We start from the raw sequence: 72,089 nt of genomic DNA, 5'->3' as shown, positions 1-72,089 counted from the left end.
CCTCTATTTCTTTGCACTGATCACTGAGGAAGGCTTTCCTATCTCTCCTTGCTATTCTTTGGAACTCTGATTCAATGGATATATCTTTCCTTTTCTCCTTTGCTTTTCATTTCTCTTCTTTTCACAGCTATCTGTAAGGCCTCCTCAGAGAGCCATTTTGCTCTTTTGCATTTCTTTTTCTTGGAGATGGTCCTGATCCCTGTCTCCTGTACAATATCATGAACCTCCATTCATAGTTCATCAGGCACTCTATCAGATCTAGTCCCTTAAATATATTTCTAACTTCCACTGTATAATTGTAAGGGATTTGATTTAGGTCATACCTGAATGGTCTAGTCATTTCCCCTATTTTCTTCAATTTAAGTCTGAATTTGGCAATAAGGAGTTCATGATCTGAGCCACAGTCAGCTTCAAGTCTTGTTTTTGCTGATTGTATAGAGTTTCTCCATCTTTGGCTGCAAAGAATATAATCAATCTGAATTTAGTTTCGCCATCTGGTGATATCCCTGTATAGAGTCTTCTCTTGTGTTGTTGGAAGAGGGTGATTTCTATGACCAGTATGTTCTCTTGGCAAAATTCCATTAGCTTTTGCCCTGCTTCATTCTGTACTCCAAGGCCAAATTTGCCTGTTACTCCAGGTGTTTCTTGACTTCCTATTTTTGCATTCTAGTCCCCTATAATGAAAAGGACATCTTGGGTGTTAGTTCTAGAAGGTCTTGTAGGTCTTCATAGAACTATTCAATTTCAGCTTCTTCAGCATTACTGGTCGCAGCATAGATTTGGATTACCGTGATATTGAATGGTTTGCCTTGGAAACAGAGATCATTCTGTCGTTTTTGAGATTGCATCCAAGTATTGCATTTTGGACTCTCTTGTTGACTATGATGGCTACTCCATTTCTTCTAAGTGATTCTTGCTCACAGTACTAGAAATAATGGTCATCTGAGTTAAATTCACCCATTCCAGTCCATTTTAGCTCGCTGATTCTTAAAACATCGACGTTCACTCTTGCCATCTCCTGTTTGACCACTGCCAATTCGCCTTGATTCATGGACCTAACATTCCAGGTTCCTATGCAATATTGATCTTGACAGCATCAGACCTTGCTTCCATCACCAGTCACATCAACAACTGGGTGTTGTTTTTTCTTTGGCTCAGTCTCTTCATTCTTTCTGGAGTTATTTCTACACTGATTGGGCACCTACCAACCTGGGGAGTTCATCTTTCAGTGTCCTATCTTTGTGCCTTTTCATACTATTCATGGGGTTCTCAAGACAAGAATACTGAAGTGGAGAATGACAAGATGTGGTTCACTGAAGAAGGGAATGGCAAACCATTTCAGTATTCTTGCCTTGAGAACCCCAAGAACAGCATGAAAAGGCAAAAGTTAGGACACTGAAAAGTTATTTAACAATATTTAATAGTAGCTTTCCTAATCTTGAGTGTAGAGAAAGTTTTATCTTTAACTCCTTCCAAAAGATACGAAGTATTTGTATGCTATCTTTCATTTGCAGTATAGAAAAATACATCAGGAGAGTCTAAGTGGTCACATTCTGCTACATAAGTATAAACAAAACACACCACAACATTTATAGGCTTTATTTCTTAGTAGTAAATCTCTCTGATTTCCTAATCTTCTGAAAGATACTACATGTACAAATCATAAGAAAATGCAACTGTGTGTATCAGAGTCCACAGGTTTATGCTTTTTCAAATGATCTGTCTATATTAGAAGCAAGGAACTCACAAGTCCTTGCTAACTTCAGTTTCAGTGTATTTCCCAGTGACAGTTATTCAAATTTAAAACATGTTCACACAAGTAAATAAAACTCAGACTCTGTGAATTAGAACACTACTTACCTATTACAACTATAACAAAACTTGACATTCCTTTTTTATGTGTATACATCCATGTATAAAATCAATATATAATCTTACCAAGTACTAAATCTACCCACAATTTTTTAAATTACTAATCTGGCAGCCAAAAAACAATTCCAGCTTCAGTTAAATTTATAGGTGGACTGTGATACATGACAAAAATAAACCCATCTACAAAGCATAAGAAACAAAAACAGACTCACAGAGATAGAACACAAACTTGTGTTTGCTGGGGGAGTAGGGAGGGACAGATTGGGAATTTGGGGTTAGCAGATGCAAACTATTACACATAGAATGAACAGACAACAAGGTCCTTCTGAATAGCACAGGGAACTATATTCAATATCCTGTAATAAACCATAATGGAAAACAATACGAAAAAGAATATATATATATATTTATATATGTATGCATAGGGCTTCCCAGGTGGTGCTAGCAGTAAGGAACCTGCCTGCCAATGCAGGAGACCTAAGAGACACAGGTTCCATCCCTGGATTGGGAAAATCCCGTGGAGGAGGGCATGGTAACCCACTCCAGTGTTCTTGCCTGGGAAATCCCATGGACAGAAGAGTCTGGCGTTCTACAGTACATAGCACTGCAGAGAGTTGGACATGACTGAAGTGACTTAGCACATATATGTATAAACGACTTGGTCTGCTGTGCAGCAGAAATTAACACAATATTGTAAATCAACTATACTTCAATAAAAGATTTAAAAACTGAAAAGTTAAAAAAAACTTAAAGATAAATTCAATTGTATGAGAGTTGATTCTGGCCAAGAATGAAATACTATTGTAGAACAAGATTATGCCCTGGAAATTTGCTCTGTTATGAAATTTCTCACAAAATAGCTAAAGATCATCTTGTCAGAGAAGAACAATAGAATAGCTACTATCCTTCAACACAGCCAAAGGAATCTTTCTGAGCTGTTGCCTTTACTCCTCAAGAACATTCTAGAATACAGCTCTGAGGCACAGGATGAGCTTCTATGAAATCTCATCCATTTACATCATAGATATAAGGAAAGGACTAGGAAAGAACGAGTAAACCTGAAAACTTTTCACTATAGTCTGGATGAAGTTCCTTCCTTAGCGCTGCCTGAAACCACTTAACAAAGAAAGTATGTAAGGAGATAAAAGTTCAAAATATTATATCCACTACTACAAAATAGAATTAAGTTTAGTACAAATTAATTTACCATAGCTCACCATAACTAAAAGAAACTATTTGAACAACAAAAACAAAGAGTCATTTCTGGAATAAACTGCTAGACACATGTCAAGTATTAAGTTGAACTACAAGAAACTGCCCATATTTGGCCATTTTTTTCATCAAATGCAATTTCATATAATTTCACCCAGTATTTTCTTGTGTATTTGCATAACTACAAAACACTCAGAAAGGTAATATTTCGTCTATTATTCTGATTTGGAAAACTACATGCAAAAAAAAACCATGACAATACTTTATAATCTTATCTGCATAAAGTATGAGGGGAAGAAGGACTCAAAAGAAGTTGATATTCAACTTTCAACTAATGTTCAGATGAAAGTGAAAAGAAAGTGAAAGTGTTAGTCACTCAGCCATGTCTGACACTTTGCAATTCCATGGACTACAGCCCACCAGGCTTCTCTGTCCATGGTATTCTCCAGGCAAGAGGGGATCTTTCCAACTCAGTGATCAAACCCAGGTCTCTTTCATTGCAGATGGATCCTTTACTGTCTGAGCCACCAAGGAAGGCCAGTGTTCAGATGAACACAGTCAAAGACTTACCTGATTCACATAGTGCAATCTTTCAGAAAACTTGAGTTAAACCTGAGTGTTCTTTTCCCCCAAACCACCTGTATTAACTACTTCAGTTGTTAATAGGAGCAGAAATTTCTCTGTTTGAGAAATTCTCCAATAGTATTGTCTTTACAACAATTTTTATGTTAGCATACTAGTTGTTGAGATTGCGATGCAAAGATGTTTGAGGTGGGAAGGCAGGTGGAGGAAAGGAAGACACAAGACAAGCTAGATCCCTGACACACATCTTTTTGCTTTGTCTCCCATTAACCACTGACACACACCACCAAGACCACCTGCCCAGCTCCACTCCCAGAATCTCTCCCTAACTTTAGAACATGGATTCATGTTGCTATATGGCAGAAACCAACACAAAATTGTAAAGTTATTATCCTCCAATTAAATAAATAAATTTAAACTTAAAAAGAAGAATGTAGTTTCATCTCAGACTGAAATTTTTATAGGAGAAAGACAATATGGATCCTTGAACACAGAAGGTCTGTTAGCAATATTTTAAAAGGTTTATCATGTATTTCTTCCTTCTTAAAATACTCTATTCTCTTGGAAACTTGGACATCAACTCATTTAGTTTTTCTCTCTGGCTCTTTTCAAATTCTCAGAGCAGCTTCTCCTCTCTATCCAACCTCTGAATGTTGAGGCTCCTTGGGGTTTAGCCATGTGGTTTCTCATTTTCATTTTCTCCCTAATATCTTCCACTCCTGCAGCATTAAATAATCATAGATATGATGATAATTCCCAAATTCATATCTCCAGCCAAGATTTCTTTTCTGAGATCAGATTCACACACCCAACTGCCTTCTTAGCATTTCTACTTAGATCTGTCTCCCTTCCAAGGGAAAATCAAAAACTAAATTCATTTTTGTCCCCCAAATTCATCTTTATTCTATACCCGTCACTGCAGTAAACTTCAACCTCACCAGTTGCCAAAATCAGAAACCTAGAAGTCATTCAACTCTCATTCCTAAAATTACCACAACCATCACTACGTTCTATCAATTCAACACGTGTGTATTTGTGTACGTGTGTGTGTCTCCAATTTGCTACCTCTTTCAATGTCCCTGGACATTTTTTAGCCATGCCACCATCATCTCTCATCTGTGCTATAATGACAGTACCATCTTACCAAACTGCTCTTCACAAAGCTAAAAGAGAATAAACCTTTAAAAGTACAGACCAGAACAAGCCAATGCCAAGGGTAGAATCCTTTGACAGATTTTAGAAAATAACCCAAGACTTTGCAGGATTTTGATTGGGTCTCTCCCCTTGTCTCCAGCCTTATCTTGGGCCTCTCCTCCCCATTTTGGCCCCTTCCCAGCCCACTGGGGATCTGATCTGCTGTCCCATCACCTTCAGTATTCCCCACACTATTCTGCTTAAATGCTAGTCTTGGGCTTCTCCTTAAATGTCACTTTCCAAAGAGGATTTTTCCTGAGCCTCCAAACTAAGTTAGGTTCCTCCTAACATGCTTCCTCATAGTAACCTACATTTATCCTTTAGAAGACTTTCCACAATTTTATTTCTACTTGTGTGTATTTAACATCTTCCTCTATCACTAGTCCGCAAATGCCTTGGGGCAGATGTCTATTTTATTCACCAATACACCCAGGGTCTAGCAAAGGGCTTAACATGTAACATTTTATTGATAAATGTTTGGAACATCTGAATCAGCTCTTGATAGTAATAATTTATTTTCCATCACGATAGCTATGTTAGAAAACAGAAATATCAAATTTCTTGTGCTTGCCTGAAATTGCATCAATTCAGTCTGATGTCACAGTTTACATTTGCTGATTGTAAGGTCTGTTTGGACCTTAGAAATAATGATTTTTAAGGGAAAAAATATGTTTTTATCATCACAATTAATTCATTATCATAAGCAAAATTTGAGAAATAAAGGTCTTTCAAATGTCCATAAGGAAAATAATTTTTAAAAAGTGAGAGTCTTGTCAATATATTTTTAAATTGAGAACTGACTGCCAGTTCAAGATGGCAGAGAACACATCATATATTTACCATACCTTCCTGCAAAGATCTAATTGAATGACAATTTATTCAAAAAGACAACAAATTCATAGCAGCTCTAAGAGGGAGAGTGACATTAATGGATTTGAATGATTTCTGAAAAACAGAAAGCAGGTGGAATTATGTAGATGGAAAAGAAGGAACTGGGGGGGACAGACTGCAGTCCAGAATATACAGAGGAAACAAAACAAAATGAAAAGAACAGAGGATATGTACACACATGGCTGATTCACTTTGTTGTACAGCAGAATCCAACAACATTGTAAAACAATTACACTCCAGTAATAAAATTAAAAATATATATATGGAGAAGATAAGGTCAGCTCCAGAGAAGCCCCAAAGCTTGAATTAGAGTGGGAAGGGGGCAGAAGTCAGGAGATCGAAGTACAGTATCTAGAACAGCCATCCCAGCAGCCCGTCCTCCACTACCCACCACCACTTCCGCATGTGCAAAGTGACTGGTAACAGCAATATTTTGCCATAGACTAAAATCAAAGAAACACTCTCTAAGCAAACTGCACAATATGCCTGGAAAGAGCAGGGTTCCCAGCGTGGATGAGATACCACATAATGAGGTGCTTCTTCTTTAACCGTCCAGGAGAGGGGTCAGCTTGGCTATATACTCCCTTCCTTGGCTATATACATACACTCCAGCTATGTACCCACGTACTGTATTCACACACAGCCACCCATCCAGTGTAAGAGAAGCGTCATATAGGAAGAACCACCCTACAGAACACACCAGCCAGCTAGATTCATTCATCGAATCCTGTGGTTAGTTCTTATCCAGTCCAAGCACAAATGATACAGCATTAAGCTGGGCGCTATACAAACACTGCTGGAATGGGGTAAACAAATTATTGAAAGATAAAATAGATCCCTCAAAGAGACTGTTGCCTAGCAATGGGCTTACAAGCATCGTTCTCCTAAAACTTCCCTTTGCAGTTGACATTACCTGATCATTCCCAAGGTTTCAGAAACATAACTTTCTCTGATTCCTGCTCACTTTATTCTCTAGTCATGCTTCCTCTTTATTTACATCAACTATGGACATTCCTCCAACACATATGGTTATTTTCTCTCTCCCCCCCCATTCACACTCTTTTATCAATTTGTTCTCATTCTTTCATTAACCTGAGCTCCTCTCTAATGCCCCATCTTCTTGTTATTTCACTCAGATGTCCCTTGTTCACTTGAAAACCATCACCTTCGATCTGTAAGATCGAGGTTACTGACGTCTCACAGCGATACCACCTCCTTAGAGTCATTTAGATGAGACTTTGACACACTTCTAATTAATTTCTCTCCTTCATTTTCTACAGCCAGCCATCTTTCAAGTCTGTCAATATATCACGGAAGTACTATATGATTTAAACTTGGCCTAATTCCACAAAAATATTTGAAGTGGCATATAGAAAGCACATAAAATAATTCATCATAAATTTAAAAAATCAGAACTATAGAAAGTATAAATCAGAATACAAATATAATATCAGAGAGCAATGAAGCATAGATATGTAGATTATAAAGGCATTTACAAGTGTTCGAATTTAGTAAAAAGCTGGTTTCCAACAATTTGATGAAGAAATATTATCCATTCATCGTTCTCGATTCATAAGCTATTGGGGTGTGGAAAAAGCTTGACAAATAGAAACCCTCTCTCTTACCCAGGTTTTCCATTAACTGAGAAATTAGAAGAAGGGAATACACTAGTGAAATAACAAGATTACCACTGATAAAGCTGTAATTTGAGAATACAACTTACATCTGCAGGTGAATGGGCTTACATACTTACACACTGAAGCCAGGATTAGGTCAACTCCCTCTGCCAGTTCCTGCCCATGGCCCCATGGAGGCAGGGCCCTCCTTTACCACGCAGCTTTCAGAAGAGCAGAGAAAAGTTGAGGGCACATTCTGTGTACAGACTCACTCCCAAAGAAGAACAACAGAGAGAAGGAATGAGCTACCCTTACCCAGTTCTTCCAAAATTGTCCATTAGTTCACACCTCCCCAAAGGAGGAGCGAATGAGGGGCAAAGACATACATAGTTTGCAGCTGCCTCCACTTGGAATCAAGAACATTGGAGGAAAGTTCCTTGTTCCCCAAAATCACAGTCCCTGAGGGATGTGGCAGACAAGATATTTGACAACTTCCCTGCAGTGAATACAGTACAAAAAACAAAAAAACAAAAAAAAGTTTAAAAAATACATACAGCATTTTCTTTTTTGTTATTTTTATTTTTTTAATATAAATTTATTTATTTTAATTGGAGGTTAATTACTTTACAATATTGTATTAGTTTTGCCATACATCAACATGAATCCGCCACAGGTATAAAATGTATAATATCATATATGAAATGAATCGCCAGTCCAGGTTCGATGCACGATACTGGATGCTTGGGGCTGGTGCACTGGGATGACCCAGAGGGATGGTACGGGGAGGGAGGAGGGAGGGGGGTTCAGGATGGGGAACACGTGTATACAGCATTTTCTACGACTGATTTGTATACAGTATGTCTTACTGGAACCTGTGATGGTGACACAGAAAACCTGAAAGCCATTCTGATAGAGGCCTCAACAACAAAAGAAGCAGACCATAAAGATTTTCAAAACGAAATCTTCATCAGGAGCACCTCTGATAAATACAACCTTATTCAAGAGTTTACTTTTTCTGGTGATAACAAGAATAAACTACTCACCTTAGAAAGCATATCTTCCAATCCAACTTCCCCACCATTACATACCCTCTCTGTACTAATTAATCCTTTCTATCACGCTGCATCATTGCTCCATCAACACAAAATACCTGTGTACAAAACTTGCATTGTTTCCAAATGGAATGTTCTTTTCTAAACCCTCTAATATTAGCCATCTTTCGAAGAGATTGTGAGATTGTCTTCTTCATTAAGCATTTCCTAATGATCCCAGATCACAGTGATTTTTATCATTTTAGTTTTCAGAGCACAGAGCATTGCATCAAAATCCTGCTTATACAATTGTGTTGGTGTCGGTCACTACTGTTTGGCATGTATTATCATGCCTACTTAACCAGACTCTGCATGTGTTCATGCAAAGCCACTTCAGTTGTGTCCAATTCTGTGTGACTCTGTGGACCATAGCCTACCAGGCTCCTCTGCCCATCGGATTCTCCAAGCAAGAATACTGGACTGGATTGCCACGCCCTCCTTCAGGAGATCTTCCCAAGCCAGGGATTGAACCCACGTCTCTTGCATCTCCTGCACTGGTGGGTGGGTTCTTTACCACTACCACCACCTGGGAAGCCCTAAGCAGACTCTAAACTCTTTAAAAGATAGATAATTTGAACTCCTGAAGTTTTCCATATTAGTTACCTCTACCACAGCGCTGAGTATATACTAGGTGATTAACAAATACTCACTGAATAACAAATCAGTCAAACTGAGCACATATTGGAAAGCATATTCAAAACAGGTTTACAAATCAGCTCTTCCAACGTCCAGATTGAATATAATCTTTTAAAATACTCAATTGAGACTCTAAGAGAATCAAGACTTTTCAGTCAGTTTATATATTATCATGTTGTTCCTGATTCCTGATACAAAATGATACATAAGCCCGAGAACAGAGAGATTACACACAATAAGATGGCGGTAGCTGAGTGCTTAAGTATATGAGTTTGGGTTGTATTTGATTCAGTTGTGTGATCTTCCTTTTAATTTTGAAATTTTTTATTCCCATAGTAAATTTGAAAGAAAAGTACAATGAGCAGCACAGTTAATAGCCTGCCATATTATTATTATATAGAAAGAGGGATATAGATACACGCACACAGACAGACACACACTGCCTGGTGGCCAAACCATCTGAAAAAAGGCTGCAGACCTCATGACACTTCGGCACATAAACTATGTAATCTTGAGCAGCTTACTTCAACCTCCATAAGCTTTGGTTCCTCCATAAGTGAAACCTGGGAAAGGAGTGATAATTAGACACTCTTAATAGAGTTACTTAGGTTAAATCTTAAATACTTGGTATATAGCTGTTATCATTGTCATTAACTCCATAAAATCTGTACCTTTCCTGTTACAGTCCAGTACTTCCCACATTTGGAACTGTCCATTTAACTGCCTTGTCCACAGGACTCTTAGACCCCCATGAAAGTAGAATCTAGCTTTGTATCCACAGCAAGAAGCATGTGGTCTGTTTTACGGCCACAATTTAAAGATTAAAGATAACCTACCTAAAAAGGCCATTGTTACTGCTTGTGGAATACTTTGTTTGTGTGTTGTTGTTGTTCGGTCGCTAAGTCCTGTCCAACTCTTTGTGACCCCATGAACTGAAGCACATCAGGCTTCCCTGTCCTTCAGTATCTACCAGAGTTTTCTCAAACTCTTGTCCATTGAGTCGGTGATGACATTCAACCATCTCATCCTCTTTCACCCCCTTTTCTTCTCGCCCTGAATCTTTCCCAGCATCAGGTCTTTTCCAATGAGTCAGCTAATAATAACAATCCATTCCAATGATTATTAACAGGTAATTTATGTTCATTACAGAAAATATGTTTTAAAGAGACAAAAGAAAGTAAAATTCATGCATGATAATTCCACCACCAAGAAATAATCACTCAGTTGACATTTTTTTAATTATTTCAAACTGTATTAAAATGTAGGCTTTATAATGCTACAACACATGTTTATTAACTGAGTCGTACCATCTCAAATTCACAAATGCAAATCACATTCTTTGCCCCTAATGTGTCATAAACTTTGCAGCTTACATGTTTCTTTGCAATTTGCCAGCAAATTTGGAAAACTCAGCAGTGGCCACAGGATTGGAAAAGGTCAGTTTTCATTCCAATTCCAAAGAAAGGCAATGCCAAAGAATGCTCAAACTACCGTTCAATTGCACTCATCTCACATGCTAGTCAAGTAATGCTCAAAATTTTCCAAGCCAGGCTTCAGCAATACGTGAACCGTGAACTTCCAGATGTTCAAGCTGGTTTTAGAAAAGGCAGAGGAACCAGAGATCAAATTGCCAACATCCGCTGAATCATGGAAAAAGCAAGAGAGTTTCAGAAAAACATCTATTTCTGTTTTATTGACTACGCCAAAGTCTTTGTGTGGATCACAATAAACTGTGGAAAATTCTAAAAGCGATGGGAATATCAGACCACCTGACCTGCCTCTTGAGAAACCTGTATGCAGGTCAGGAAGCAACAATTAGAACTGGGCATGGAACAACAGACTGGTTCCAAATAGGAAAAGGAGTATGTCAAGGATGTATATTGTCACCCTGCTTATTTAACTTATATACAGAGTACATCATGAGAAACACTGGGCTGGATGAAGCACAAGCTGGAATCAAGATTGCAGGGAGAAATATCAATAACCTCAGATATGCAGATGACACCACGCTTATGGCAGAAAGTGAAGAGGAACTAAAAAGCCTCCTGATGAGAGTGAAAGAGGAGAGTGAAAACGTTGGCTTAAAGCTCAACATTTAGAAAACTAAGATCATGGCATCTGGTCCCATCACTTCATGGGAAATAGATGTGGAAACAGTGGAAACAGTGGCAGACTTTATTTTTTTGGGCTCCCAAATCACTGCAGATGATGACTGCAGCCATGACATTAAAAGACACTTGCTCCTTAGAAGGGAAGTTATGACCAACCTAGATAGTATATTCAAAAGCAGAGACATTAGTTTGCCAACAAAGGTCCGTCTAGTCAAGGCTATGGTTTTTCCACTGGTCATGTATGGATGTGAAAGTTGGACTGTGAAGAAAGCTGAGTGCCAAAGAATTGATGCTTCTAAACTGTGGTGCTAGAGAAGACTCTTGAGAGTCCCTTGGACTACAAGGAGATCCAACCAGTCTATTCTAAAGGAGATTAACACGTGTATACCCATGGTGGATTCATGTTGATGTATGGCAAAACTAATACAATATTGTTAAGTAAAAAAAATAAAATAAAATCTGAAAAAATAAATAAATAAAGGAGATTAGTCCTGGGTGTTCTTTGAAAGGACTGATGCTAAAGCTGAAATTCCAATACTTTGGCCAACTCATGCAAAGAGTTGACTCAGTGGAAAAGACTGGTGCTGGGAGGGATTGGGGGCAGGAGGAAAAGGGGACAACAGAGGATGAGATGGCTGGATGGCATCACTGACTCGATGGACATGAGTTTGAGTGAACTCCAGGAATTGGTGATGGGCATGGAGGCCTGGCGTGCTGCGAATCATGGGGTCACAAAGAGTCGGACATGACTGAGCAACTAAAGTGAACTGAAGCAAACAAAATGCAGACAACCTGGGTCTTATTTGCCTCGGGATTCCTTTAGGACCTTATAAGAGGGTTGTTATACATAAATGTTATTGTCAAATAAAAATCAGGTCCATTAAAATTTAAAAACCAATTGCAGAATGATCATCAGCACTTTGGAAAGGCTACTTCTGGCAAACTGTGCCATAATCCTTCCCATGAACCTCAATATAGTTTGAGAATTTGTTTTTGGTGAAAGATAGACTCCTAGATCATGAGCCTTCTCTTTTCACACAAATGCATGATTTCATTGGGATTTTTACATAGTGAAAAATAAAAGTCAAGTTTCTCAGAGTGTGAGCTTATGCCACCCTTAAGCAAAGCACAGTAACTGTGGAGTAAAATAGGAATGTCAATTTCGGTAGAAAGAAAAATTTTATTTTAAAGCCTTATGGAGATAATTCTTTTACAAGAACTGATGATACTGTAAATATTCAAATATAAAATACTTTAGTAGTTTTACTGAAGTTTGCAGTCTGCCATTTGATATGAGCTGGCTTGATTCCCAGAAAGAAGTCTATTGTGTATTTATTCAGTCAAATGAGCCCTGGACCATCTCCGAAGACACTGCCCATTCACTCAAGTTGGCCTCAGAGCTAATCTATATTCTTGAACTTGTTGGGTGGCTCAAAACCTTGGAAACATACCTGGTTTTCTTTTTTTTTATTTGCTTCTTTTTATAGATGTAACCCAAGCCTTTGTGTAATTCTCAGTTTTATCAAATAATCTTATCATCCTATTTCCAAATATTCTCTTTGCCCTTGCTGTCATTTTATGTGCTCACCCAAACCACTATAAAATAATTGTGAACAATCAGGCTGAGCGTGTCAAAATTTTCTGTGAGGTGACTGATAATTCTTTCTACATCTACTTTCAATCCTATGTACCCAATTTTTTTTAGATAAATGAAATATCTGTTATATACCAAAGAATATAAATAAATTATAAAAACAAATATTGAATATTTTAAAACCTGACTATTTCAAATTTCACAGATAATATTACCGAAAAGGTCAGGGACTTCCTTGGTGGTTCAGTGGCTAAGACTGTGCTCCCAATGCAGGGGGCTCAGGTTGGATAACTGATCAGGGAACTAGATCCCTCATGTCACAAGAAACCAAAAAGAAAAGATTCTACATGATGCAACTAAGACCACATGAAGTCAAATATATAAATAAACTCAAATAGAAGATTTTTAAAAGCTTAATAAAACAGTGAGAGAGATGATAGATAGAGATGCCATCTATTTAACATATACTCATTCAAACACCTATAAATAGGAATGATAAGGCAAAACATGCTCAGGTTGCTTGTGAGGTGTGTGTATATATGACATATAATAGATTTCTACTTCCAACAATACACCTGACTAGAAGATTCAGGGAAATATCCCTCTACAGAACAACTGAATTTTGTGAACAACGTATATATATGAAAATTGTTGCTGACCTCAAAGAACAGGAACACTTTCCAAAGACATGGTGATGGTGGTTTAGTTGCTAAGTTGCGTCCAACTCTTTTCAACCCCATGGACTGTATGTAGCCTGCCAGGCTTCTCTATCCATGGGATTTCCCAAGCAAGAATACTGAAGTGGGTTACCATTTCCTTCTCCAAAGGATCTTTCAGATTCAGGGATCAAACCTGGATCTCCTCCACTGGCAGGCAGGTTCTTTACCACTGAGCCACCAGGGAAGTCTTTCCTAAGGACATACTCTTTTTCTTAAGACATCACTGGGGCCAGACTGGTAGTAGACCTCCAGGAGGAGCAGAGTTCCCAGAAGGCAGGTATTGTAGTAGCTACTGTCAGGATATTCAGCCTCAAGCCAGCCTTGGGCCAGGATGAGTCTCAGAACAAGGAGCTGGATCTCATATGCACAGCTTAGGTAGTTTCAGAACTGATGCTTCCAATCTGTGGTGCTGGAGAAGACTCTTGAGAGTCCCTTGGACAGTATGACCAAACCGGTCAATCTTAAAGGAAATCAACCCTGAATATTCATTGGAAGGACGGATGCTAAAGCTGAAGCCCCAATACTTTGTCCACCAGGTGCAAAGAGCCAACTCATTGGAAAATATCCCGATGCTGGGAAAGACTGAAGGCAGGAGGAGAAGGGGGCAGCAGAGGATGAGATTGTTGAATGGTACCACTGACTCAATGGATGTGAATTTGAGCAAACTCCAAGAGATGGTGAAGGACAGAGCAGCCTGGCATGGTGCAGTCCTTGGGGTCTCAAAGAGCCAGACATGACTGAGCAACTGAACAAAAATAGTCAGCAGGAAAAAAAAATAATTCGCTACAAAGCAATTACTCAAATTTTCAATTAAGGCATAAAGGATTAAGCAACAAACTCACAATATTTGATGTGAAACATACTTGAAAGAAAGCCACCATTCAGAGAAAGGGTAAACAACAGGTCCAGGGGCTGTTGCTACAGAACACAGAAGAATGACATACAAAATGATTAATGAAATAGAGGATAAAATCAGAGATCAAATGCCAAAACGAGATTATTAAGAACAACCCTGGATCTAGAACAACAAGGATCTAGTTGTTCTAGATCTAGAACAAGGATCTAGTTCCCTAACCAGATATATCTGCATTAAAATGTACAGCAACATACACTGTTGGAATAAAAAAATCTCAATCAAGGGGTTAAACTAAAAATAAAACACAGCTGAAGAGAGAATTAATGACTAATACACACACAGACACATGCACGCATACACACAAATAAATTACCCAGAATGAAGCAGAGAAGACAGAGGGTCGCAAAACATGCAGATATCAGGCATATGGAAAACCAAATAATTAGGAGTAACATAATCCTAATTGAAATTACAGAAGAAGAGACTAGGAAATGAAAAAAAAAAATGTGACTGATCTAGAAAACAATCTAGTGAAATGGGCTCTAAAAATAAAAGTCTTTGAAAAAAAAGTGTTAATATTGATAGACAGTCACATACTTTAAAGCTTTAAACATGCAATACTTCAGCTGAGAAACATTTTACATTTTTTCAGATATCATTTTCTATGATTCACAAGGTTGAATATAAAAATTATCTAATATAATTCTATTTTTTTAACTGGAGTATAGTTGCTTTATAATGTTTAGTTTCTGCTGTTCTACTAGAATTCTAGTATTTTGAGATTAAATAAAATTGGCATTCCTGAGGGCAGAACTTAGTTGTATAAATTTGTGACTGATTTCAGGTTCTCAGTCAAAATCTACAGGCAACCCCCATCAGTACAAGAAGAGGAGAGCAGATTGGTTGTTGTGGTAATAGGAAAGAGAAAGGAAACTAAATGAAATTGAAGCATAATTAGCACTTTTTTACACCTAGAAAGAAATCTGGTGAAACTCTGTCTCCTACTAAAATTTTAAATTACATAGACCTGAAAATTGGGAGCATTTAACAAATCTATACATTAAAATGTAACAGCAGAAAAATTCAGCAAGTGTTTGTTTATTTTAAAGGTCATATTTTGTTACTCTAACCCTGTAAATATTTAAATCATGTCATTATATTTATATTTAATATGCACAAGTACCACCAGAAGCATGTTTTATAACCCAGTTCATCTTCCCCACCATCATATGAAGTATGTGCTATTTTTGCTATATTTATAAGTGAGGAATGGTGAAGAATTCATCTGCCAATACAGGAGAACCGGGTTCTATCCCTGTGTTGAGAAGATCCCCTGGAGTAGGAAATGGCAACTCACTTCAGTATTCTTGCCTGTGAAATCCCATGGACAGAGACCCTGGCAGGCTACAATCCATGGGGGTTGCAAAAGAGTCAGACACAACTTAGCAACTAAACAACAAAACCGAGTGAATTAAGTATCTTGCCAGAATCACAAAGTTAGCAAAAAGAACATTGTCTATTAACATTTTTGGGTAATGTGATTTTTAAAATGTGTCATTGTGAAATATACTGTTCTTAAGTGAACATTCAAAGCTAATCCTGCAATGATAATGGTACACAAATCAAAAGTAAATTTCTAGTTTTCAGATCATTTCTAAAACCTCCTCTTCATCAACCTTTTCCAAACCTCCCCATATAATAAAAAATTAGCCTGCCTTCCTTTGGCCACCTATGAAAGTGAAAGTGTTAGTCACTCAGTCTTGTCCAACTCTTTGCGACCCCATGGACTATAGCCCACCAAGTTCCTTTGACCATGAGATTCTCAGGGAAAAAATACTGGAGTGGGTAGCCATTTCCTCCTCTGGTGGAATCTTGCCAACCCAGAGATCGAACCCAGGTCTTCTGCACTGAAGGCAGATTCATATTCCTCGGATCTCACTCTACTGAGGCCCTCCTACAAGGGCAGAGCTAGAAAAGTACGGCAGAAACAAAGAGGAAAGGCAGTCGCTACAGGATTCACTTGAACTCAAGTAGCCATCAATAACTGAGCCACCTCTTCTCAGCAGATAGGACATCCAACCCTATTGACTATACATTTTCAGAAAATTTTGAGGAGTGATTAAGGTTCTATTGATGTGGAAGCAAATACATTATGACTCTAAGACTCTCGGGTGAACATGACTGATATTTTGAATGTGGTCTGGCATGTATCAGGCAATAGATTGCTTTCTGAAATTGGGTAATAAATTGTCAAAGAGAGAGAGAGAGATAAGTTTACATTGAATTGTCAGGCATGTCACTGGCCAGAAAAACCAATTTCAATCAATGGGACTGGATGCAGCACCATCTCCATTCATTTTCTTTTCTTTTTTTTTTTTTTAATTTTAAAATCTTTAATTCTTACATGCGTTCCCAAACATGAACCCCCCTCCCACCTCCCTCCCCACAACATCTCTCTGGGTCATCTGGGTTTCAAAGGCTACAGTCCTACTAAATAATATTCCATTTCACTGCAAACACCAGTGTTAATATGATCCTTTCCTTCTGGATGACCTGATCCCAGGACCATACAAAAAACACACCACTGAGTACTAAAAATAAATCCAGCATGAGGGAGAGTTCTTCCCTTTCATCTTCCACACTGGAGTATTATTACAATTTTAATGATCTGCCTAGGATTTTTCATACACTGTTTCTTTTGAAGGAAGGACAGGAAACCTATTGAAACACACCAATCTCCTTGAAAGGTCTACAGCAATAGAGCAGTGGGAATAGATACTTTGCTATAAAGAAAAGAAAAAGAGTAAAGCGATCAGAAATGTATCACTTTGGTCTGTCATGATATACTGCTTTTCCTTTAGAGAGAACAGGTACTTGTGTTCTAATATTGTCTTTTCAGTTACTACATTATTCCTTTAAGGTATTCAGAGCATTAACAATCCACATAAAAAAGATAATAATCTGGTCTGTAAATATTATCGCTGCTTTAGAACCTTCTAGTCAACCCAGTGCAATCATTTGATTACATATTTGGTCAAGCTGCTTTCATTTCTTCCCAAAGGGAAATTTAACAATTTTTTTAAAATGATTGAAATTTCATCTATACAACTGGGAAGTGTTATATGCTAGTAATAAAGAATCCTCCTGCCAATGCAAGAGATGCAAGAGACAAGAGTTCAGTCCCTGGGTCAGGAAGATCCCCTGGAGTAGGAAATGACATCCCACTCCAGTATTCTTGCCTGGAAAATTCCATGGGCAGAGGAGCCTGGTGGGCTACGGTCCATGGGGCCACAAGGAGTCAGACACAAGTGAGCAACTGAGCACACAGTTAGAAGTACTAGGAGTTGGGGTAGGAATAATGAAGGAAGTAATATTTGAGAAATTACTATATAATAGATGTTGCATAGTGGGTATAATACTGTATGATCATTACATTCAGTGTTATCACATTTAAATTTCTCAACAAATCCCAAATCTCAGCTAAGCCTGTGTGGAAGGAAAATACTCCAAACATTTAGGGTCAAATAAAGTAATGATTTTTTTTTTACAATTTATCAATTACTCAAAGCCATGACACATTTTAGTTTGCTCAATATTTGGATTATGATTTGAAAAAAAAAATCTTCCTTTGCCCAGAGTTCCTAATTGTCCTGTCTTTCTTTCTTCTGGTTGGTAAAACAAATTAATATCTTATCAACAAAATGATATAATTTCTTGATTAAAAAAAGTTGTCATAAAATTTGCTTTCTTCTTGAAGACATTCTTTCTGCATACCTTGGACTTCATCTTAGAATTTGGATCACCCAAGGATTTTATCATACTACTTGGTTAGTTTTACTGTTTCTTGGGTTCTGTATCCTCTTTTCTCTTGGATTCATTTTTATTTCTCTTCACATATCTTCAAATATGCTCTTTATAATAAATGAATGAGAGACAGAATTTCTGGACTTCTTGCTAGAATTTCTGGAAGTGTCTTTTCGGCCAGGTCAACATTCAGAAAACTAAGATCATGGCATCTGCTCCCATCACTTCATGGCAAAAAATGGGGAAACAGTGACTGACTTTATTTTGGAGGGCTCCAAAATCACTGCAGATGGTGATTGCAGCCATGAAATTAAAAGATGCTTACTCCTTGGAAGGAAAGTTATGACCAATCTAGACAGCATATTAAAAAGCAGAGACATTACTTTGTCAACAAAGGTCCATCTAGTCAAGGCTATGGTTTGTCCAGTAGTTATGTATGGATATGAGAGTTGGACTATAAAGAAAGCTGAGTGCCAAAGAATTGACGCTTTTAAACTATAGTGGTGGAGAAGACTCTTGAGAATCCCTTTGACTGCGAGGAGATCCAACCAGTCCATCATAAAGGAGATAAGTCCTGGGTGTTCATTGGAAGGACTGATGTTGAAGCTGAAACTCCAATACTTTGGCCACCTGATGCAAAAAGCTGACTCATTTGAAAAGACTCTGATGCTGAGAAAGATCGAGGGTGGGAGGAGAAGGGGACAACAGAGGATGAGATGGTTGGATGGGATCACTGACTCAATGGACATGAATTTGAGTAAACTCCGGACATTGGTGATGGACAGGGAGGCCTGGCATGCTGTGGTTCATGCAGTCACAAAGAGTTGGACACGACTGAGCAACTGGACTGAACTGAACTGAGAATTCTAGAATAAAAATCTCTCCCTTCAGACTTAAAGTTATTGAACCATTATCTTCCTGCATCCAGTGCTATTGATAAAAAGTCTGAGGCCAATGTAATTCCCTTTCCTTTGTAGGTAAGTAGCTTTCCCTCTGAACAATTTTCAGTCTTCATTTTATTCATCAGAATAAATTTAGTCTTCTGAAGTTTATCAGGGATATACTTCACATACTGATACTGCTGCTGCTAAGTCGCTTCAGTCGTGTCTGACTCCGTGTGACCCCATAGACGGCAGCCCACCAGGCTCCCCCGTTCCTGGGATTCTCCAGGCAAGAACACTGGAGTGGGTTACCATTTCCTTCTCCAGTGCATGAAAGTGAAAAGTGAAAGTGAAGTCGCTCAGTCGTGTCCGACCCTCAGCGACCCCATGGACTGCAGCCTACCAGGCTCCTCTGTCCATGGGATTTTCCAGGCAAGAGTACTGGAGTGGGTTGCCATTGCCTTCTCCGTACTTCACATAAGATGTTAAAAAGTATTCTTCAGTATGGCATTTCAAAGGCCTTTCAATTTGATCACTCATATATTTCATTTATCCTGAGAATTACTTATTTTGTATTTCTTTCTTTTTTCCCTCAATTTTCTATTTTTAGGACTTTCCTTAGATGTTGTTGGAGGTCATGGGTAGATTCTTCATTTGTCTTAAATTGTTGCTAATCAAGAACCATATTTTTAATTACCAAAAACTCCTTTCTTTAACAGTTCCTTCCCTAAGGTAGCCTATTGTTAGTTTCAGAGTCTTGTTGTCTCTGGGAAAGTAACCAGATTAAAGAGGACTAAGAAGATTGGTAAGAAAGCTAAGGCTATTGTACAGATCCTTCACTGGAGACTTTTGCTGTGAATCTTGGTTGAAAAAAAAATGATACAAGGTGCTCGGGGCTGGTGCACTGGGATGACCCAGAGGGATGGGATGGGGAGGAAGGCGGGAGGGGGGTTCAGGATGGGGAACACATGTGCACTCATGGCAGATTCAAGTCAATGTATGGCAAAACCAATACAATATTGTAAAGTAAAATAAATAAATAATTTTTTTAAAAAAAGAAAAACAAAACCAAGAAAATGGTAGCTAGAGAGTGCAATAGAGTCAAGTGAATTTGTTTTCTTTTGAATTTTTGGCTTCATTTTTTTTTCTTTTTTTCTTTAAATTTATTTATTGTTTAAATTGAAGAATAATTGCTTTACAGAACTTTGCTGTTTTCTGTCAAACCTCAACATAAATCAGCCATAGGTATACCTATGTCCCCTCCCTCTTTTTTTTTCTATAATATCTTTTATTTTATTTTATTTTTTTTGCATATAATTTTTTTTTATTTTTTTAATTTTAAAATCTTTAACTGGAGAGATGTATTTTTTTGAAAGCCAGCAGGAAGCATTAAGGGTCCTTGGAGAACAGACTCTTTTCCCTACCACACACATACCCAGGGCTGGTATAGCCATTGCACTCCAATAAGGTTGAAGTGATTAAAAGACTGAGTTACCTTCTTAATCACTGGTAAAGACCACTGCCACAACTCCTTTGAGGGTTATGTACTATCAGCCTTTCTGAGGCTGCCCCAGGAATATCATAACTTCTCTCAATTCAGAAGCAAAAGAGTTATTTCTGGAACTCCAGAGGGACTCCAGAACTCTATTCTAGTGCTAAAAGAGAATTTCTTTTTGATTACTGAGTGCCTGTGAACATCGGCACCCCACATTTCCACTTTCTGCACACAGATTCTTTGCAAGGACCACAGAAGCCTGACTTTTCTGTACCATACCCTCTCCCCAGCCCCAAGGAGGTCAAGTTTGGCACCACAGGGAAGGCACTTTGACAGCGACCAGCATGCTGACCTGCCACCACTCACTATGGTTCTGATTTGCTCCAACTGGAGCAGGCCTGACCCGCCCCCCCAAAAATGGGGTGAGAAGGAGGCTTCCTTGGTAGCAACACTGGCATCCTTTAGTTAAATGACAAGTGCCCACCTGGGTCCCCAAGGTTATGACCAACTGTCACCAGCCAGTTGTTGCCCTTAGATGATTGCCATGGGGTCTACACCTCTGTAGGACTTTGGTTCTGAGACCATGGGGAGAGGAGGAGAGAGAAAAATGTAGGTAATGAGGCCATTTTGCACAAAATGGCTAGGTGCTTTGGTTCTGATGGCCTGGCCTAAATGGAAGGATCCCAAGGGCAGTTTGGAAACACTTGGAATGGATGAAGGTGCCCCTTTTCAGCACTTCAGTTAAATTTCACCTTCATTTAGTGGGATCAGTTCAGTTCAGTTCAGTTGCACAGTGTCTGACTCCTTGCAACCCCATGTACTGCAGCACGCCATGCCTCCCTGTCCATCACCAACTCCCGGAGTTTACCCAAATTCATGTCCATTGAGTCAGTGATCCCATCCAACCATCTCATCCTCTGTTGTCCTTTTCTCCTCCCACCTTCAATCTTTTTAAGCATCAGGGTCTTTTCAAATGGGTCAGTTCTTTGCTTCAGGTGGCCAAACTATTGGAGTTTCAGTTTCAACATCAGTCCTTCCAATGAATATTGAGGACTAATTTCCTTTAGAATGGACTATTTGGATCTCCATACAGTCCAAGGGACTCTCAAGAGTCTTCTCCAACACCACAGCTTAAAAGCATCATTTTTTTGGCTCTCAGCTTTCTTTATAGTCTAACTCTCACATCCATACATGACTACTGGAAAAACCATAGCCTTGACTAGATGGACCTTTGTTGGCAAAGTAATGTCTCTGCTTTTTAATATGCTGTCTAGGTTGGTCATAACTTTTCTTCAAGGAGCAAGCGTCTTAATTTCATGGCTGCAGTCACCATCTGCAGTGACTTTGGAGCCCCAAAAAAATAGTCTGTCACTGTTTCCACCGTTTCCCCATCTATTTATTTAGTGGGATAAGTCCATTAAAATGGACTAAATGCCCACTTGTCACAAGAGTTACAAGCATTAAAATTTTTTGAACAAAAATGACAGTATGTCTGAAGCACAGCCAAACATATACATCCTGCCTTTGACTGTGTGGATCACAATAAACTGTGGAAAACTGTGAAAGAGATAGGAATACCAGACCACCTGACCTGCCTCTTGAGAATCCTGTATGCAGGTCAGGAAGCAACAATAGAACTGGACATGGAACAACAGACTGGTTCCAAATAAGAAAAGGAGTATGTCAAGGCTGTATATTATCACCCGCTTATTTAAGTTATATACAGAGTACATCATGAGAAATGCTGGGCTGGAGGAAGCACAAGCTGGAATCAAGATTGTCAGGAGAAATATCAATAACTTCAGATATGCAGATGACACCACCCTTATGGCAGAAAGTGAAGAAGAACTAAAGAGGCTCTTGATGAAAGTGAAAGAGGGTGAAAGAGTTGGCTTAAAACTCAACATTCAGAAAACTAAGATCATGGCATCTGGTCCTATCACTTCATAGCAAATAGATGTGTAAACAGTGGAAACAGTGGCAGACTTTATTTTTCTGGGCTCCAAAATCACTGCAGATGGTGACTGCAGCCATGAAATTAAGAGATGCTTACTCCTTGGAAGGAAGTGATGACCAACCTAGAGAACATATTAAAAAGCAGAGACATTACTTTGTCAACAAAGGTCCATCTAGTCAAGGCTATGGTTTTTCCAGTAGTCATGTATGGATGTGAGAGTTGGACTATAAAGAAAGCTAAGTACCAAAGAATTGGTGCTTTTGAACTGTGGTGTTGGAGAAGACTCTTGAAAGTCCCTTGGACTGCAAAGAGATCCAACCAGTCCATCCTAAAGGAGATCAGCCCTGGGTGTTTATTGGAAGGACTGATGTTGAAGCTGAAACTCCAATACTTTGGCCACTTGATGCAAAGAGCTGACCCATTTGAAAAGACCCTGATGCTGAGAAAGATTGAGGGTGGGAGGAGAAGGGGATGACAGGATGAGATGGTTGGATGGTATCACTGACTCAATGGACATGGTTTTGGGTAGACTCTGGCAGTTGGTGATAGACAAGGAGGCTTGGCGTGCTGTGGTTCATGCAGCCGCAAAAAGTTGGACATGACTGAATGAGAGAACTGAAGTGATACATCCTGCATGATTTCAGTGACTGTTTGTGTCTAAGTCAGACACAAACCATGATGCAGAATTAAATGGTGAAACTCTATAGAAAGGTGAGGAAACAATTATCAAGTCAGGTGAGAGGTGAATTTGATCTGTGGAGAGGCAGGCATCTAAGGGTTTCTAAGGTGCTGACAGTATCCCATTTCTTGACCTGGGTAGTGGCTTCATGGGTATTTCCTGCAAATTCATTATTAAATGACACATTTATGTTTACATACTTGCTTGAATGTATATCACATTAAATATTTCCTTTGAGAAAAAAAGATTTCACTGGAATTGGCTGGAAGCCAATTGCTGGTATGGAGCAATGCATGAAAGAGTATAAAAGGTGCCCTTCTACCCACTGATGAAGAATAGCCACTAAGGAAAGCAACCACGGCTATGTGCTGCCGAGTGGCTGGGAGCTACCTATGGTAGACATGACGGACATAAATAGCCTCAACACATGGCAACGGTGGTGATGGTTTAGTCAGTAAGTCATGTCCCGCTCTTGTAACCCCACAGACTGTAGCCCCCCAGGCTCCTCTGTCCATGGGATTTTCCAGGCAAGAATACTGGAGTGGGTTGCTGTGCCCTCCTCCAGGGGATCTTCCTGACCCAGGGATCAAATCTGGGTCTCCTGCATTGGCAGCTGGATTCTTTACTGACTGAGTTACCAGGAAAACCCAGTCTCAACATATAGATGATATTAAATTGCAGAAATATCACTAGGAAGTGATGGGTCTTGAGTATTACCTCTGTTTTAAAAATAAATTATTTAATTTTAAGATAATTTTTAATTATGGCTTTGTTTAACCACCAGTTCACAAAACTGAAAATTTAACAAGTTACTGGTAACCCAGTGCAAGCCCGCTTCAGCACATCACTGACTACTGCTCCCAACAGGGGACTTAATGAGGGCAAAAAAGAATGGAAGCAAACCAACGTCTGGGCTGGGAAACCAAATCCATATAGGGCACGATTTATTTATTTATGCATTTAAGAACTACATGGCACTTACTACCCACCAGGTGCTGGTTGTAGCCCTGTACAAATATACACTGTGACAGCTCTGACTTTGCCCAAACCAGAGGCATACACTGGAATTAACTACTCAAGACCTTCAAAGATGAATAGAGTCTGAAGCTCATCAAGAATTGGGTCAAGACACACACACTGTCCAAGGACAGAGGAAGTTTAGCATCATGCAGGGAAACTGCTGTGATTAATCATGGTCGTTAATGAAGCATTTACAAAAGAGTTAATGAACGGCTCCAGTTGGACACAGGAAGAAAAGGGGGGTCAAGGGAACGAAAGAGGAAGTTAACTAAGGAGAGTAGGGGAGGGGTAGTTAATTGTCTTTATGGAGGACTAAGAACAAGGAGACAATGAAACGTGAGGATCAAAGGATGGTGATGGACAAGCATTCCTATCTGGTTGCTTTGGAGCCCAGTGGATCTCCCTAAAGTCACAAGAAACTTCAGAGCTTCCAACACAATCTGAAAAGCAAGCATGAAAGATAAGACTCCCTCTAAGTATAATTAAAAGTGTTATGTTCAGGACTTCCCTGATGGTCCCATGGCTAACAGGCTACACTCCCAATGCAGAGGAAGGCCAGGTTTCATCCCTGGTCAGGGAACTAGATCCCACATGCCACAACTAAGAGTCTGCATGCAGCAACTTAAAAAAAAATTTTAAAAAGTGGATGAATGATAAAGACAGTTGTCAGTTCTATTAACCACAATCAATATAATATTAAAACTTTTAAATTATTGTATAATTTTAAATGATGTTATGAAAGTCTGCAACTGCCAGATACTAGAATCTAGAACTAGGTAATTATGACTGGTTATTTTTTTCCTTGCAGTTTTATTGAAATATAATTGACATACAGCACTGTATAGGTTTACAGTGAACAGCATAATGGCTTAACTTCCATATATCATGAAATGATAACAAGAAGTTTAGTGAACATTTATCACCCCAAATAGATAATAAGCAGATGCCAGCAATACTATGTAGGAAGCTACAGGTGTTGAAATCTAATTGGACACGGGTGTCAAATGATAGGTGTTGGTCCAATTCTAGAAGCTACTGTCACATTTTATACTGAGCTAAGCAGTAGTCTACTGGAATGTCACACTAATTTAAAATGGGAGTTTCACAGGAGGTTTTAGTTTTCTGTTTCGATTTGACATTCACTTACAGAGTTAACCAGAATCCTTAAATTTTCCATTTTTTATATACAGTGGTTGAGGTGACACACTAAATCATATACTAGATTAAATCATATTGTATATTAAATCATATACTAAATCACCAATCAGTGTTTCTCAAGAGCCAATATTGAGTTTGAAATAATATAAAACAGAAGAGAAAACCTAGCCCATGCCCTGGAGGTTTGTAATCTCAGCATGACAGACATCAGTAATGGTCTGACTAATCCAATTCAGGGATGACTGAGTTACCACCACGGCTTTGGTTTGCTCCAGGAACTCTTCCAATTATACAAAGAATCATGGGACCAAGAGAAAACTGGCATTTTGAAAAGATGGATGCTTAATACCTTTAGTACCAGCCCACTCTCAGTCCTGCCTGGGGAAGGAGGGTTTTCTTACTGTATGGGAGGTGGCGGTCTGTGCTCTCCATGGTATGCGTGTCACTTGCATCTACAGTAGCACTAATGCAAATTGAAACTGAAGCTCGGATAGCTTCCTGTTACCCCGTTTTGAAATTAAAGCTCAAAATAGAAGAGAGATTATCTGGATAAGATCTAGCCTCAGAACAGTGCCCCGACTGGAGACACAATAAAAGAATGGAGTCTCTTATGAAGACCCTCAACACAGCCGCTCCCCTCCTCACCTGTCAGCACTCACACCTGTCTGCAACACAGACTACAAACAGAAGTGCTGGAACCTGTTATCATAACATCAAAACCTACCCATAGAAAAGTCAATCTTACTTTTTTGAAACCTTGGAAAAGTCACAGCCTCTGTGCATCCCAGTTCTGTCATCTGCCAAAAACAGATCATAAAGATGTTTCCCCCTTGTCTTTCCAACCCCATCATTCTATAATCCTTCGAGCTGCCCTCACCTGGCTTCCTCCATCCCTCAGCATCCCACGCAGGTCTCCCTCTAAGTCCTACCACCTTTCTCTCCTCTTTAAAATAATGTCTGCAGCTCTAAGAGATGACTCCATCACTGATGCTCAGAAACCTCTCTCCGTCTTGTCCACATTCCAGTATCATGGGATGACTTCAAGTGGCATTGCTGCCTCTCTTCTTTCTCCTCTATCATGCTGAGAAGGCAAAGGACCAGGGTCAAGACAGGGGCCTGTGTGTCTTGGAAATCACATTTGAATTTTTGAGGAATCAAGTAATAGCATAGTCACTCCTGCTTGCTCTTCTGTCCTGGCACATAGCCAGGAGAGGCACAGAATGGGACAGCAGGAGTGAGTTCTCAAGGCTGTCAGCTCTTGGGACAGCTCCTGCCTACCTGGGCACATCCCTGTGGCTGGGGTGGTGGGGCGAGGAGAGTATAGAGCCTCTGAGCTCTACTTTCATCACATGGATTTCACTGTGTTAGTCATCAGACCTCTAGCCCCAAGGGAAGGGAAGCGATAATAAAATCAAATTCCTTTACTTTTTTAGACAGAATCTGAAATTAGAGTTGAAATAATTTTGTGTGCACCTTCTTAATGAAGTACTGCTTCCTGCAGAGACTTTCTGAATTCAGAACTCTCTTACCAACCTGCCATCTTTATCATATCAGCTCCCTGGCAGTTAACTTCTTTTTTCCCCCTTTGAGAGGGATAAAAAACTAATGAATAAAACTACAGGTTACTATCTCAGGAGGTTACAAACGAATGATGATAAAAAGAAAATCCATAATTGTTTAAAGCTGAAAATAATATCAACTGTGCTGGCTACAATACATTTTACTATTGCATTTCTCAGACCTGAAGGACTATTATAATTTTTCAAACAGTTCTTCTCACTAGACCGACAGACTCCAACTCGTGAGCAGGGCAGGCCTAAGGGACCTCATGAGGAAAGGATTATTCTCGGAAACATTCATTTCTGCACCAAGGCTTAAGGAAACATGCAGTAACATATGGATCAGCACTGAAATTTTAAACCTTTAATTGACTTTTTACGGATCCATACACTGAATATTAAACACATGGATTTTCTTCTGTTACCGTTTCAAACTAATCTTGCATTCTGTTTTGTTCAGTACTTTGTCTTTTTGTTTCTAAATGTGTTTTTCGATGACTTTATCATGCTGCTTTAGACCAAGCTACTGTCATCACCCACATCTGCCATTTCACACTGTATCATCATGCAGTGTCCTGACGTGGTGACGCATACACGGCACTTTTCCAATTATCTGCGGTGGTGCATGACTGGAAGGGCATAGATAAGCAGAGCCCATGAATAATACTAAAATCTCTTTGTAGCTAGCACTACCTTTTCAGAACTTCACCGAACATTCCACAAAATTTGCCAATCAAATTAACTGGATTTCTGATTTCCCCTCCTGACCATGCTAACTCGTTGGTGAACATGATAAAACAGTAAGTAGATAAATGATAAAATGGCAGTAACTAGAGGATCAAAATCAACATGTTACAAATGAGACTGTTCTCCACTGCAGTAACGAGAACTGGCTAAATCTCACTAGCACCTAAGAAAATAAATAAACAATGCTCTGCAGTGGGGAAGGGCATCTTCCAAACTTGAGTCTACGCCGTGTTTTGTGATAGTTTTCAAACATTTGGCCTGCCTGGGGGTGGCAGAGCCACCTTGGGAGCCCGGAGCAGTATTAGTTCTCTGGATGTCAGGCACTAGTAGCGATGGCCAGTGCACCTCATCCAGAGTGGTGGGCAAGCCAGGACTTCTGCATCCGACATTACTGAGAGCAGCCAGTGCAGAAAATAAGGAAACAGATTACACAGCACGTGAAAGCACAGAGGACTTGAACCGGAGTATGCAAGGGCCACACCAGGAGTGGACCTGAGTGGATAAGAAGCACAGAAATATTAATCACTCTTAAGATCACTCAAAGATATTACTCCCCAGAAATCGTATGAAAGAGGAATTTTGGATATTGTGTACCGATGCATTTGGCGTTTTTACTTTCACAGCCAAATGTGTTTCCTCTGTTCCCTCATCTAGTGCACAGTCATGTCTGACTCTTTGAGACTCTATGGACTGTAGCCCACCAGACTCCTCGGTCCATGGGATTCTCCAGGCAAGAATACTGGAGTGGGTTGCCATTCCCTCCTTCAGGAGAACTTCCCAACCCAGGGACTGAACCCTTGTCTCCTGCATTGGCAGGTGGGGTTCTTTACGACAGAGCCCCCAGGGAAGCCCCTTTCCTACCTCTAGGGTCACTTATGCTTCCCATATTTTGGGGAAATCTCTTCCTGTATCAGTAGTCAGGTGGGGTACTATGCTGTCTCTGATAAAAGGCTGGAGTGATCTGTCTAGATTAAGTCAACCCAGCAATGTAAAATACTCAAACAATGGCTTTATAAATGTCAAAAATTGCTCAGGAAACTGAGTATCTCATAAGTCTTATTCTGTTTATTAGCCACAGGGAATGTATTCAAATGAGAGGACAAAACAAGACAGAAATGTATTCCTTTTCTCAACTTTCCCACCATTCTCCCTTCCCCTGCTGGGTGACATACCGGTTTTGCACCTAGTGAGAGGAGGAGGCAGAGCAGCAGACGTGGGCCACCCATGAAACTGCCCAGCAGCCTGGCAGAGTGGGAACCTACCTGTACTGCCCTGTAGACAGGGCTTCCCAGGTGCCAATAGCGGTAAAGAACCTGCCTGCCAATGTAAGGAGATGCAGGTTCAATCTCTAGGTTGGAAAGATCCCCTGGAGGAGGGCACAGCAAACCACTCCAGTATTCCTGCCTGGAGAACCCATGGACAGAGGAATCTGGCGGGCTACAGTCCATAGAGTCACACGGAGTCGGACACAACTGAAGTAACTTGACAGGCAGGCATGCTCTGTAGACATAGTTCATTCCTATTAGAAGCAGTTCAAAGCGCATCCAGTGATCTTGAAAAATCCAGGAAGGAGGAGGAAAGGCTGTAAGACTGGAGACAGAAAACCAAAACTTGACATTTTTTTCTAAATCTAAGCTAGATACTGCAAAGTACAGACTAGCAAGTACATTTGTTAGGTTAATTGTAGCCACCAGTAGCAAAGAGCAACTTGAGCTTCTTAAACAAATAATGGGAAATTCACTGTAAAGCTGACCCAAATTCAAACCCCAATATAGCCACGTTCAATTCTCAGTTCTGTGGCTTCTTTAACTCTGTTAACTTGAGACTAATCACTTAAACACTCTAAGCCTCAGAGCTTTATCTATGACATGAAGACCACAGCAGCACCTGACAGGCAGGTTTATTGTGATAATTAAGCAAGACGATGCCTATAAAGTGCTAACCACAAAGTCTTCTTGTTGTTTAGTTGCTAAGTCGTGTCCGACACTTGTGCGATGCCGTGGACTGTAGCCCACCAGGCTCCTCTGTCCACGGGATTTCCCAGACACAAATTCTTGAGTGGATTGCCATTTCCTGGGGGATCTTCCTGACCCAGCAATCAGACCTATGTCTCCTACATTGGCAGGAAGATTCATTACCACTGAGCCTCCAGGGAAGACCCTAACTGGCAGTTGTTATTATTAAAAGATCCATGTGAAGTTATCAACGGTGGCAGCAAACATGTGAAGAGTGGCCATGTGGGAAAGAGAAAGAATAGGTAGAACTTAGGAGCAGTTTTCAGCTCAGTTGAGAGAAAAGCGATCAGCAGTCTGAGTCATTCACAATAAGAATGGTTTGTCTCAAGAATGGGAAGCTGCTTCTAGTTCCTTGGAGTAAGATAAATGCGAGCAGGGCAGTTTGGTGAGATGCAAGAGTTTCCCCAGCATTAAAGAGATGGTCGGGCAACTAAACAACCATTAATATTCTTTCAAGCCCATGAGAGCCTAGATTCTATTTCTTTTGTTAGGCAGGAAGTTAGCTGAGAGGTGGCTAACTTTAAAGAGGTGGCCCCTTCTTTAAAGCTAACCATCCAATGGCCACCTAATCCCACCAAGCAATTTACCAGCCCTGTCCCAAATATGCCCCCATCAGTACTCCAAAACAATCAGGCGGTAAGAAAAATCCCCCACCGGCTGACTGGTGGGACTCTCCCTGCTCTGGCACATGCACAGATCTCACACACTAAAGGAACATGCACTAAAGTGACCTTTGGTGGCCATCAGACTCTTGTGTGTGCCTAGTCACTCAGTCATGTCTGACTCTTTGCAACCCTATGGACCATAGCCCATCAGGCTCCCCGGTCCATGGGATTCTCCAAGCAAGAATACTGCAGTGGGTTGCCATGCCCTCTTCCAGGGTCTCTTCCCCACACAGGGATCAATCCTGTGTCTTTGGCACCTCCTGCACTGGCCTTCTGAATGGCATTGGCAGGCCATTCTTTATCACCAGCGCCACCTGGGAAGCCCATGTTGTTGTTGTTGTTGTTGTTGTTGTTGTTGTTGTTGTTGTTGTTGTTGTTGTTGTTCAGTAGCCCAGTCTTGTCTGACTCTTTGCAATCCCATGGACTACAGCATGCCAGGCCTCCCTATCCTTTACCATCCCCTAAAGTTTGCCCCAGTTCATGTCCATTGCATCGGTGATGCCATCCAGCCATCTCATCCTGAGATGCCCTCTCTTCCTTCTGTCTTCAATCTTTCCCAGCATCAGGAACTTTTCCTATTGGAAAAGTTGTTCAAGAGTCAGTTGTTCAAATTAATAAATATTGTAAAGTAATTAACCTCCAATTAAAATAAATAAATCTATATTTTAAAAAAAATACTGGAGCTTCAGCTTTAGCATTCATCCTTCCGATGCATATTCAGGGTTTATTTCCCTTAAGATTGGAGAAGGCAATGGTACCCCACTCCAGTACTCTTGCCTGGAAAATCCCATGGACGGAGAAGCCTGGTAGGCTGCAGTCCATGGGGTCACTAAGAGTCGGACACGACTGAGCGACTTCACTTTCACTTTTCACTTTCATGCATTGGAGAAGGAAATGGCAACCCACTCCGGTATTCTTGCCTAGAGAATCCCAGGGATGGGGGAGCCCGGTGGGCTGCCATCTATGGGGTCGCACAGAGTCAGACACGACTGAAGCGACTTAGCAGTAGTTCCTTAAGATTGACTGGTTTGATCTCCTTGCTGTCCAAGGGACGTTCAGGAGTCTTCTCCAGCCCCACAATTCAAAGATTCTTTAAGCCCCCAACCCAGGGATCAAACCCAGGTCTCCTGCACTGCAGGTGGATTCTTTACCATCTGAGCCATCAGGGAAGCCTGGGAAAACCATACATACCGATTATAACAGACTGAATTATAAGAAGGACATGCACAGTAGAACATCTTGTTATATAACCTGCAGCTGTCAATCAAGACTATCAATCAATCACCTCCCAGCTTATGACCTTGCCTTAAAAATTCTGTACTCCAGCCCTCCTGGGCCATTGCCTCTGTTGGTGTGACCCACCTCTCTTTTGAAGTGTTCTCTATATTCTTTCTTTCCTTATCATCAATAAACTTTCTCACCATGGGTAAGACCTCAGATTCTTCTTGGTGTCGTTACAAAGAAGCAAGGCCCACGGGAGGAGGGGGCCTCCAGACTCTTCTCTGCTAACACTTTCCCTTTGTTTCCAATAAAAACAAGAAGACAGTCGCATTTGAGGAATGACAAAGAGGAGAAGAAAAATAAAAGAAGAAAGACTGCCGCTCCATGCTTACTGAATGGCCACTATTTCTCCAGAAAGAAAGATATCATCTGCATTACCACAAATGATAATTTTCAGTGTTCCAGAAGGTGGGTCTTATGGTTGTTCATTATGCTGTTTGTAAAAACATACTTGCTGCATCCCTCAGTTCAGTTCAGTTCAGTCGCTCAGTCGTATCCGACTCTTCTGCAGCAAGCCAGGCCTCCCTGTCCATCACCAACTCCCGGAGTACACCCAAACTCATGTGCATCGAGTCGGTGATGCCATCCAGCCATCTCATCCTCTGTCGTCATCCCCTTCTCCTCCTGCCCCCTATTTTGCTATATATGAGTGCCTGCTCAGTACCGTAAGAGGGTTTCAAAATGATTCTTTCTGTGCCTTCTAAAATTTAGTGAGCCACCTCATTAAAATGGTACTTACCCCACACGGAACGGAAACTGCCCCATGTGGTTTCCCTCAAGGAGACACTCTAAGAAATAGAGGTGTGTTTTTAGAGCCACTTGTCATTCATCCTGCATCAGAAAAGAAAGTTCTTGCCTACTAACTATTCAAAGCAACTGCATACCGCACGAAAGAATGCTGCTTTAAAAAAAAAAAAAAAAAAAAAAAAAAAAAACCTCGCTATTGATTCAAGGCTCTTTATTCATGGTACAGCAGCACAATTCCACTTGGAATTAACTCGAAGTCAATGGTCACCCCACTCTGTGGAGCACAGATGCACTGGATCTTGGAGAGCAAAGATGGAAACACTTGTGTAAAAACCCCTGCTTGGAATCAGATTCTGAATAGTGCCCCATTTGGAGGACCAAGGATACAGAATCTTAGAAGAAGAAGAGGTTTTCAGTTCAGATGTTTGATAAAGAAAGTCTCCACATGTCTGCTAAGCATAGGCCCTGGCTATTTTTATCCTATTGTGGACTCTGGCCATAACGTGAACTAGTCGAAGCCAGAGAAAGGTTAGAGAGCTTCAGTACATAGACCATTAATTTTCCTGCTCCCACAAGTGAAAAAGAAAAAGAGGAAAATGTTCTGCCACCAAGAATCTAGAGATGAAAGGATTGTAAAAAGTAAAACAGCCATTGTTGGTAGACTGAGGAATCCACAATTCTGAGGTAGTGTGAGATTCCCCAATGGCTCACTGGGTAAAGAATCTGCCCAAACTGCAAGAGACACAGGAGACACGGGTTCAATCCCTGAGGCAGGAAGATCCCCTAGAAAGAGCATGACAACCCACTCTAGTATTCTTGCCTGGAATTCTATAGGTTATACATGACTGAGCAACTGAGCACATACACTGTCAACTTTGCTTCGGAACTGGGGTGTGAGGATGGACACCTAAGGCAGCGTCCATAGTCATAAAAGGATCTCCTCTCTATAGAAAGTGAGGCAGTCTGGGACCCCCAGACCCCTTGCTGCAGAGTTACAATGCCTGCACCTGGACACAACTCCCCTTGAGCAATAATGGGACTAAAAATAACCACATGCACTTGCACTAGGGGCAAATTCGGGATAAAAGATACAAAGAGACCAAAAAACCCAACTGCCACATCTGAAGAGCCTAGAACAAAAGCTGGGTACTGTACATGCCCCCCTGTACACACCACCAGGTACCTAAAGGGTAAGCAAAACATCTAAGCCACCCCTCCAGCCCAACCCTCGCCCCTACCCTCAGCCCACATAAGGAGCAAGCTTGCCCCACCTCGGGAAGCAAGTGAGGAAGGGAACCTGTTGTAGGCTCTCACTCCCCCATGCTGCAGCAGGGGCCCCAGCAAAGCCTTTGCCTGAATTTCTCGTCTGGTCTCAAGTCCATTTCTATTGATGTGGGAAGTCCAAGAATCCTGCTCAGTAACAAAAGTAGTTGCCATCAGGTAGTGAGTCTGGGACCAGAGAGAAAATATTTTATGCTATCTTTCAACTCCCTGTCAAATAACAAAGGTGCGCACCTCAAGGTGTCGACAGTGGACTGGCCACAGTCATCTCAGCTTTTCCACGGCAGAGAAAGAGCCTAAGAAGCTACTGGGTGGTGACTAGCAGCCACCCACCTAGCGCTTGGAGCACAGGACCCCCTGAAGGAAGATGCTGCCTTGCCCTTCAGCACAGTAGATGATAAGAACTACCACAAGCAACTGACAGACACACAAGCACCCAAGCCCCACCTTGAACCCCTGAATCAGAATCTCCAGGTGAGGGACCTGGAAAGTTAAATATTGAATAAGCGCCCTCAGGAGAGTTTTATTTTTCAAGAGGCGATGGAAACAGTACAGTTTAGGTCCTTTTTCATAATTCACCAACCTCAATGGGGTGGCAGGTCCTATGCAATGGCCTGAGTGGTACCTTGTTGCCAAGCTTCCAAAAGCATTGAGAGCCCTTCATATCATCACCACTCTCAGCTGCACAGCTTACATGTCACCAAGTAACAGAACATCTATAATTTAAACTAAATTATACAATTAAGCAGCATAGAAGGAAACAGTGTTCCATTAGAGAAGTTGTTTCCATTAAATCTCCAAAAGTGTTTTTGGAGTAGAAAGTCAAAACAAATGCTTCTGCTGGCATAGTATTTGAAAACCAGTTTCAGTATACTAGACTTCTGAAAACAGAAAATCGCACACTGAATGGTCAATCCAACAGAAACACAAGCATGTAAAACCCCCATCTAGGATTAAATCTAGATATTACCTTATTTTTCATTTACAGTAACAATCATATTTTATTAATCACATCCTAGGCTTCCCTCGTGGCTCAGACAGTAAAAAACCTGCCTGCTATGCAGGAGATGCGGGTTTGATCCCTGGGTCAGGAAGATCCCCTGAAGGAGGGCATGGCAACCCACTCCAGCATTCTTGCCTGGAGTTCCATGGACAGAGGAGCCCGGAGGGGCTACAGTTTATGGTTTCACAAAGAGTCAAGACACAACTGAGTGACTAGCAACAACAACAGTAGTCTTAGAGGATTAAAAATAGAAGCATAAGCAACAAATTTGTTATTAAGCAGGTTTGACTCCATTTCAAGTTTGGAAATATAATTAAATTTTGAATGTACTATATCTCACTACCCACACAGTAAGTAACTTTTAAAAGGATTATTAGTTTCTAAAAAATATACATAGACATGAGGAAGAAAATAGAACAAAACCGTGTCGGACACGACTGAGTGACTAACACACACACACAATCACATCCTACATGGAGTTAATAATTATCACAAAATATCATGATGAACAGATACTATTATAAAGTTATATAATAAGAATTGATTTATTATTATCTTAAATTGATGTTAACTAAGATTATTTTACTAGAAACTAAAAGACATATTTAAAAAAGAGTTTCTGCTTAACAAAATTTTCACTACTTATTTTGTCAACAGCTGTTAGTGAAATAAATCAGAAAACAGCACTGTGGGAGGGCCCCAGATACTTCCCACTGTTTCCTGTGGCTACTTGTTTTGCTCAGTGGAATGTCAGCAAAAATAATTTGTGTCGCTTCTGAGTCTTGGTCTCAACACATTTGAACATAAATCCCCTGGTTCCTTTGTACCCTTCCATTATTGAGAGAGCCAACTTGGACCCAAACATGGAGGCTACGGGTTGAGAAAAGGAAGAGTGCTTGCTAGTCCCAGAACATTTAGGCCTGTGTTCCTGGGTGGCTGTTCAGTGAAGAATTGCCTGTGATGCAGAAGACACTGGAGAAGCCATGGGTTCATTCCCTGAGTTAGGAAGATTCCCTGGAAGAGGGCCTGGCAACCTAGTCTAGTATTCTTGCCTGGAGAACCCCATGGACAGAGGAGCCTGGTGGGCTACAGTCCATAGAGTCGCACAGAGTTGGACACGCCTGAAGCGACTGAGCATGCACACAGCAAGCAAACGTGTGTCAGTATGTGTGATTGTCTATGTGTGTCTGCAGCGTCTATGTCTATGTGAGAGAAAGCGAGAAATTTTTGTTTGGCTTAAGTCACATTCACTTTGTGTCCACTTATTAGAGCAGCCTAGACTATACCGTAATTAATGCCCACAAACCAGAAAACAGCAAGCTCAAATAAAGGAAAATACTAACAAAATAACAGGACTTTCAGAAAAGACATAAACAAAAACAATCACTTTGCAAATACATATATTAACCCTCATTGAACTTCTATTTTTTTATTTCAAGTTCTTTTAATCAATGGATCTTAGTAAAAGTAATCGTCAATGCTTCTACTTCTAATACTCTCAATATCTGCTCTTTGGATGTTACTGTAAAATACTGAATGACCTTTTAGGTTATTTATGATGTAAAATGAACTATCCTTAAAACTGTAATCTTTTAACTGTCAGCAAATCCTTGCAAAGTTCAACACATTCATAAATAATGAAAGCTAATATTCTGCTACAATATTTATGAAAAATTTAAGGCAGAGGCATATAGATTTAAAAATAAAAACACAATATTTTTGCATTAGCAATTCAGATCGATAGAGATTATATTTCTAAGGCTGAAGTTTTCAAGGCACTATTTTTATTTTCATATCTCTCTATGGGAAAAGTATTTTCTGTCATTTTATATAAATCCACAGAGCCTTAGCTTGGAATTTTTCAACACGGAATATGAGAACTCAGGAGACATAACTGTTAACATCAGAACCGCTTGGATGCTTTTCTCATATATTTCCTGTTTTGTTAGTGCTAACTTTGGGTAAATCTTCCTTAAACACATCACACGTGTTTTGAGCAATAACCAAGGTCATGAGCAATACCTCAGGGATCTCTGTTCCCAAAGCTCTATTGAAAAATGTTCAAGATCTCCAAACTCCCCAGACCACCCTCCTTCTGCTGAAGTCAGGTTCCTCAGCCCTAGCCCACTGTCTCCTTCATTTCTGCTTTCCAATGCTGGGTTCTCAGCTTTGGGGAAGAAACTGATTATGACAGTCAACCTTCCAACTTTTGAGCTTGGGTTTCTAAAAGACTTCTGTAGAGAGATTTTGGCTGAAGAAAACCTTACAAAGATAAAACTGGACTAACATCTAGAATGATCATAAAAAGCTTCTTCAATATTTTATAATCACAAAAATAAAGTAACAGACTAGAGTTGCCAGAACTAGCAAATAAAAATACAGAACACCTAGTTCAGTCTGAATTTCAAATGAACTAATACTTTTTTTAGTATAAGGTATAAGAATGTCCCATGCAACATCGGGGAACATACTTAACAGTTTAAAGTTTTTCAAGGTTTTTGTTTTTTTTTTTAACGTAGGCTATTTTTAAAGTCTTCATTGAATTTGTTACAACACTGCTTCTGTTATATGTTTTGGTTTCTTTAGCAGCAACATATGTGGGATCTTACCTCCCTGACCAGGGATCAAACGTACACCCCCTGCATTGGAAATGGCAAAATCTTAAACATTAAACCACCAGAGAAGCTCCTACACTTTAAATTTTATTCATTTTTCATTTTAATTTAACTGGGCATCCTGTATTTTATCTGGAATTCTATATAGAGACAGCATACTTGAATGAATATACCAATAACACACATTGTTAGTATAGTAAGGATCCCAAATGCTAAAATTTTACTGGTCAAGACATAAACATGAAACAAAAAGGCAAGTGGTCAGCAAGCATCTATTTTCAAGAACTGATTTACCTGACAGGAAAAGACACATGCTGAGAGGGAGAAGAAGGTGGGGAAATGGGAAGGAGGGAGGGAGAAAGGGGAGGCAGGAAGGCAGGAAGGAGACATACACAGCATCTGTCACCTATGGGATTCCCAGGCCTGCGCCCAGAGACGCATGCTGAGCCATTTAATAGAGACTGACTACAGGCCTCAGGCTGAATGAGTGAGTCTACAAATTACCCAAGTAACAGGTAACACTGCGTAACAATGTGACTCAGAGGAGGTGAAAGAAGCCTCCCTCCCCAATTCTCACCTTGCTGCTTGGAGACTTCAGAGGTGGTCCTAATGCCCTTCACTGACCATGCCTGGAGCACCCCCACTGATCCTAGCCACAGCAGCAGGCAGCAGTGACCACCTCCCCCCCGCCGCCACCCCAGAGTGGTCACAAAGAGCAAAAGGACCAAAGGGAGAAAGAAGAACATGGCAGACTTGGCAGCATCTTTAGCCAACAGAATTGCTCCTAAGCACAAGAGACACACACCAGATATGGCTAGAAATAAGTGGTCAAAAAGTTGAGGAGCATCAGAGAACTGGCTGTGGCCAGGTGAAGGAAAGAGACAGAGAACCATGGACATGACCACCAGCCTGAGCCCATGCGTGTGCACAGATGGAGAGGCCCAGGGAACGCAGGTCTAGTCCATCTGTAGAGACAGGGCTGCCCTCTGCTCTTGTGAACACAGCAGGAAAAGGAGAGGGAGTAGATTGCTATTTCCTTCTCCAAGGAGAAGGGGAGGGTAGGACAAATATACACTATCATATATAAAATAGATAATTAGCAGAAACCTGCTGTAAAACACAGGGAGCCCAGCCTCGCACTCTGACGAATGATGGAATGGGAGGGGGGCAGGGAGGCTTAAGAGGCTGCTACTGCTGCTAAGTCACTTCAGTCGTGTCCAACTCTGTGTGACCCCATAGACGGCAGCCCACAAGGCTCCCCCACCCCTGGGATTCTTTAGGCAAGAACACTGGAGTGGCTTAAGAGGGAAAGGATACAAATCATCATCATAAAAATAGATATAAAAAGAAAACCAAGAAACTAATGAGACTCTAAGTAAGAGTTCATTCTCAGGGCTTCCCTGGTGGTCCAGTGGTTAAGACTCTGTGCTTCTACCACAGGGGGTGTGGGTTCAATTCCTGGTCGAGGAATGAAGATCCCCCATGCCAAGTGGCACAGCCAAAAAAAAAAAAAAAACACAAAAACCCAGAGTTCATTTTTAGATCATACTTTTTCTTCTGCAAACTCCTTTTGTCCAAATATTAGATGATTATTATGAGCTAGAGTTTTCAACTCTCCATGCTCCCAACAAGTCCCCAAGGTTATCAGAAAGGTATTCAGAAATGGGTTTACATAGTTTAGAATTTTATGTCAGGTGGACTTTTCAATCAGGAAGGAATTGATTCTACTGCTGTTCATGTGTTTGCCTTTCATCTCCTGAGAAACATTTCATGGTTCTCAGAAGCTCTACTCTTGCCAATCACGAACTGGAGGCTGCCAATGAGCTCCTGGCTCCTTCTTGCAGCACCCCACCACTGGAGGCACTGCCAGATGCTGGGGCTATGGGGAGTCCCTTCTCCTAGAACATCTCCATCCTGCGATTCCCAAGGCCAGGCCTCAGGCCTCCCAGCTCTCTGCATCTGTTCTCCCAGGAGGCCTGGAGACTTGGATGCAAGCAAGCCATTTGGATGACCTATTCTGACATCATAGAAACAGTTGAGGCTTCCACCTTCATTTTCATTCCCTTTTAAGTAAATAAATGAATATGAAAAAAAGAAAATCCTCACACTTTGGGACTCATCCAAAGCCTAAATAAGAGGTTTAGGAATTGGGAGGTGGCAGATATGTCAAAAGTTTATCTTGCCTTCAGGAAAATATCAAAGGCAGTCATTATATTAGATTACAGATCAGGCAACTGTGGTTCAGAGAAGTCAAGTGAATTGCCTAAAGTCGAGGGGCAGCAAGCAGCAGAAGGGGAAAGAGTTGCCAGCCTTTCAGCTTCATCCTCTCTACAGTCACCCTAGGGCCTTAGATAAGAAGGTCATATAAATACTGACAGCCAGCATTTCAGAAGTAAGGTCTAATCCACTAATACCACTTTGTGCAGAGTGCAAGGGAAAAGCTGCTGCTGCTGCTGCTGCTAAGTCGCTTCAGTCGTGTCCGACTCTGTGCGACCCCATAGACAGCAGCCCACCAGGCTCCCCTGTCCCTGGGATTCTCCAGGCAAGAACAATGGAGTGGGTTGCCATTTCCTTCTCCAATGCATGAAAGTGAAAAGTGAAAGTGAAGTCACTCACTCGTGTCCGACTCTTAGCGACCCCATGGACTGCAGCCCACCAGGTTCCTCTGTCCATGGGATTTGGTATACAACAATTCATGGTGTTAAGCAGGAAGTTAAGCATGAGCAAGGAAGGGTGGTATAGCCGAAAAGGACGCAAGCTGATCTCTAAACCCCTTCCCAAACACACCCAGCAGAGCTCACAGATATGCTAACTTATTTAAGTCAACTTATTTAGAGACTTATTTAAGTCTCTAAAAAAAACAGAGACTTTTTCAACTTTTGCATATGCACCCTAGGTACACAATGGATACAAACTAACCACAGGGGCTTCTCCAACTCCAGCACTCGTGCCCCTTGATGCTCAGCTGTGTCCTCAAGTAAACTTAGACAGCCAGGAGCCCATTGTTGTTGCTGTTGTTCAGTGTCCATGTAGTGGCCAACTCTTTGTGACCCCGAGGGCTGAAGCATGCCAGGCCTCCCTGTCCGTCACCATCTAATGGAGTTTGCCCCAAGTTCATCATGTCCATTGACTCAGTGATGCCCTCCAACCATCTCATCCTCTGTCTCCCTCTTCTCCTTCTTCCTTCAATCTTTCCAAGCATCAGGGTCTTTTTCCAATGAGTTGGCTGTTCACATCAGGTGGCCAAAGTATTGGATCTTCAGCATCAGTCCTGCCAATGAATATTCTGGGTTGCTTTCCTTTAGGATTGACTGGTTTGATCTCCTTGCCAGCCAAGGGAGTCTCAGGAGTTCCTTAGGGTTCATAAATGCTATGAACCCTATCCATACATACATCTGATTATACCAGACTGAATTACGGGAAAGACATGCACAATAGAGCCTACTGTTATATAACTTGCAACTATCAGTCAGACTTGAGCATATGCCCATGTACTGCCTTTCCTGATTGGTGGTGGGTACAAGCCCTATTTTGCACAGGGCAGGACCAAGAGGGGGAAATGGAACACAAAAAGGGAAGCAAAGAGAGATCACTGCCACTCCTTCAGGGTCGGCTCACTCCCTTGTGTCAGGAGTGTACTATCCCCTGTCTGCTCAATAAAAGATCTGTCTGCTTGAGCTGTAACTGAGCTGTAACCAGTTTTGAATCCTTGCTACAACAAGACAGGAGCTGAGAAATCCTACCTGCTTGAGTTGTAATTAGATCATCATTCCAAATATTTGTTATGATGAGACAAGAACCGAGGGGAAAAAATAAACCAGCTCAACATTAGGAAAAGCTCACTGTTCAAAACCATCTCTGAAACAAGTGCTCTTGGAAGGAAGACAGATCTTAAGGACATATTGAAGGATTTGTTGTCCCCCAAGGCAGCAGGGCCAGAGCCTCCTAGGAGGCGCTCTGTCCTCTAGCTTAATCCTCTCATAGAAGTGAGTACGTTAGATGGGCCTTTGAGTATATAGCAGGAAGATTCATGGTTTTCTCTCCCAATACACGGAGAAAAGCATTTTCTTCATTCACTTTGAGATGCTTGCATCCCCCTCGGGAACTTGGAGAAAGAGGGTACCTGAAAGACTGGCAGGATTCAAGTATTACTGTGTTCCTGAGAACCATAATACAGGGCTTCCCTAGTGGCTCAGCAGTAAAGAATCTGCCTGACAATGCAAAAGACACAGGCTCAATTCCTGGGTCAGAAAGATCCCCTGGAGAAGGAAATGGCAGCCCACTCCAGCATTCTTGCCCAGGAAATCCCATGGGCAGAGGAGTTTGGCGGGCTACAGTCCATGGGGTCATAAAAGAGTTAAACACGACTAAATACCAACAACAATAACATCATCTTAAAACCAACTAATACTTATCATAACTGGTACAAGGGGGTAATTCTGGAAAGATGGCACACTGCGAGAGAGGAGAGCTAGGCAGGGAGGCAGTAATGAGACCCTTTGGAGCCCCAGAGAGTCAGCACTCAGGAATGGGCTGTGCAGAAGCTTGACCAGAGGGAGAAGGAACAGAAGGAAAGCAAGGAGTCCCAGAAGGGAGCCAAGCAGGCAGTGAGGTCAGGCTCTGCCTCCCTGTGTTTCCGGTGATGGCGACAGCCATGACTCTCCAATCGTTTTTATTATTATTTTTGGCTGTACTGAGTCTTCACTGCTGTGCCGGCTTTTCTCTAGTTGCGGTGAGTGGGGGCTAGTGTCTAGCTGCAGCGCATGGGTTTCTCACTGCGGTGGCTTCTCTTGTTATGGAGCATAGCCCCGAGGACGTGTGGGCTCCAGAGCACAGGCTCAGTAGTTGTGGCACACGGGCTTAGTCGCCCCAAGGCACACAGGACCCTCCTGGACCAAAGATCAAATCCACATCTTCCACACTGGCAGGCGGATTCTTTACCACTGAGCTATCAGGGAAGCCCCCCAATCTCCAATTTTTATTGAGCAAAAGCTGATATGCAACAGATTTCTGAGAGACTTAGAGGACTAATATTCTAGAAACACTTATCCAGATAACAAATAACACACACCAAAACTCCTAAACTATTTACTGTGATGTGACACACAGTAAGCTTTTGTATTTAAGATATGTTCAATAAGCAAAGAGCTTCTCCTCCATCGTCACTTTGTTTTTGGTCTCAAAGGACATCCTGCTTTAAAAAGTTGCTAATATAACCAATATTTTTAGTCTGCTAAAAATATTTTAAAAGCTTCACAACTTTGCAGTAAAAGGTACTCAAATATTATCTTATCGCTCTATCTTTGCAACTACTGAGAACAAAGCCTTTTTTCGTAAGGTTAACGCATAGTCAACAAAGTAAAGTCTCAGAATTTTTACTGGAAATATTTCTGGAAAACTCTAGCAAAACTGATGCATTTAATTTTGGGGAAAAAACTCAATTTCCAAAGAGAATTTATGAGCTCAAATAGGTACTTTAAGGAAATACTAGATATAAAAGTAAATGAAACAATGATGTGCTAATTATTTGGGAGTGGAGCAAGCCCTAAAAAGGCACATTAGACTACCAGATATAAAATAATTTACAGGGATGTACTGTACAACAGGGAATACAGTAATGGCACCCCACTCCAGCACTCTTGCCTGGAAAATCCCATGGATGGAGGAGCCTGGTAGGCTGCAGTCCATGGGGTCACTAAGAGTCAGACACAACTGAGCGACTTCACTTTCACTTTTCACGTTCATGCATTGGAGAAGGAAATGGCAACCCACTCCAGTGTTCTTGCCTTGAGAATCCCAGGGATGGGGAAGCCTGGTGGGCTGCCGTCTATGGGGTCACACAGGGTCAGCAGCAGCAACTGTAAAACAGGGAATGTAATCAATACCATTATAATAACTTTGTTATTGTAGATTATGGTGCGTAATCTATAAAATATTGAATCACTATACTGTACACCTGAAACTAATCTGTTGTTAGTCAACTATACTTCACATTTAAAAAAAAAAAAAAGAGGTTTGTTAGTTGCCCTGGAAGCCATGTCCTTTTTCTGTTCAACTGCAGTGAAAAATAAGCAGCATGATCAATTAGAGCTTTGATTTTAAGGTGCTGGTTTATAGGAAATTTTCAGGAAAATGCCACCTTCACCCCCAGGATTGTGTATACATTTTTAATTACAATACTTAATTTTATTTGTAATACTTTAAGCAGCTTATATGATTTAAGGAAATTCTTAAATATGGCACAAAATAATGGGAAAATAATAATGACAGTATGTGACGGTACAATAGAGACTAACCTGAACCACTCGCTCCCCAACCCTAGATCTCTCTCCCTACGCCCTTCTCTTATACCACCATGCTTTTCTTTGAAGAACCCTGCGTCTCCTCTTCAGGAGCTACACGTGACTGTCAATCACTGACCATAAACCATCACCACAGGGGCAGGCACGTGACTCACACGGCCAGCCACAGCATTCCCTGAGAAAGAAGCAGCATCAGGGAAGCAGAACCCACACATTATTTAAACCCCTGGATCTTTCCACTATTTGTAAACCAGAAGATCGGAGTCCCCAAACTATTTTGCTTACACTAGTGTGAGCTGGTCACATGTACCTGAACGAGTTCTAAATAGTATGTGTAGTATCCTTTACAGTAAGTCCCCTACTTACGAACAAGTTCTGTTCTGAAAGCACAAAGGTCCAATTTGTTCGTACGTCCAACAAAGTTAGCCTAGGTACCCACCTACCCACCTAACACAATTGGCTATGTAGTACTGTACTGTAATAGGCTTATAATACTTTGCACACAAATAATACATTAAAAAAAAATACAGAAAACACTTTAAATCTTACAGCGTTGCCATGTCTGACTCTTTGCAACCCTGCAGACTGCAGCACACCAGGCTTCCCTGTCCTTCACCATCTCCCAGAGTTTGCCCAAGTTCACGTGCATTGAATCAGTGATGCTGTCCAACTATCTCGTCCTCTGTCACCCTTCTCCTTCTGCCTTCAATCCTTCCCAGCACCAGGATCTTTTCCGATGAGTTGGTGGATTGCATCAGGTGCCCAAACTATTAGAGCTTCAGCTTTAGCATCACCTTCCAATGAGTATTCAGAGTTGATTTCCTTTAAGATTGACTGGTTTGATCTTCTTTCCGTCCAAGGGATTCTCAAAAGTCTTCTCCAGAACCAAAATCCTACAGTACAGTACCTTGAGGTACAGTACAGTAATACAGCACAACAGCCGGCATACAGGGGCTGCCACTGAGTAAACAGGCAAGAATTATGACTGGAGGAGGGAGAGGAGGCGGAGGTGGTAAAGCTAAACGGTCATGAGCAGTAGGAGACGGAGGGCAAGCTGCACAACCACTTGCAGAGGAGGCACGCACGTGACAGCGTACGCCAGCCTCGGGAACCAACTTACACGACTGGACACGTGAACACACTGCGCATCTTTCAAAGTTCGAAACTTGAAGGTTGGTATGTAGAGGACCTTACTGTATTTTATTTGAACTTCATTTACTCTAATTTTTTTTTTTCACACAGTCTATTTACAGCTATCTTTACACAAAATCTCCTTGATGATTTTTTTGTGATACTCTTTTTCTAACATCTGTTTAAAATACATGTCTCTGTTAGATTCTGGGAGTTCAGAATACTGACCCATCCTTTTTAAGCAATGTTTTCTAAACTTCCCTGATCATAAACTCTTGGGAGGAGGGGTCCTTGTTAAAATACAGGTTGCTGGGTTCTAGCACATAAACCCTCCCAAATCAGAGTCTCTAAAGGGGAGGGCTAACAGTCTATGCTTTTTAACAAGCATCACAAGTGAGCCTTCTAATAAGGGAAATTTAGACCACATTGCCCTACAGCAACATTTGTCCTCGAAGTAAATCCTTCCTTTTGAAGGACAGCCTCCCAGCTATGGGTCTTTGAACTTTTGAACCCTTTGAACTTTTCCCTGGAGTACACCTGCTTTCTTCTGAACACCTCTGATGAAGCAAGTCTCTAGGATTACTTTTCTTTTTATAAGTGTTCTGTAGTAAAAGTCATTCAGCTTAGCTGATACCAATGTAATCAATCAAGCTAAAGCTGTGTGAGCTTATTATTTAGAAAGTTCAGGGAAAGAATGCTAGCCTTGGAATTACATAAACCTGGGTTTAAATTCCCATTTAGACAAATGGGTATAATCCCCACAATACATTTAATAACCACATAACCTTGAGTGAATTCCTTAAACCCACTTACCCTCAATTTTGTTAACCTATAAAGCTGTAACAGGACATAGAGTATAATGCCCACCCTACAATGATTGATAATGGAATACAGAGCAGAATGAATGCTTTTGCTTATTACTTTACTTTCATATGATATTTTTAAAATATTTTTACTTTTTATGAATGATGAAAAGCATATCCAGGTTACACAGAAAAAAATCGCTCAAGTGGAATTTCAAGACAATTTGTGACATTGCTCCCATTAAAAAATAGAGTAAGGGCTTCCTTGGTGGTTCAGTGGTTGAGACTTTGCCTTCCAATGCAGGGGGTGCAGGTTCCACACCTGGTCTGGAAGCTAAGGTCCCACATGCCTGCGACCAAAGCCAAGAAGTCAAACACAGGCAATACTGTAACAAATTCAATAAAGTATTTTTTTTTTTTTAAAGGAGGTCTTAGTCTTGAAAAAAAAAAGATACGGTAATGCTTCATAAGCAGTAGTTTTACTTATTTTAAAATACAATTTGGCTTTAAAGAACCCTATTTACTTTCATACAAAACCAACAGGGAAAAAGAAAGTTAACACCAAGCTGTCAAAGGAAGGAAAATCAAACTGAGTCATTACTCTTCTTAATTTAACCTCCTGTTTAAACAGTACGGGCTTTTTTCCCTCACCACTCCCCCCCCACCCCACTCAATTTCCTTCTTTTCTTAGTCCATAAATCACAAACTAATGACAGGATCAACAAATTCCCAAAACTAAAGAGAGAAAAACAGATGGCTTTTTACCTATTGCTTTTTATCACTCAGTCATAGTCACCTCAAAGCCATTTTGCTTATCTTACTCATTACTTCGATTTTCTGCCTTCTCTGGGGATTCCCCGGCGGCACCAGTGGTAAAGAACTCACCTGCCAATGCAGGAGACATAAGAGACTTGGGCTTTGATGACTGGGTCAGGAAGACTCCCTGGAGGAGGCCACGGCAACCCAGTCCAGTATTCTTGCCTGGAGAATCCTATGGACAGAGGAGCATGGCGGGCTACAGTATATGGAGTGGCAAAGAGTCAGATACAACTGAGTGAGTAACACACACATCCTTCTGTTTTCTCTGGACTGCTCGGACTCTTTCCCAAAAGCCCTGGCTTGCAAGAAGTAGCAGGGAGTCCTCTGGGGGGAGGGAGAGTAGATGCATTAAACTACTGGAATCCAAGCTCACCACCACCGTAGACTCCCCGTTTGCTCACCATGACAGCTCCGAAAGGTTCTTCAATGCCCCATCAAGCATTCTGAAAAATATCTAACCTGCTCACTCAGAGGGTAAGAATTTACGACCATAATGTCGAACCATTTGATTCACATTATCATTAGAGGAGAGCAGATAAAATTTTCTTGAGATATAGAAAATAATTTTTTATTGCTATAACATTTTAAGATTCAAGGCACCAACTGTGAAACCTGGAAACATTAACTGTTTTCCACTTTGTTTCCCATTTTAAAGTCCCTCCTTACCTGCGGACTCCTATATATCCCAGAGCACCTCTGTATGAGAGCTTTGCAATTCTCCCTGCAAGGTGGTCTGAATATATAGCTTACTATATTATGTTATTATATAATTACACAGATTTAGATAGAATATTTTCACATGGAATGTTCATATAATTATCTTCGTTGCTATGCTTCTTGCTGGAGAATGGCACAGAGCATCTCAAAATGACATCAAAACCTTGCTCAAGTAGAAATGCTAGATATTTTATGCCAATCCTCCAATTAAAAACACAAATATTATTCTAGCTGGGAAAAAAATTCCCCATACCCTAAAAAAGGCTTCTCTGGTAGCTCAGTCAAGAATCTGCCTGCAGTGCAGGAGACCCGAGTTTGATCCCTAGGTCGTGAAGATCCCCTGGAGAAGGAAATGGTTTCCCACTTCAGTATCCTTGCCTGGAAAATCCTACGGACAGAGGAGCCTGGTGAGCTATAGTTCGTGGGGTCACAAGAGTCAGACACAACTTAGCGAATAAACCACCACCACCACATCCTAAGAAGGACGTTGACTGGTGCGAATTGAGAGAACCATAGGAAAGTACAAAGAATATTGCTTTGAACAACAAAAGCCAGAGTGTTTACTACATACAGAAGCACTGAGCTCTACCCACAGCAGAAATTTGATCTTGCTGTGACACGTCATAAAAGTCCATGCAACCAGTTGTCTATTTCCAACTTAAACAGGACACTTAAAAAGACAGATGCCTACCTTTTTGTCTCACTTACTGCAAATTTCTGTTCACTGGTCCTTCCCCTTTTCAAATCGTTCTGACTAATATTGACAGCCACTGTTTAGAGGTATGTTGAATCTTTTGCTGTTGCAACAATTTCCATCTTTAGGTGGGAGTTTCCAACCATGCTGACAGCTAGTATCTAAACATCTTTTTTAGTCACAGTTGGGTAACATAATGTCTTAGAGTCAAGGTGGTAATTTTTATGCAGTGCCCCAGAGAACTCTGTGATGAATGACGTGTTCAAAGCATACAGCACAAGCGCAAATGATCATAGTACAAGAGTACCTGAAAGCTTTAAAGGTCTGAGATAAAAGTAGGTGGCTGTTTAATCCATGTGCTGAGCAGAGCAATAATCTAGAAGTCAAAAGCCACACCCAGCCAGGATCCATATACAGTCTTTACAGAGCTTTAGGTAAGAAAGGCAACAAAATATGGGATGTATAAACTGAATGGGGGGGTCAGGGCAGTTATAGATCAGGGATAATTTAACCCTTAATCACTGAGAGATATCACATCAGCCATTCATTCCAGAAGATGAATGTGCACATTTTCTCTGCAAGCATTTCTTTCCTGAAAAATTAAACTTAGTTATACCTTACTTTATCACATTACGAAAAAGATATATATATTTGGGCCACAGCAATTCATCACCTCCCAGCACTGCTTTGACTGAGATATGCTTTAATGCTGCCTTAAGCATCTATGAAATGTTGTTATAAGAAACATTCAAAAGAGATCTGTCTTTGCATCTGCTGTTTAAAAAAATAATAATAATTAGGTAGGTTATAGAACCTATCACAATGTCTTCTATAAAGAAAAACCCCTGGACAAAATTTATTCCAGAAAATGCTGCCAGAAAAGCTTCATCTTTTCTAAGGCCTGGGCTTCATCCTTTTAAATAAGAAGAAACAGGTAGTTTCTTTTATTTCTCCTTTTACACTGACTGCCAGAAATCCCACAAGTAAGTTTGAAGTTCAATATGGCAATAAGTTAATCTATAGGACATCACTTCGGTTCTTCTGTCGTTTGGGGTTTTCTTAAGCTTTTTATTTTGTATTGGGGTCTAGTCACAATGCTGTGATAGTCTCAGGTGAACAGAGAAGGGACACAGCCATACATATACATTATCCATTCTCCCCAAACGCTCCTCTCATCCAGGCTGCCACATAACATTGAGCAAAGTTCCCTCTGTTATACAGGAGGTCCTTGATGGTTATCCACTTAAGATAGAGCACTGTGCTCTATTCCAGACTCCCACAGGGCATCATTTTGAATTCTCCATTTTTCCATAGTTCTGAATTTCTATTTATATTTTTATTAACATTGAAAACACCACTTCAAATTCTTTGGGGGGAAAGACTGGAATCAGCAAATTAAATTATCCAGAGAGTACATACATGGCAACACTGACTCTCTCAAACAGGAGTTCCCAACCTCCAGGCCAGGGATGGGTATATCCTGTCAGATCAGTGGCTGCATTAGATTATAAATAAAGAGCACAATAAATGTAATGCACTTGAATCATCCCAAAACCATCCCCTGTCCAGGTCCACGGAAAAACTGGTTTCCATGAAACCAGTTTCTGGTGCTGAAAAGATTGGGGAACGCTGCTGTAAAACATTGTTCTGATCATCAAAAAGATAAAATTTAAAAAAAGAAAACTCTAAACATTACAAAAGCTCTGCAACAAAGATCACACAAGTTGCACCAGAAGAATGACTCTGTCCTTCACTTAGAGCTTGCTTTAATTCATTTAGACACTATGCTAACAAATTTGGTTATCACGTTCCTTGGGACACAGAAGATATGAAGCAGTAGTGAAAAGCTGCTGGAAGCAGTCACATTGTCAACAACAATAATTTGCAATGACAGTAAGGGGAAAAGATACACAACTATAAAATGCTGTCCTAAGAGGTCAAACCCTGGTTAATCCCAGAGTCATTTCATGAGTTTCTTAAAGGGTGAAGCATGCACATGAAAATCATCTGGGGATCTGTTAAACTCGTAAGGTACTGAGCCCTGAATTAGCATCCTTGGAAGTATGGGAAAGTCCAGTGTTCACAAGCATACAGGGTGATTCTTTCCTAAAGGGCAGTTTGAGAATCACAGGTGTAGACACAGACAGCCCTACATAACTCAGTAGGCCTTCAGAGCCAAACCACACACCACGCCCTCAAAAGGCAAAGATGATTTCAGAACCTTCTTCTTATAAAGTGGGAAAGGATGTGATCAATTTGAGAATGGTTATCCTTGAAAACTGTTAATATACAAATATTTTTTATTATTTGTTATCTTCATGTGCAACAGGATAACTATCAAGACATCCAGATAATGGAAGAACTGTGACTGTCACAAACTGTGGAGGGCCTGAGGTTTCAGCCTAGTTGCAACTGCTACAGTTTCAAGCTGGCAGAAGACCGGAGATTTCTGGCCCAGGGACAAAGAACCTGTTAGTCACAGCACAGCAGGAAGCATGAGCTTCTTATCTGTGCAAGTTGCTTCCATCCAACTTCCTCAAGGGCTGCACAGAGGAGCCAAGATGAGTCTGTGCCATTGTTGAGCAAAGTTAAGCCTCCTGCTGCTGCTAAATCGCTTCAGTCGTGTCCAACTCTGTGCGACCCCATAGACGGCAGCCCCCCAGACTCCCCCATCCCTGGGATTCTCCAGGCAAGAATACTGGAGTGGGTTGCCATTTCCTCCTCCAATGCATGGAAGTGAAAAGTGAAAGTGAAGTCGCTCAGTCATGTCCGACTAATAGCAACCCCATGGAATGCAGCCTACCAGGCTCCTATGTCCATGGGATTTGCCAGGCAAGAGTACTGGAGTGGGTTGCCATTAAGCCTAGGAACGCCCAGTCTTTTATAAGGAGAGTTAGCAAACTGAACAGAACTTAGCTCTGGAAGGAGGAAACATTGTCCATGTTACAGTTCAGTTCAGTTCAGTCACTCAGTCATGTCTGACTTTTTGTGACCCAACAGACTGCAGAATGCCAAGCTTCCCTGTCCTTCACCAATGCCTGGAGCTTACTCAAACTCATGTCCATCGAGTCGGTGGTGCCATACAACCATTTCATCCTCTGTTGTCCCCTTCTCCTCCTGCCTTCAATCTTTCCCAGCATCAGGGACTTTTCCAATGAGTCAGTTCTTCACATCAGGTGGCCAAATATTTGGAGCTTCAGCTTCAGCATCAATCAATGAATATTCAGGACTGATTTCCTTTAGGATGCACTGGCGGGATCTCCTTGCAGTCCAAGGGACTCTGAAGAGTCTTCTCCAACAACACAGTTCAAAGCATCAATTCTTTGGCACTCAACTTTCTTTACAGTCCAACTCTCACATCCATACATGACTACTGGAAAAACAATAGCTTTGACTCGATGGAACTTTGTTGGTAAAGTAAAGCCTCTGCTTTTTAATATGCTGTCTAAGTCGGTTATAACTTTTCTTCCAAGGAGCAAGTGTCTTTTAATTTCATGGCTGCAGTCACTATCTGCAGTGATTTTGGAGCCAAAATAAAATCAAATCTCTCACTGTTTCCACTGTTTGCCCAACTATCTGCCATGAAGTGATGGGACCAGATGTCATGATCTTAATTTTCTGAATGTTGAGTTTGAAGCCAACTTTTTCACTCTCCTCTTCCACTTTCATCAAGAGGCTCTTTAGTTCTTCCTCACTTTCTGCCCTAAGTGTGGTGTCATCTGCGTATCTGAAGTTACTGATATTTCTCCCGGAAATCTTGATTCTGGCTTGTGCTTCTTCCAGCCGGCATTTCGCATGATGTGCTCTGCATATAAGTTAAATAACCAAGATGACAATATACAGCCTGACGTACTCCTTTCCCGATTTAGAACCAGTCTGTTGTTCCATGTCCAGTTCTAACTGTTGCTTCCTGACCTGTATACAGATTTCTCAGGAGGCAGGTCAGGTGGTCTGGTATTCCCATCACTTTCAGAATTTTCCATAGTGTATTGTGATCCACACAGTCAAAGGCTTTGGCATAGTCAATAAAGCAGATGTTTTTCTGGAGCTCTCTTGCTTTTTCCATGATCCAGCGGATGTTGGCAATCTGATCTCTGGTTCCTCTGCCTTTTCTAAAACCAGCTTGAACATCAGGAAGTTCACGGTTCACATATTGCTGAAGCCTGGCTTGGAGAATTTTGAGCATTACTTGACTAGCATGTGAGATGAGTGCAATTGTGCAGTAGTTTGAGCATTCTTTGGCATTGCCTTTCTTTGGGATTGGAATGAAAACTGACCTTTTCCAGTCCTGTGGCCACTACTGAGTTTTCCAAATTTGCTGGCATATTGAGTGTAGCACTTTCACATCATCATCTTTCAAGATTTGAAATAGCTCAACTGGAATTCCATCACCTCTACTAGCTTTGTTCATAGTGATGCTTCCTAAGGCCCACTTGATTTCAGAATCCAGGATGTCTGGCTCTAGGTGAGTGATCACACCACCATGATTATCTGGGTTGTAAAGATCTTTTTTGTACAGTTCTTCTGTGTATTCTTGCCACCTCTTCTTAATATCTTCTGCTTCTGTTAGGTCCATACCATTTTTGTCCTTTAGTGTGCCCATCTTTACATGAAATGTTCCCTTGGTATCTCTAATTTTCTTGAAGAGATCCCTAGTCTTTCCCATTCTATTGTTTTCCTCTATTTCTTGCACTGATTGCTCAGGAAGGCTTTCTTATTTCTCCTTGGTTTTCTTAGGAACTCTGCATTCAAAGGTATATCTTTCCTTTTTTCCTTTGCCTTTAGTTTCTCTTCTTTTCTCATCTATTTGTAAGGCCTCCTCAGACAATCATTTTTCCTTTTTCAATTTCTTTTTCTTGGGGATGGTCTTGATCACTACTTCCTATACAATATCATGAACCTCCATCCATAGTTCTTCAGGCACTCTGTCTATCAGATGTAATCCCTTGAATCTATTTGTCACTTCCACCATATAATCGTAAGGGATTTAAGTCATACCTGAATGGTCTAGTGGTTTTCCCTACTTTCTTCAATTTAAGTCTGAATTTGGCAATAAGGAATTCATGATCCAAGCCACAGTCAGCTCCTAGTCTTGTTTTTGTTGACTGTATAGAGCTTCTCCATCTTTGCTGCAAAGGATATAATCAATCTGATTTCAGTATTGACCATCTGGTAATGTCCATGTGTAGAGTCTTCTCTTGTGTTGTTGGAAGAGGGTGTTTGCTATGACCAGTGCGTTCTCTTGGCAAAACTCTGTTAGCCTTTGCCCTACTTCATTCTGTACTCCAAGGCCAAATTTGCCTGTTACTCCAGGTATCTCCTGACTTCCTACTTTTGCATTCCAGTCCCCTATAATGAAAAGGACATCTTTTGGGGTGTTACTTCTAGAAGGTCTTGTAGATCTTCATAGAACCACTCAACTTCAGCTTCTTCAGCATTACTGGTTAGGGCATGGACTTGGATCACTGTGATATTGAATGGTTTGCCTTGGAAACGAACAGAGATCATTCTGTTGTTTTTGAGACTGCACCCAAGAACTGAATTTTGAACTCTTTTGTTGACTATGAGGACTACTCCATTTCTTCTAAGGGATTCTTGCCCACAGTACTAGATATAATAGTCATCTGAGTTAAATTTACCCATTTCAGTTTGTTGATTCCTAAAATGTTGATATTCACTGTTGCCATCTCCTGTTTGACCTCTTCCAATTTAGCTGGATTCACAGACCTAACATATCAGGTTCCTATGCAATACTGTTCTTTACAGCATCAGACTTTACTTCCATCACCAGTCACATCCACAACTGGGTGTTATTTTTTGCTTTGGCTCCATCTCTTCATTCTTTCTGGAATTATTTTTCCACTGTTTTCCAGTAGCATATTGGGCACCTACAGACCAGGGGAGTTCATCTTTCAGTGTCCTATTTTTTGCCTTTTCATATTGTTCATGGAGTTGTACAGGAGACAGGGATCAAGACCATCTCCATAGAAAAGAAATGCAAAAAAGCAAAATGGCTGTCTGGGGAGGACTTACAAATAGCTGTGAAAAGAAGAGAGGCGAAAAGCAAAGGAGAAAAGGAAAGATATAAGCATCTGAATGCAGAGTTCCAAAGAAAAGCAAGAAATGATAAGAAAGCCTTCTTCAACAATCAATGCAAAGAAATAGAGGAAAACAACAGAATGGGAAAGACTAGAGATCTCTTCAAGAAAATGAGAGATACCAAGGGAACATTTCATGCAAAGATGAGCTTGATAAAGGACAGAAATGGTATGGACCTAACAGAACCAGAAGATATTAAGAAGAGGTGGCAAGAATACACAAAAGAACTGTACAAAAGAGATCTTCACAACCCAGATAATCATGATGATGTGATCACTAATCTAGAGCCAGACATCTTGGAATGTGAAGTCAAGTGGGCACTAGAAAGCATCACTACAAACAAAGCTAGTGGAGGTGATGGAATTATAGTTGAGCTATTTCAAATCCTGAAAGATGATGATGTGAAAGTGCTACACTCAATATGCCAGCAAATGTGGAAAACTCAGCAGTGGCCACAGGACTGGAAAAGGTCAGTTTTCATTCCAATCCCAAAGAAAGGCAATGCCAAAGAATGCTCAAACTACCGCACAACTGCACTCATCTCACACACTAGTAAAGTAATGCTCAAAATTCTCCAAGCCAGGCTTCAGCAATACGTGAACTGTGAACTCCTTGATGTTCAAGCTGGTTTTAGAAAAGGCAGAGGAACCAGAGATCAAATTGCCAACATCCGCTGGATCATGGACAAAGCAAGAGAGTTCCAGAAAAACATCTATTTCTGCTTTATTGACTATACCAAAGCCTTTGACTGTGTGGATCACAATAAACTGTGGAAAATCTGAAAGAGATGGGAATACCAGACCACCTGACCTGCCTCTTGAGAAATCTGTATGCAGGTCAGGAAGCAACAGTTAGAACTGGACATGGAACAACAGACTGGTTCCAAATAGGAAAAGGAGGACGTCAAGGCTGTATATTGTCACCCGGCTTATTTAACTTCTATGCAGAGTACATCATGAGAAATGCTGGACTGGAAGAAACACAAGCTGGAATCAAGATTGCCGGGAGAAATATCAATAACCTCAGATATGCAGATGACACCACCCTTATGGCAGAAAGTGAAGAGGAGCTGAAAGGCCTCTTGATGAAAGTGAAAGAGGAGAGCAAAAAAGTTGGCTTAAAACTCAACACTCAGAAAATGAAGATCATGGCATCCAGTCCCATCACTTCATGGGAAATAGATGGGGAAACAGTAGAAACAGTGTCAGACTTTATTTTTTTTGGCTCCAAAACCACTGCAGATGGTGACTTCAGTCATGAAATTAAAAGACGCTTACTCCTTGGAAGAAAAGTTATGACCAACCTAGACAGTATATTCAAAAGCAGAGACATTACTTTGCTGACTAAGGTCCATCTAGTCAAGGCTATGGTTTTTCCAGTGGTCATGTATGGATGTGAGAGTTGGACTGTGAAGAAGGCTGAGCACCAAAGAATTGATGCTTTTGAACTGTGGTGTTGGAGAAGACTCTTGAGAGTCCCTTGGACTGCAAGGAGATCCAACCAGTCCATTCTGAAGGAGATCAACCCTGGGATCTCTTTGGAAGGAATGATGCTAAAGCTGAAGCTCCAGTACTTTGGCCACCTCATGCGAAGAGCTGACTCACTGGAAAAGACTCTGATGCTGGGAGGGATTGAGGGCAGGAGGAGAAGGGGACGACCAAGGATGAGACGGCTGGATGGCATCAGGGACTCAATGGACATGAGTCTGAGTGAACCCCGGGAGATGGTGATGGACAGGGAGGCCTGGCGTGCTGCGATTCATGGGGTCGCAAAGAGTCGGACATGACTGAATGACTGAACTGAACTCATAGGGTTCTCAAGGCAAGAATACTGAAGTGTTTTGCCATTCCCTTCTCCAGTGGTCCATGTTTTGTCAGAAGTATCCACCATGACCAGGAGTGTGGGGAAACAGACTCCTGGAGGGCACAAACAAAACCTTGTGCACAACAGGACCCAGAGACCCCACAGAGACTCTGTCAGAACTGTGTCTAAGTATCTGCTGTGAAGGTGGGGTCATCAGTGGCCTGCTGCAGGGGCTCTAGGTGCAGCATACCTGGGTATGGCCTAAGCTCTCTCGCAGGAGGGCACTATTAACCTCACCATAGAGCCACCAGAACTTACACAGGACTGGGGAAACAGACTCTTGGAGGGCACAAGCAAAACCTTGCACACAGCAGGACCCAGGAGAAAGGAGCAGTGACCCCACAGAGACTGACCCAGACTTGCCCATAAGCGTCCAGGAGTCTCCAGCATGGGTCGGCGGTGGCCTGGTGCAGGGCCAGGGGCACTGAGTGTGGCAATGCATGCATGAGACCTTTTGAAGGAAGTGAAGTTGCTCACTCATGTGTGACTCTTTGCTATCCCATGGACTATATAGCCTACCAGGCTCCTCTGTCCATGGAATTTTCCAGGCACAAGGACTGCAGTGGGTTGCCATTTCCTTCTCCAGGGGATCTTCCCTACCCAGGGATCAAACCCAGGTCTCCTGCATTGCAGGTAGATGCTTTACCTTCTGTACCACCAAGGAAACCCATTATCTTCATTACCTCTACTGTAGTTTAGCCTCAGGCCAAACAACAAGGAAGGAACACAGCCCCGTCCTTGTTATACTGGACAGTAAATAAAACTGTTCTCTGCTCTAGAAGGGAGATACTATCTCTATCTTCCAAAGCTGTTCACTATCCAAATATCTCCACAAAGACAGCCTGGACTAAAGACAAACTGTGCAGAAACAAAAGTCTTATGGAGAAACATCCCCAACAGTAGCCTCCCTTCTTGGGTTCTGGAGTGTTGTGTTTTCCTTTTAAGTAAAAGACTTTATGGTGGACTTCCCTGGTGGTTCAGTGATTAAGAATCTTCCTGCCAATGCAGGGGACACGGGTTCAATCTCTGGTCCGGGAAGATTCCACAACCATGGGGCAAATAAGCCTGTGCACCACAATTACTGAGCCTGCATGCTCTGGAGCCCACCAACCACGACAAGAGAAGCCACCACAATGAGAAGTCCATGCACCACAACTAGAGAGTACCCCAGCTCGCCACAACTAGAGACAGTGGACAGCACCAAAGACCAGGCACAGCCATAATAATAATAATAATAATAATAATAATAATAATAAATATGAGTTTATTGTCTTTTGGATAAGAAAATGTTTTCTTTTCCTATCTCACCCACTGCTCTTCTTCTTCCCTGCACCTTCTCTTCTCTGAACATTGGCATGCTTCAGGCCTTAAGACTTCTCTTCCCTGTCTGCAGTGACCCCATCAGTGATCTAATCTCATCACTTAAATAGTATTTATATTGCCAACAACTCCCAAATTTGTAACTCCATCCCAGATCTTCCTCTGCACCCCAAACTTGTATAACTGAGTGCCCACTCGATATTTCCACTTGGATATCTAACCCAAACTCAAACTTTCAAACTTTAGATCTGCGTTCTACCTGTGGCTTCCTCTGCATAGCTGACTGGTAATTCTATCCCAGTTTCTCAGGCCAGATCTCTTGGAGCCATCGTTGACCTGCCCTGCCCCCCTCTCACTCATATCCCATATCTAATCTGTCAGGACATCTTGTTGGATTTTTCTTTAAAGCAAATCTCACTACTTCCACTGCTACCTCCCTGATCTGATGCAGCATCATCTCTCTGTTTGATTACTGAACCACCACCTTGCATGTCGGTCACTAAGTCGTGTCCAACTCTGCGACCCCATGGTCTGTAGACTGACAGGCTCCTCTACTCATGGGATTCTCCAGGCAACAATACTGGAGTGGGTTGCCATTTTCTTTCTGACTCAGGAATCAAACCCACATCTCTTGCATCTCCTGCATTGGCAGGTGAATTCTTTACCACTGCACCAACAGGAAAGCTTCTACCACCTTAGGCTCCCCAATCTTCTTCCAAAACACACAGGCACACAGAGTCTATTGTAAAAGTCCTATCACTCCACTCCTCTGCACAAAACCTCAATGAAACTCATGAGAGCAGCCCCACCACTGCTCTCTCTCTTGCCTTTCCTCTCTCCCTCCACACTGGCCTATCTGTTGCTTGAACAATCTTTGACGCAGGCAGACTATATTAATCTCCTCTTGCCACTACGACAAATTACCACAAACACAGTGGCTTAAAACAACACAAATTCATTCTCTGACAGTCTAGAAGTCAAAAGTTCGAAATCAGCTTCACTGGGCTAAAGCCAAGTGGTCAGCAGTCCTGGTTCCCTCCAGAGGCTTTCAGGGAAAAGCCCATTTTCTTGCCTTTTTCAGTTGGTAAGTGGCCACTTCCTCTGACTTTAAAATGCTTCACTCCAACCTCTATTCCCATCATCATATCACCTCTGACTCAGACCTCTCAGTGTGCTTCTTATAAGAAGGGTTGTGATGACAATGGGTCCATTTTAATAGTCTGGATAGGTTCCCCGTTTTATGATCCCTAATTTAATCACATCTGAAAAGTCCATTTTGCCATATAAGATAACATTCACAGATTCTGGGCATTATGACATGAACATATTGGCAGTGGGGGCGGGGGGCGGGGCAGTTACATAAGTCAGCCTACTATACTGACCGCAGGGCTTTTGCTCTGGCTACTGTCCCTGCATGGAACACTCTTCTTCTAGATAATTACTTGGCTGATTCCATTATCCCATTCATATTTCTTCTCAGGTGCCACCTTCTCAAAAAAACCAACAAAGAGTATCCTACTTAAAATACAACAGCGAATTCCCTGGAGGTCCAGTGATTAGAGGGGCTTCCCAGGTGCCACTAGTGGTAAAGAACCTGCCTGCCAATGCAGGAGACTAAGAGACATAGGTTCAATCCCTGGGTCAGGAAGACCCCCTGAAGAAGGAAATGGCAACCCACTCCAGTATTCTTGCCTAGAGAATCCCATGGACAGAGGGGTACAGTCCACAGGGCTGCAAAGAGTCAGACACGACTAAAGTGACTTATCGTGAATGCATCATTGGTTAGAAACTGACACTTTCACTGCCAGGGCCTGGGTTTGACCCCTTGTCAAAGAACTAAGATCCCATAAGCTGCACAGCGTGGTCAAAAAATAAAATAAGATAAATAAAATAAAATAAAACAGTCAACCACTCCTCACTCCTGCATTCCTGATTCCCTCCACCTTACCTCACCCACTCTACCTTTTTCTTGTAGGATCCACTACCTTCCACCTCTACTACATAATTTGCTTCTTTACTGTCTGTCTCCACGAGCTCAGTCACTGTGCCTGCTTTGTTCATGGGTATATCTCGAGCACATAAACAGCACCTGGAAGAGATCAGGAGTTCAATAAACATTTGTTGACTAGGTAAATATGTCACAGGCCTCAGAGACACAGAACACCAAAAGCAGGTCATGTTTTTCAGTATCAACTAATAAGAGCTCATGCTCCCAGCAGTTTCAGTTTCAGAAATTAAATCCTCACCACAGTTGGTCCAACTGTAGATGCCAGTTCCTGCATGACAAGGCTGCTCTGCTGGGCATACCCAACCCCATCTTGACCGCCATGACACTGCTGTTCCTGCTTCCTAAGCACAGGGGAGTCCGTCCAGTCCCCACTTCTCCACAACTCAGAACCAGCCCAAGATACTTAATGGAGACAAAGGATAACTAAGGGACTAAGAAAACAAAGAGTGGTTTAAATGCTACCAGAAGTTAACCACTCTTCTTCTGAAACTAAAAATACAAACTCATTTTCAGAACCTCTTGCCTAGTCTCCATGATTTCTCCAGGTAACAGATGTCAGTTCACCCCTTCCACCACGGGGGACGTTTAAGAACTCGGCCGATAACCCACAGTCCAAGCAAAACTGTTACCTGACTCAGAGAGAAGAATCTAAAATTTACCTCCAAGAATTTTTATTTCTCTGCCCTAGAATTGGCCTCTTCCAATTAAATTACAAAGGATATACCATCTCCAGGGCTTCCCAAGTGGTGCTAGTTGTAAAGAATCTACCTACCTACTTACACCTCAAGCAGGTAGACATTAAGAGACGCAGGTTCAATCCCTGGGTCAAGAAGAACCCCTGGAGAAGGGAACGGCACCCCACTCCAGCATTCTTGCCTGGAAAATTCTATGGGGCAGAGAAGCCTGGTGGGCTATAGTCCATGGGACCACAAAGAGTCAGATACAACCAAGCACACACACAACACACACACACATACCATTTTCAACCCACTGGGGATTATTCTTGGCCTAAGAGTTGTAACACAACAATCCACGACAACTCAATAATTGCATAGTTTCTAAAGTCTAAAGCTGTTCAATATATATTTTTAAATTTATGTTATTAAGTTTTGACTGTGCTGGGCCCTTGTTGCTATACCAGCTTTTCTCTAACTTCGGCGAGGGGGTGGGGGCCTACTCTAGTCGTGGTGTGCAGGCTTTTCATTGTGGTGGCTTCTCTTGTTTCAGAACACGGGCTCTAGGGTGCACATGCGTCAGCAGTTGCGGTTTCCAGCCTCCAGAGCACAGGCTCAATAGTTGTGGTGCATGGGCTGAGTTGCTCCGAGGCATATGGGTGGGATCTTCCCAGATCAGGGATGGAACCTGTGTCTCCTGCATTGACAGGTGGATCCTTTACCACTGAGTCACCAGGGAAGCGCTACAGCTGTTCAATTTTTTGATAACATCCTTTGTGGGGCTTCAACGGAACAATCCAGAATAGTAAGCTTCAACAACTTCAGTCAATTCATTTTTAAGGTACCCCTCCCCCAAGTTTGTGGTGTCTATTTGCATCCTTTTTCCTGTAATAATATCTTTCCTTTAATCTTTGGCAGGTGGCGCTAGTGGTAAAAGAACCTGCCTGCCAATGCAAGAGAAACAAGATACATGGGTCAGTCTCTGGCTCAGGAAGATCCCCTGGAGGAGGGTATAACAACACACTCCAGTATTCTTACCTGGAGAATCCCATGGACAGAGGGGCCTGGAGGGCTACAGTTCATAGGGTCACAAAGAGTCAGACACAACTGAAGCAACTTAGCACACAATCTTTAGCAAGTGCTTAGACAAAGCCATGAGTAATAATATATACTCAGTCCTCACAAGAAAAAACAATAATTTTCAGAGACTAGGGGGTCTATCAGAGAAGGCAATGGCACCCCACTCCAGTACTCTTGCCTGGAAAATCCCATGGACGGAGAAGCCTGGAAGGCTGCAGTCCATGGGGTCTCTGAGGGTTGGACACGACTGAGCGACTTCACTTTCACTTTTCACTTGCATGCATTGGAAAAGAAAATGGCAACCCACTCCAGTGTTCTTGCCTGGAGAATCCCAGGGACGGGGGAGCCTGGTGGGCTGCCGTCTCTGGGGTCGCACAGAGTTGGACACGACTGAAGCGACTTAGCAGCAGTAGCAGCAGCAGAGGGTCTATATGTAGAGGGAGGAAAAAATTCTCCAAAGAAAACATAAAGGATACTCTTGACTTTTATGACTACACAGAACTCTCAGCACCTCCCTCTGAAACATCTGCTTCCAGTTAACTGCACCACCTTCAGACCTTCCCCAACTCTGCTTCTGCTGCTGCTAAGTCGCTTCAGTCATGTCTGACTCTGTGCGACCCCATAGACGGCAGCCCACCAGGCTCCCCCATCCCTGGGATTCTCCAGGCAAGAATACTGGAGTGGGTTGCCATTTCCTTCTCCAATGCGTAAAAGTGAAAAGTCAAAGTGAAGTCGTTCAGTCGTGTCCAACTCTTAGCGACCTCATGGACTGCAGCCTACCAGGCTCCTGTGTCCATGGGATTTTCCAGGCAAGAGTACTGGAGTGGGGGCAGAAAAAAGAAAGGTTCTTGAAAGAAGCGTTTCATTTGCATATCTAAAAGCCTTAGTCAAGACATTTTCTTAAAACAAAAGAACCGTTTACCCTAAAAGCTGAATTCAAATTGCCCCTAGAAAGCTCTGAGCCTTTGAGTTTGACCGGGTTTTTTTAGCTCAAGAAAAAAAAAAAAGTTGAGGTTGAGGTCCAGCTACAGTGATCTGGTTTTATTAAGAGATGACTAGTACCCTTTCCAAGGTGTCAAAACAACATTTCAACATGCAACAAGAATTATGAAACAGCAAAATCTTTCTAAAAGATGTGAAAGTCATTTCCTGCAGAACTCTGAGCTGAGCCCCTATTTGATGAAATGGGTACCCACAGAAGAACTATCTCCAAAGGAATATGTGTCATGTGCAGAAGTGACAAATAGAGGAGGAGGGCCAGAAGGACTCTAAAACCTAAAGGGAATTCAAGATCACCTTCTAGGTCAGGCTTTGTTTAGTCACATTATCAAAACTTCTCAACCACCTCTCTCCACCTACACACACACACACTCACACACACACACACACACACACACTTCCTAACCTCACTCCTTGTAGCTTTTTTTCTCCTTACATACATCATTGTCTAACATCTTATGTGTTTTAGATATGCACATTTTTTTAAGGACTTAGTCACCAGAATGTGAGCACCACTGGAGCAGGGCCTTTTCAACTTTATTCACTACTTGTATCATCAGGGCCCAGAACATTATGTAGTACATGGAAGGTACTGAATAAATATTTGCTAATTAAATGGATGGATGGATGGAAAATTCTGACGTTCTAAAGAGCAAACTGTCAAATTCTAACTAAATTGACTATGCGAAGATAACAGCACATTTTGTAGCAAGTAGACACACAATATTTGCCCATTTAAAGGTTTTTCACAATTTCTCCTGATAACGCACAGCAAAGAACAGTAATGAAACATTTCAAAGTAACATCATCATAGAAGTCTGTTGATTTCTCCATGTTAGCCTCTAAGATCCCTAACAGCAAAAACTGGGTCTGCAGCCTTAGTGACCCAGTGCTTAGTAAGCACTAGTTCCTTCACATGCACCTAATGAATAAATGAAGTAAAGTAAGATGTCTAGTTCCCACTATGTGCGTGTGTGTGTGCTAAGTCGCTTCAGTCGTGTCCAACTCTTATGATCCTATAGACTAAACAGCCTACCAGGTTCTTCTCTCCACGGGATTCTCCAGGCAAGAATACTGTTGTGGGTTGCTATGCCCTCCTCCAGGGGATCCTACAACCTAGGGATCCAATCCTATGTGGCTGATCTTTCCTACAAATTTCCCTACAAAGCAACTGCTTCAGTTTCTTTCTAAAATAGTCTTTGAATAAAAGTCATTATTTGTTAGAATTTTAAGTTCTTTGAAGACAGAAAAAAAAAGGAAAAAACTGTCAGGGGGATATTTCTTATTTCCAGTGAATGCATACTTCGGGACAAGTGACCTATGTTTTCTCATAACTGCAAACTATATGCTCAGTTGCTCAGTCATGCCTGATTCTTTTTTTTTTTTTTTTTTTTTTTTTTATTTTATTTAATTTTTTAATTTTTTATTTTTTTTAAATTTTAAAATCTTTAATTCTTACATGCGTTCCCAAACATGAACCCCCCTCCCACCTCCCTCCCCACAACATCTCTCTGGGTCATCCCCATGCACCAGCCCCAAGCAAATTGAAAGGAAAGTTGTAATCCTTGAAATGTTTACTGATTAAGTATTTTCATAATTATGTTTTAGATGTGTTTTGTTCTTAACGCTTATTGAGACAAAAAAAAATCTGGACATTTGGCAGATTCGATCATTTCCTTCTTGAACACATACTGTAACTTTACAAACTCCAATGACTTTTGTACCAGCTGGGCATCCCGAGATTGCCTTGAGAGACTTAACTAGTTATCGGGCATTCACCCTGGGCTAGATACCCAGCACTGCACGAGTCATACAGGTACCTAGGAGCAGTGCCTATGTGCCCACCCACTGAGATATGCCTTGGTTTGGTTGAGAAACTTATTTCCAAAAAAAAAAAAAATTTGTTTCTGGTTGCAGTAGGTCTTCGTCGCGTGCAAGCTCTTCTCTAGTTGCAGAGCACGGGCTCTAGGGCACATGAGCTCAACAGCTGCAGCTGCCAAGCTCTAGAGTACGGGCTCAGCAGCTGTGGTACACGGGCATAGCTGTTCCACAGAGTGTGGGATCTTCCAGAATCAGGGATGGAACCTGTGTCTCCTGCATTGGCAGGTGGATTCTTTACCACTGAGCCACGTGGGAAGCCCTGGTTGAGGAATTCTTATAGGCAAATAGAACGTATCTCATAAGTACTTACTACAATGAATGGTTTTCAGAACAAGATGAAAATCTGTAATTCTGAAGACTGTTTTATATCATGTTCATAGATGCCTTCAAAATGTAAATAAATCATATAATTATTTAGACATGTTTGGTGACACCTAAACTTCAGAACACTTGCAAAGGCATCACCTGTAACAGCAGTCACTTCAATACAATTAAAATGCTATTTAAAAAAAATATCCTTTAAACAGTGGTTCTCAAACTTTAGCAAGAATCAGAATGTCGGGGGTGGCGGGGGAGAAGATGGGGGAAGCTGTTTAAACTACGATTGCTTGCCCCGCCCCCAGAGTTCCTGACAAGTTTCCAGGGGGTCTAGGCATGACACTCTGAGAACCACTGCTTTATGACAGAGTCTCCAGAATTCCAACTGGGAAGTGATGTCCATATGCTATTGCTTTTTCTCATAGTAAATAAATAAAACAACATTTCTGATATGGCTTCACCAAACTTCAAATTTTTATACTCTTGGAATGTCCTACTTAAGTAGAATAACACATAAAACTTATGCACCTTGACTTATAACAATTTCCGTGAGTTCAAAAGACAGAACCACAGACTAGTCCAGTACTGGATAATCTACGACAACATCACTGACAAAACCTTCAGCAACTATCGGGAAAGGGACTGTGCTGCTCCTCCTCCCTGCTTCTTCCCCTTCAAAAATCTTAACAGGAAGTCACGGAGGGATTGCACTCAGCATGAGAACATGACCTACTACGCATGTGTACATAAATAATGCGTGAACCACCATACTGAAGACTAAGAGTCAGGAACTTCTTCATCGGGACAGCAGTAATATTCCACAAAGCATATTTGTCCATCTTCATTTCTAATCATATACTGTTGACCTGGGTCTGATTGCAGTGAAATGATTCCATCAAATCAGAATCTTTGGGATAGTCAAGGTGGGAGCTTCCTGCATTCCCAAAAGTAGATAACCTGAAATAAGGTTTATCTGGAGACATGGTGATCTGCAGGACCTCACTCGTCATATCCAACTCGGAGAATGCTTCACGGAGCCCCTCTGACTGCAGAATAATTTTATTAATGACATTGGTGCTGCAGAAATCAAAATCCAGAGTCTCCTCAGGCTCCTGAGTATTGATTTTGCACACTGTCACCACACCTCCTTCTTCTAGAAACAGCATCAGAGGGTAACCATAACCTTGGTAACACATCCGAAGTGCAGTAAAAGTCCCTGGCACAGGACTTGATCCAAAAATAGACAAACAGTCTAAAAGGACAGTTAAATTAATTCGAAAAGTAACAGACTCTTCTCGAACTCTAAACTCTTGAAATATTCCAGCCTGAATAAAAGCATTTGCTTGTACACATTTTGCGTTTTCCACTGTAACCTTGATTCCATTTTTAGTAGCGAAACACGTGGCATGTTCTCGGAAATGAATAGCCTTCAAGATAGTGGAGAGGTTCCTGACGTTGTCAAGGCTGGCCACTAAGCAGTAATCATTCTCGTCTGGGATCCGCTGGGTTAGGAGGGGCATGGTCCACGGCGCATTCGGCCCCGAGGGATGCTCCTTTGCGCAGCGTCCGGATGCAGCTCCTAGAAAACTGCGGAGGAAGTGGAGCGGCTCCCGCCACTCTATTCAGATATGCCGGCCACCTCGGCCACCGTCACCACAGAGATAGAAGAGCTGCCTGATTCTTCATGACCCTTTTGACTGTAGCCCGCCAGGCTCCTCTGTCCATGGGATTTCCCAGGAAAGAATACTGGAATGGGTTGTCATTTCCTCCTCCAAGGGATCTTCCTGACCCAGGAACCAGCATCTCCTGCATCGCCTGCCTTAGCAGGAAGATTCTTTATCTGCAAAACCATCAGGGAGGCAAGCTATATAACAGTTTTTAAATTCTTATGAAAAACAAATAAACATTTTGAGAGATTTACCTTTAGACCTGATGTCTCTTTCCTGTCAGATGAGATAAGGTGAGACAAAGAAAGTGCTTTGTAAAAAACCAGCCCTGTAAACACAGTATATGATATTGTTGTCATTTTTTTATAGTGTTAAAGACCATAAAGAAAAGAAGTCTGCATCTTTTCTTTTTGGCCCTTTCCACTAGCTTCCATGCAGAATTTAACAGAATTTCAAATCATCTCTTTCCTCCCCTCTCAGAGGGAGTACTAGGACATTATACGAGAAGCCTTACAAGCATATAGGAAAAGACGCGCTCCCTGAAAGACTTCACTGATTGAACCTGTGCCAAAATTTCACTTGCTTCCTCCCTCCTTCAACCTCCAACTCCTTCCAAAATATGGGGGAGGGGGAAATCAGTGTTTCATTTTTTGATGCTGCCAAGGCTACAGCTAAATAGCTAAATGCAGATGAGAAAGGTATGGACATGTATTATCTCATGAACCAACTGACTATTCAAGCAGTAAACCAGAGGCCTTTTCCTACATGAGTTTGTAATGGTCCAACAGGTACAGTGCAAGCCACCGTACTCAAGAGGGTTTAAGAAGAATTCTAATGTATTAGAAAAATGACTTAACATTAAGAAGATCTACGGAAATCTATGAATTCTCCAAAGAATTGAAAGGAAAAAAAATGAGATCACAAAGTTAAATGCTCTGTACCTAGGGGAAAAAGACCATAATATAGCAGTTTTTCACCACCTAGTCAAGTTTTCATTAAATGCTGTTGATATTACTAAGGGAAAAAGCTGGATCAACAAACTGTCTAAAATACCACTCTGAACGAAACTCTAAAATGAAGGTTAGTTCGTCTTTATTCTTCCCCCAAAATCTCCTTCTTTGGGCTACCCAGGCAACAAGCCTGCTTCTGAGATGTTGCTTCCACTTACCCTCTCTCAAATATCTTTCTTCTGAGAATAAAATACCAGAAAACTATGAGTATACAGTTGTAACTTTAACTCTCTAGCTGATATGCACACTCTGGAAGGAATAAATAAGCAGTTTATGACCCCAACGTAACGTACCTACTACATAGAAATTTCAGTAATAACCACTATGGCTGAATGGCGCCATGTTGACAAAAAAAGACAGGAGAAGTTTCCCAGCGAAATAGGTTCCCAAAATGATTCTTAAGCAAAATGTAGGACTTACCTAGACCAAGAAACAAAGCTTAGGGGAAGCCTCTTGGAAAAACGAAGCCAGAATCAAAAGGCAGAGGCCAAGTCATGCAGAGCCTTTTTGGTTGTGCAGAATAGTTTAAAACCTCATCCTAGCAGAGCAGACCTCATAGGACCATTCTGAAGAGTTTATCACCAGGACAGACAATGAGCTAATTGCATAGTATCACCTTTTCTGCTTTACTGACTACGCCAAAGCTTTCAACTATGTGGATCAAATAAACTGTGGAAACTTCTTAAGGAGATGGGAATACCAGACCACCTTACCTGCCTTCTGAGAAATCTATACACAGGTCAAGAAGCAACAGTTAGAACTGGACATGGAACAGCAGACTGGTTCTAAATAGGAAAAGGAGTATGTCAAGGCTGTATATTGTCACCCTGCTTATTTAACTTCTATGCAGAGTACATCATGAGAAACGCTGGGCTGGATGAAGCACAAGCCAGAATCAAGATTGCCGGGAGAAATATCAATAACCTCAGATATGCAGATGACACCACCCTTCTGGCAGAAAGCAAAGAAGAACTGAAGAGCCTTTGTTGAAAGTGAAAGGTGAGTGAAAAAGTTGGCTTAAAACTCAACATTCAGAAAACATAGATCATGGCATCCGGTCCCATCATTTCATGGCAAACAGACGGGCAAACAATGCAAACAGTGAGAGACTTTATTTTGGGGGCTCCAAAACCACTGCAGATGGTGACTGCAGCCATGAAATCAAAAGACGCTTGATCCTTGGAAGAAAAGCTATGACCAACCTAGACAGCATATTATAAAGCAGAGACATTACTTTGCCAACAAAGGTCTGTCTAGTCAAAGCTATAGTTTTTCCAGTAGTCATGTATGGATGTGAGAATTGGACTATAAAGAAAGCTGAATGCTGAAGAATTGATGCTTTTGAACTGTGGTGCTGGATAAGACTCTTTGAGAGTCCCTTGAACTGCAAGAAGATCCAACCAGTCTAACCTAAAGGAAATCAGTCCTGAATATTCATTGGAAGAACTGATGCTGAAGCTGAAGCTCCAATACTTTGGCCACCTGATGTGACGAACTGACTCATTGGAAAAGACCCTGATGCTGGGAAAGACTGAAGGCAAGAGGAGAAGGGGATGACAAAGGATGAGGTGGTTGGATGGCATCACCAACTCAACAGACATGAGTCTGAGTAAGCTCTGGGAGTTGATGATGGACAGGAAAGCCTGGCATGCTGCAGTCCATGGGGTCACAAAGAATCAGATATGACTGAGAAATTGAACTGAGCTGAATTGAACCATTTCTGAAATTCCTATACATTTCAGCCAAACTGTATAAGCTATTTTAGAGTGAGATATTTCTCACTAGAAACTTGACAAATATGACCATCAGATAATTATGTCGTAAGCCATTGCTCTGCAGCTTATTACACTCAGGACCTGCTTGCTCTCTGTTTTATAGACACTTAATTGTTTTTAATCTTTGTTGTTTTGTGTGCCTGTTTATGCTCAGCAGACCAAAGTTACTCTCTGTTACTGCATTTATAAAAATCGATTTGGGGGTTAATCATCTGACACCAATTATCTTGTTTGTGTCATACAGATAACTCATTATGTACACACATTGTTTTTCACCCAAATAGATTTTAGCCACATAGAATTTATGGCTTTAAAAAAAAAATAGACTTCCATAAACAGGAAGCAGCTACACAGGTAAACAAAAATATCAAAGCTTCTTCCTTAACACAAGAGCCGGAAATTGATTACAATCTGGCTATATGATGGGAATCTAACCAGTCATGGTTTTCAGATCAAATGATATTTGCTCAACATTTATTTAAAAGAAGGCAAATCATCAACCACAACTGACCCAGCCTCTTAAGGTGTATTCTGGGATAGTTTTAATCACAGTTAGACCACAGCAGGACCCAGGCTCCAGTTTAAGAGTTTCTCACTATGTGAAAGTCTTGCTAATAGCACAACTCTGGAACCAACATTTTCCTCGTATTAATCGCTCCTACTTCATCACAAGACAGTTTTATTCTAAACTTTCAATATAAAAGCTACCTTAAGGAGAAGAGAAACTGCTCGGAAGCAAAGTCTAATGACATACCCTATTGCACCTGCAAGTTTTGGTTTTATTTTGATCACAAAACAAAGAAGTCATAGTTTCACTACTTGAAAGCACCTCAAAGATGAATTACCATTAGTCACAGAAACAATCCACTTCTGACATTCTCTTAAGAAACATTCATTAGGTAATAAACTTGTTCATTTGCACTCGTTACCCAAAGAACTATTCTCTTTTTTATCTTACGCTTCTGACACTGAGCTAAAACACCTCACTGCAAATACAGGTATATTGCAGTGTTTCACTGCAATTGAGAAATGAGTTCTAAGGAAAGGAAAGACAAAGACCTCACTATTTTCAGTGAAAACTACTGTTTGGTAAAGCCTTTTATTCCAAGCTCTTTTAAACAGAAAATGGTTTGTTTCAATTAACTCATAATTATATTAAGTGTCAGAGAGAAAGACTTCAACAAAATATCTACCAGTCCAAAATACATAGCATTTAAAAACTCTCCACCATCTAGAAAAATGGTACTGATGAACCTATTTGCAGGGCAGGAATAGAGACACGGATGTAAAGAATGGACATGGGGCGTAGAGGGGTAAGGGGAGGGTGGGACGAATTGGAAGAGTAGTGCTAACACATATATACTACCATGTGTAAATCAGATAGCTAGCGAAAAGCTGCTGGGCATCACAGGGTGCTCAGCTTAGTGCTCTGTGATGACCTAGACAGGTGAGATGGAGGGTAGGTGGGAGGAAAATCCAAAACGGAGGGAATATATGTATATATATAGCTGATTCACTTTATTGTACAGTGGAAACTAATACAACACTAGAAAGCAATTATATTCCAATAAAAAATAAATCAATCAAAATAAAAATAAAACCCTCCACTTAGTCCTAGTCCTTTACAAGACTTACTACTATATATACATATATATGTGTGTATGTGTTTGTATATATAAATACATATAGTTCAATGGAAGTAAATTTTGTTCATCAGTTGCTATGTACTTATATATGTTTCTTGGATAGAAAACACTTTGCGTCTTCTTTGTAGCATCTAGTCCACTGGGTAGATTTTAAAATAAAATTGGTGACTCAAACAGCACAGCTCAGAAGAAAAGCATCGTGTTTTGTGCTCATAGAGCGACAGGCCCAGCTGTGAATGTAATGACTGCTTGGTCCTTTTGAGAGAGAATACCGAAGTGCCCACAGAGTGGATGACTCCGCAGTCTCTTAACAGGGAGCTCTGCTGTGAAAACAGAGTTCTGCTGGTTTCTGCCTGGAACAGTCCAGTGACATTGAAGGAGGCAAGAAGAGGTTCTTGTCAGAATCACGTGCAAACAGAAAGCTGCTGTCCACAAATTAGTTCCCAAGCCCACCTACCTGTGGCTGTCATTCCCAGTTTAGAAACAGAATCAATACCAGCCAGTAGAGATTTCAGGAAAGAAGGTCTGTTGTGGTCAAATTTTGATCAACATAAGCTTTCTTCCTAATATTCTTCTGATGCACTTTGTATAGAGGACACAATATTAAAAGCTATTAAGTTTTGTCTGATTTCATTTTCCTCTTAAGCTTATTTCAGCCTTTTGTTTGAAATTAGGTTAGCAACTTCTCATTTTTCTACAGTGAACATTGATTACTTTTATAACCAGGAAAAATAAACTAAGAACAAGGAAATTATATTTGAGGCAGTGTGGTTATCAAACTCTTCTCAGTTAAACTCTTCCTCATAGGAAACAAAGACAGACATTCATCTTCCTTGCTGTGTCTCAAAATATTCACCAAAACTTCTTTTCAAGAATACTTTCTGCCAATTATTTTTATTTCACAGAGATTACCCAACCCCCAACCCTTTCAGATGTTTTCTCTCAAAGGCCTAGACTGACCTTTTTCCCCAAGGCCTGAGAGTAATGAATATTTTCATATCACAAACTTCTCAGACCTGTTCAGAGGGCCCTCATATATACAAGTTCACCTTTCAGAGACAGTGATGATGCCCTCAGAGCACCACATTCAGAACACAATTACTTCAAATACATCAATTCTCAATATTTCAAGTATGTGCGGGGGAAAAAATTGGCAATTATTATCCTGGAGCAAAATTACAACTATGTCAAATTTAGACATGTATTTCCAGCTCCATATTAAATCAGTAATGAGGTGGCATATAAACAAACCAACTAATGTATCCATGATAAATATTTAAAATTTCAACTTAGGATGTAAGTTAATGAGCTCTTTCAAGACAATGAAATAGTTTGAAATATACACAGCAGGCAAATAAATAACAGTAGGCTTTTTTAAAATCCCTTTAACTCAGACCAGGTGCCAGGTCCCTCATGTCAGTTTCTATCCTCTGATTTTTGGAGGTAAGTTATGATCTGGCCCTTTGACTGCCCTAGACTGTCTGCCATGACTAGACAAAGCAATAGATTATAGAGAAGTCAGCCACGGTTCTCCCTCCCCATCAGGTACCTTCCTAGCCCAGAGCATGAGCCTGTTAACTTTAAAGCGATGCCATGTTAACACTGTTCCAAAGCCCCTCATCAAAGCCGCTCTTCACAGCTGTGGCTCAAGACTGTGCCCCTACCCCCACCCCGCCCAAGTCAACATGACCAACCTGCAGCTGCTTTCAAGTTTTGCTCCAAAAAAAGCTCGCAAGTTTGGGCTTTAGAGAAGTTTCTTGTGGCGCCGGACCACTTTGGGGCATTTAGGCAGTTTCTTCAAAAATTTTCAAGTCCCACTGAGTAGTTGTCTAGCATTTTTGAAGTGTGCAAAGTGCAAAACATCACACAAAAATGTCTTTCTTATGTATTTCAAAGGCTCAATCTGCTCCATCGCTTTTAATTAGCCTATTCTGACTCAATTAAATTCATTCATTCATTCATTCAAAATTGAATTCCACGATTCAATTTAAACCAATTGTCT

At 41.2% G+C, this 72,089-nt stretch overlaps 1 pseudogene across 1 annotated transcript; it reads right to left on the bottom strand.

The window, feature by feature from the left end:
* Positions 63,291 to 65,651, bottom strand: LOC108636032 (annotated as a pseudogene). Its single transcript, XR_001918104.1, has one exon. The product of XR_001918104.1 is annotated as a cell cycle checkpoint protein RAD1 pseudogene (transcript).

Source organism: Capra hircus, chromosome 5, assembly GCF_001704415.2.
Source record: "Capra hircus breed San Clemente chromosome 5, ASM170441v1, whole genome shotgun sequence".
Lineage (NCBI taxonomy): Eukaryota > Metazoa > Chordata > Mammalia > Artiodactyla > Bovidae > Capra > Capra hircus.
This window is presented reverse-complemented; position numbering and strand designations above follow the sequence as displayed.